Below are 72,089 nucleotides of genomic sequence, written 5' to 3'. Positions count from 1 at the left end.
TCCAAAGGATCATAAGTATGATAACATCAATTGTGTCTTAACATCATGATTGATAACCGGCTTGTCTATTTATGATTCTTTTCGGGTTTTTATATGACCCGCCCTGCGGCAAACCGCCAAGGGTTCTTGTGATCTACTTGTGTGCAGGGTAAGACTACATTTGGGTGGTTACCCGCCCTGGCTTTTGACATTAAGTCGCCAGAGCATATGTTGTTTAAACTCTGTGCAGGATTTGCAGAACTATGACTTATATAAATGCTTCAGTCCAAGCTCATCACTGAAATTGGTGTCTCAAAAGGGTTATCAATTATTGGTTTTCTCAAGGGCTATAGGCCACCGGGTTACAAAAATTCCGGCTTACAATGAAGGCGCATTAAGTCGTCATTGGCCAAGAGCCGCCAGGTATTTAAACTCCGGGTTTACTTGTCAACCGATGAGGTATTCAAATCTTTAATAGCCAAAACTGGCTGAATTTTCATGATGATATTGAATGATTGAGGTTTTCATACCGGATTATATTATTCAAATCTTGAATAGCCAACATGGCTGGATTTCTATTGTGATTATCAATAACCAGTGTTATGATTGAGGTTTTCACAGTCGCTTTAGCGCAACGGCTATTATTTTTATCAATGGGCATGATTTATTTTACAATGGAGGAAATAGTCCCGAGTCGCTGCAGGTTTACGACCCGGCACTTGGGGGCTACATTGTTCAAATCAAGATTACATCGAATATACAAGTCCCATGTCACTGCCAGCATGCACCATGGCACTTGGGGGCTAATGCAAAGTTATTTTTACTGGCCTTATTGAAGACCCGACTCATCACATTGTAATGAGCCGGCCCTTGGGGGCTACCAATTGCTCCTGTCAACAATTCAGGGTACACAAGTTTAAATCCATTATATTGAAAGGTCCACTACTCAGTTGGAAGAGTACAAAACTCTTAACCTTATGGACGTGGGTTCGGGCCCCATGGAGAGGATTACAACATATGGTATTCTTTTCAAGGAAATATATATAAAGTCCCAGCTCAATATTATCTTACTGAGCCGGCCCTTGGGGGCTACATGTTGCTGCTCAAGTCTACATCTACAAAGTCCCTGCTCATTATTGCATAATGACCCGGCGCTTGGAGGCTACACCGGTTGAAGTTTTGTGAGCATAAGACAATTACAAGTCCCAGGTTGATACAAGCATGACAACCCGTCACTTGGGGGCTACAGGTAACACGGATATAAGGAGAAATACTTTCGAATTCTTAGTTTTTGAGCAAATCAGATTGACCCGGCGTCACCAATCATTATGACCTGGTGTCTGCAACAATCATAGCCCGGCGTCATCAACAATTATGACCCGGCGTCGGCAACAATTATGACTCGGTGCCATCAATATTTACAAACCGGCAATTTTGGTAATATTAAACCGGCAAGTTCTACATCTTTAAACCGGCTGAATATCAGATGAGTATTTCAAGACCAATATTTCTTAAGCCGGTGCTTTGGAAACCGATTCAAGTGGATTATTTCTTACAATATTTCTCTACAAGAGACCAATACCAGCAAATTGACTCTGAAGCTGGCCTATTGACCCGGATATTCCAGGAGAAAATGTCAAGGACTCAAGGATGATCAGGTGCCGGTTTACAAGAATATTTAACCCGGAGCACAACCTGTCAAATTTGTTCTTGTGTTTATGTTGCAGATCAGTTTAACATGGATAAATCCAAAATTAAACTGGGGGCTAATGTCGGGGATATACCCCGCGGTATGACCCGGCCGGGCTTGGCGCTTCACCGTGACCCGCCGGAGGACTGGCGACTCACGGGTCTGGCGGCTCACTGTCAGACGATTCACGAGCCTGACGACTCACGGATGACCTCGACGGCGGGTCAGATAGAAGACTAGGCCCAAGGCCCAGAAGGCCGGCTTACGTTATGGTAGGCCGGCTTAAGAAAAAAGGGATGACGAATATTTCCTTTACGAGGAAGCAAGACCCGGACTTGTAATTAACTTGTAAGAGAAGATAGATTAGTCCTAGTCCTACTAGGACTCCACATGTAACCCGCCCCTCTAACTTATATAAGGAGGGGCAGGGCACCCCAAAGAGGGACAAGCAACAAGAAACAATCTCTAGGGCTAGACACCGAGAGCCGGCCAAGCCGGCGACTCTCTCATGATCATAATGAGACCTAGCCTCAACAACATGTAGGGTTATTACCGGATGATGTTTCCCGGGGCCCGAAGCTGTCTAAATCCCTGTCTTGCGTTGTCTCTCTCGATTCCGCCCAACCCCTCTCAAGCTACCACATAGATGCGCTGGCCTCGCGACTAAGTCCTGACACTAAGGTCATCTGCCGTGACAATTCCACGACAGGTTTGTTCAGCTTCTTTGGCTTCGGTGGTGCAAGCGCTTCGTCAGAATCAGCGTCATCTGCGGAGTGATCCACGGCAGTCCCTTGAACCATAATGTGAGTGATGAGACCTTCTAGGTTGTAGAAGGGCCCAACAAGATTGGGTTCAGCTTCGCGTGTGCCATCGGCACGAGGAGCGGAGGGACCTGGATTGAAGTCTAATCCCCGTGACTTCTTGTTCTCTTTGGCCGAGTTCTTGGCAAACTGAAAGTTGCGCTTGAACAGATTGTCGTCATGACACCATAGCACCGAAGATGGGTCGGCATCAGCAAGCTGTGGTCCACGGACCATGCAAGGCTAGAAGCCTTGATCAATGGCTTCAGCTCTGGACCTGGGTGGAAGATTTTTGTACAAGATGTCTCCCTAGGGTCGCTTGATGGCATTCTTTTCAGCATATTCCTGGGTCACGAACCTGTACTTGAACCATTGTTCTGCCCAATATCTTCGAATCCATTGGATTCACGTTTTGCACTGATTGTAGTCCTCCTCTGGATCTGTCTTGTATAGTTCATAGAGGTCATGTGGCAAATCTCTTGATGTTCCCCCATGGCGTTGTCTGCCTCCCTTCCTTGCTGACTTATCTGTTGCCATGAAGTTCAGACTGAATGGCTTCAACACTATCAAAGGCTTCCATCTGCTGGTCAGACATGAACTGGATTCGGGAGAGTTGATATGATGCTGTAAGAATTCTGCAAATGAATGCAGACTATGAGAACCAAGGGATTCTCCCACGGACATGTACCTATGACAGCATTAGAGATGCGAGGGAAGGGGAAGAGGACATATGCATTCTCAGAAGATTTTGAAGATAAATCAGTTTAGAAGACATTGACCTCATAGCGCGAAGACATTCACTTATATGTTGAGAGTTGGTTCCAGATTTGTACGAATCCAAGAATAGGTACAAGTGAGGAATCTAACTACGTGTGAAGCATAAGTGAATATACTAGGCATCATATGAGATGCAGAACAGGATAGATCCAAACTTGTGGAGGCAGAAACCACTTTTGGTAGTATGGATGAATCTATAGGATAAAAAAGACAATAAAAAGAGGGTTTTAATTTACCACACGATGAACTGCTAGACGGAGTAGAAGATGAGGCCAAGCAGTTCGATCTTCCGTGCCCTAACTTGGCGACGGAAGACACCTACGACGGCGGCGGAGAAGACGATGTCCGCGGCTGGCGTGAAGACGGCGTCGGTGAGGTCGCCGCAGCTAAACGCTTCGTCACCGGCGTCGTGGAGAGCTAGCAGTGGCGCTAGGGTTTGTTGAGGTGGAGAGGTGGAAGAAGGATTTTTGACCGCGATGGGATGTGCATTTATAGGGAAAGGGACGGCATAGCGCAATTACGCAGGTGCCCCTGGCGGTTCACATTTGAGGGACACGTGGTGAACATGCAACACATTGGGAGTTGTTCCATGTTCCCACGCACTCCTGGACTGTCGGGTGGTCGTTCCAGCTTCTCCGGGTTTCAGGCAATAAGAATTGAGCATTTAAAACAGATTTAATGTTTGTCTCTGTATCTTCTGCTGACAAGGACGCAGAGAAGACATTCGATGGTTTCAATAGAATGCATATGATTTGGATAGATAGAGTTTGAGGTAGGAAGCATAGAGAGGTTAGGGTCCGATCACATTCACTTAGTCCAAAAGATTCAAACGAGAAGACATAGCTATAAGTGAATGTTGTAGAGGACAGAACACTAATATATGTATATATCAGAATAAAACCAAATCAACATTGTGAAGATAAACATGAAGTCATGTTAATATTGAAGATAAACTAAATGCGGAGACTTAGAAAATGTAACGCCATGAGAAAAACACTTCAAAAGAAGAATTTGGTGGTGGCGTTACCCACCGTATAGGAAGTATTAGACCCAGACACGGCGCACAATTATCGTGGCGCTCCGAAGTCAAATTCTGCATTAATGTATTCACAATCAGAGTGTAAGTATTCATTGATTGAAGACATACATTACTTTGTGTGTTGCGCATCTAAGTCATCAACATACATAAGTGTTAGGATGCGTGCCTGATCACAGGACATTCGAGGATTCCAAGATATTTAGCTCACACCGCAACTTGCAAAACCTTTTCTCATCCAAGGGCTTTGTGAAGATATCTGCCAATTGCTCTTCAGTGTTGACGTGTATGATATCAATATCTTCCTTCATGATATGATCTCTGAGAAAGTGATGACGAATTTCAATGTGCTTTGTCTTCGAGTGCTGAACTGGGTTGTTGGCAATCTTGATGGCGCTTTCGTTGTCGCAGTAGAGTGGTACTTGTTTCAGATGGATGCCATAGTCCTTGAGAGTTTGCTTCATCCATAGAAGCTGAGCGCAGCAAGATCCAGCAGCAATGTATTCAGATTCAGCAGTGGAGAGTGATACACAGTTCTGCTTCTTTGAAGACCAACAGACAAGTGATCGTCCCAAAAAGTGACATGTGCCTGATGTAGACTTGCGATCCACCTTGTCACCAGCATAATCAGCATCCGAGAATCCAACTAGATCAAACTCTGAGCCCTTTGGATACCATAATCCTAGTGTTGGGGTGTAAGCCAAATATCGAAGAATTCGCTTCACAGCTAAGTGATGCGACTCCTTTGCTGCCGCTTGGAATCGAGCACACATGCAAACACTAAGCATGATATCTGGCCTAGATGCACATAAATAAAGTAAAGAACTAATCATGAAGCGGTATACCTTTTGATCGAACTCTTTACCACTGGCGTCAGGACCCAGATGACTCTTGGTTGGCATTGGCGTCGTATAACCTTTGCAGTCTTGCATTCCAAACTTCTTCAGGCAATCTTTGAGAAATTTCTCTTGAGATATGAAGATGCCATTGCTTTGCTGACGAATTTGAAGACCAAGGAAGCACTTCTGCTCACCCATCATGGACATCTGATATTGCTCTTGCATCATGTGCCCAAACTCATCACTGTATTTCTGGTTGGTGCAGCCGAAGATAATGTCATCCACATATATTTGGCACACAAACAATTCACCATCATATGTCTTCGTGAAGAGTGTGGGATCCAGGGAGCCAGATTTGAAGCCTTTGCTCTTCAGGAAGTCTTTGAGTGTGTCATACCAAGCGCGAGGGGCTTGTTTGAGGCCATACAGTGCCTTGTTTAGCTTGTACACCATATCAGGATGTTTTGGATCTTGAAAGCCAGGAGGTTGTGCAACATACACTTCTTCTTCAATCTTTCCATTGAGAAATGCACTTTTCACATCCATCTGATACAGCAGGATGTTGTGATGATTTGCATAGCTAGTAATATGTGAATAGCTTCTAGCCTAGCCACAGGAGCAAATCTTTCATCGAAGTCAATCCCTTCAACTTGAGTGTATCCTTGAGCAACGAGACGAGCCTTGTTTTTGACAACTTGACCATGCTCATCTTGCTTGTTGCGATATATCCATTTTGTGTATGTTGTGCTTGCGAGGGTCAGGACGCTTGACAAGTTCCCAGACATTGTTCAGCTTGAACTGTTGAAGCTCTTCTTGCATAGCTTGAATCCATTTGGGTTCCATGAAGGCTTTAGCAACTTTCTTGGTTTCAGATATTGAGACAAATGCAAAGTGCCCACAGAAATTTGCTAGATGTGTTGCTCTTGAACGAGTGAGTGGACCAGTCGCATTGATGCTATCAATTATCTTCTCAATCTGTACTTCATTTGCAACACGAGGATGAACTGGACGAAGATTTTGCTCTTGCTGATCATTGTCATCGTTAGGAGGATTGTCTTTGGGCTGAGCATTGTCTTCAGGTTGATTAGGTGCAGAAATGATAAGTTCCTCTTCAGGCTGTGCTTCATTTGGTATGATTTCTCCTGTTCCCATGAGCTTGATGGATTCACTAGGTGGAACTTCATCTAGCACATTTGGCAGGTGCGCTCTTTGCGAGCCGTTAGTCTCATCGAACCGCACATCCATAGTTTCAACCACTTTATAGTGAAAGAGGTTGAGGACTCTGTAGGAGTGCGAATCCTTTCCGTAACCAAGCATAAAACCTTCATGTGCTTTCGGTGCTAATTTTGAAGTGTGATGTGGATCCTTGATCCAGCACCTAGCACCAAAAACTCTGAAGTAACTGACATTTGGCTTCTTACCAGTGAGGAGTTCATATGACATCTTCTTCACAAGCTTGTGAAGATAAACACGGTTGATGATGTGACATGCAGTATCAATGGCTTCAGGCCAGAACTTTCTTGGAGTCTTGTATTCATCAAGCATCGTCCGAGCCATCTCAATGAGTGTTCTATTCTTGCGCTCCACGATCCTATTCTGCTGAGGTGTGTACGGAGCTGAGAACTCATGAGTGATGCCCAATGTATCCAGGTAAAGGTCGAGGCCGGTGTTCTTGAAATCTGTGCCATTGTCACTTCTGATGTGCTTGATCTTGACACCATAGTTGTTCATGGCACGGTTGGCGAAGCGTCTGAAGACATCCTGCACTTCAGTCTTGTAGAGGATTATGTGCACCCAAGAATATCTTGAATAATCATCAACAATGACGAAGCCATAGAGACAAGCAGTAGTAGTGAGAGTAGAGTAGTGAGTAGGACCAAATAAGTCCATGTGTAGCAGCTCGAAGGGTTGAGATGTCGTCATGATTGTCTTCGAGGGATGCTTGGCCCTTGTCATCTTTCCAGCTTCGCAGGCACCGCACAGATGATCTTTCTTGAACTTGACGCCCTCAATGCCTATGACGTGCTTCTTGTATGCGAGAGTGTGCAAGTTTATCATGTCGGCATGCCCTAGCCTTCGATGCCAGAGCCAGCACTCTAAAGCTTTTGCTAGAAGACATACGGCAAGCTGTGGTCCTGCTGAGAAATCTACTATGTACAGATCATATTTCCGATACCCTTCAAAGACTAGAGACTTGTCAGATTTCATTAGTACAAGGCAACGATATTTTCCAAATATCACAATCATGTTCAAGTCACAAAGCATTGAGACAGACATTAAGTTGAAACCAAGGGATTCAAGAAGCATCACTTTATCCATGTGCTGATCCTTTGAGATTGCAACTCTACCTAGACCCAATACCTTGCTTTTACCAGTGTCAGCAAATGTGATGTGACTCTTGTCAGATGGACGTAAGGTTGAGTCCATGAGAAGACTTCGATCACCAATCATATGATTAGTGCATCCGCTGTCCATAATCCATTCTGAAGCATGAGGTGTCATACCCTACAGTACAGTTAGGGGGATAGGCTTCACCAAGAGTATTGTGAAGCATAAACATTTGATGCACCAGAGGATTATCAAAGCTCAGATCAAGATTAGGACTGATAGGATGATTGGCAAGTGATTCAGGAACAAAATACATAGTGAGACCATTTGGGCATTTGATCTTGTGCCCTACAAGATGTTTTAGGTCCCCAGCAATGGCATCAGACGCCTTTGATTTCCGGCTGGAGACCTTTCCCTGCAAAAGAAAGTTAATTATTCTTAACCACCCACATCTTCAGGGGTGGCTTAGAAGCAATGAGTCTAAGTGTAGCATCTGAGAACTTCGGCTTTGAAGCCCTAGCAAATAGCCTTGCAGGAGGTGAATAGTACTCATATGAATAAGCAGAAAAGTTCTTTGTTTTATGAACATAGCGGTTTGAAGAAACACGCTCATATTCATAAGACTGAGTATGATTTCCCTGCAAAACATTGGCGTTAGGGTGACTCAGGTGAGTCCTCTGTCTGTATGAAGCCTTTGGACCATATGAAGCCTTTGGTCTGGGATTTGTCTTCTTCCCAGGCGGTGTCAAGATGACATTCACATGAAGATTCTCAAGACAACTTTTGGGAACCCAGATCCTCTTCATAGGTGGCCCATTCCTGCAGTTAGTACACATATACCTGGCGAACACTTCACCATTCTGATTCTTAAACACTTTATAGTTTGCATCAAAGGATTCATCAATGACAATAGGGTTAGCACAAGTGAAGCCAGATAAGGTGGATGGATCCACTGAAGGTCCCTTTGCAGCAACCCATGTGGTTTTGGGGTACTGCTCAGGCTTCCAGTAGGAGCCATCAACATTCATTTTCCTCTCGAACCCAACACCCTCTTTCCTAGGCTTTCGGTTCAGAATCTGCTTTTTGAGGACATCACATAGTGTCTGATGCCCTTTGAGACTTTTGTACATCCCTGTTTCAAGCAATGTCTTCAACCTAGCATATTCATCAGCAATAGTAGCGGTATCCTCAGCAGAGGGGTTAGTTACCACATCAACAGTTGAAGATATTGCAATAGTAGCAGCAGTAGAACATTCAGCAACAGAAGTAGAGTTATCACGCTCAAGGCATTTTAGACATGGTGGTTCAAATCCTTCCTGAGCGGGACTGATCTGTTGAGCGCGAAGTGACTCATTCTCTTTTTTAAGATCTTCATGAGCCGCTCTCAATTTCTCAAGCTCTTGCTTCCTTTGAAGATAATCATAGGAAAGCTTTTCATGAGTGGTTGAGAGCGTTTCATGACGACTTTCAAGTTCCTGGTACTTAACATGAAGATTTTTTATGTCTTCAATTAAGGACTGAGAACGGGTCATTTCCGCGTCCAACAGGTCATCACTTTTGTCTAACAGTTTTTGAATATGTTCCATAGCTTTCTGTTGTTCAGTTGCAATTTTAGCAAGTGTCTTGTAGCTGGGTTTGGATTCACAATCAGAGTCATCTTCACTTCATGTTTGAAAGTAAGCATCGCGTGATTTTACCTTGGCACCTCGTGCCATGAAGCAGTAGGTGGGAGCAGAGTCGTCCTTGTCATTAGCATCGGCGTTGGTGACGGGGCCATTGTCTTCAGTGTTGAAGATGGACTTGGCAACGTAGGCTGTAGCTAGAGCCAGACTTGCAACGCCAGGGTCGGACTCCTCCTCAGACTCTACCTCCGCCTCCTCAGAAGCAGACTCCTCCTCTGAATCCATCTCCTTGCCAACAAAAGCATGAGCCTTGCCAGATGAGCTCTTCTTATGAGATGAAGACTTGGACGAGGACTTGGAAGAAGACTTTGAGGATTTCTTCTTCTTCTTGTCATCAGAATCATATTCCTTGCTCTTCTTCTTCTTGTTGTTCTCATTGTCCCACTGTGGACACTCAGAGATGTAGTGTCCAGGCTTCTTGCACTTGTGACATGTTCTCTTCTTGTAATCATGAGTGGAAGCTTCATCATTTCTTGAGCTGGATCGTGAAGACTTTCTGAAGCCCTTCTTCTTGGTGAACTTCTAGAACTTCTTCACAAGCATAGCAAGCTCCTTTCCAATGTCTTCAGGATCACCAGAACTGTAGTCAGATTCTTCTTCAGATGAGGAAACAGCTTTTGCCTTCAAAGCACGAGTTCGGCCATAGTTGGGACCATAGATATCTCTTTTCTCAGATAGCTGGAACTCATGTGTGTTGAGCCTCTCTAGTATGTCAGACGGATCGAGTGTCTTGAAGTCAGGGCGTTCTTGTATCATCAGGGCAAGGGTGTCGAACGAGCTGTCAAGTGATCTCAGAGTGTCTTGACGATTTCATGCTTGGTGATCTCAGTGGCGCTAGAGCACGAAGCTCATTTGTGATGTCAGTGAGGCGATCAAACGTGAGCTGGACATTCTCATTGTCGTTTGTCTTAAAGCGGTTGAAGAGGTTGCGAAGAATACTGATCCTTTGATCTCTCTGGGTTGAGACGCCTTCGTTGACCTTTGAGAGCCAGTCCCAGACTAGCTTTGACGTTTCCAGAGCACTCACACGGCCATATTGTCCTTTGGTCAGATGACCACAGATGATGTTCTTGGCGGTAGAATCCAGTTGAATGAACTTCTTGACATCAGCAGGGGTGACACCTTCACCAGTCTTGGGAACACCATTCTTGACGACATACCAGAGGTCGACATCAATGGCTTCAAGATGCATGCGCATATTATTCTTCCAGTAGGGATATTCAGTTCCATCGAAGACGGGGCAAGCAAAGGAGACTTTGATTATCCCTCCAGTCGACATAGCTAAAACTCCAGGTGGTTAAACCGAATCACACAGAACAAGGGAGTACCTCGCTCTGATACCAATTGAAAGTGCTAGTTATCGACTAGAGGGGGGTGAATAGGCGATTTTCATCAAAGTCTTCAAAACATGGAAGTTTCAAAGACAAACAATAGAAATGAACCTATTGATATGCAGCGGAAGGTAGACTACACTAAGCAAGCCATAGTCAAGTATACAATGAAGTGAAAGCACGAAGACTAATAGTAGCTAGGTAGTAAAGATCAGGATGGAAGATAGTATGAAGCCAAACAACGATAGTAGTCACACAGTGAAGTCAAACAGGTAGTGCAAGCAGGCAATGACTTCACAAAGACAAACTGTAAGTAAAGAGAGGGGGAGGATAGAACCACTCACTTGGTGAGGACAACTGATTTGTTGGACCAGTTCTAGTTGTTGTGACAACTGTACGTCTGGTTAGGGAGGATGAGATTTAACTCAGAACACCGTGTCTTCACCTTATTCCCCTTGAGCTAAGGACACCCAATCCTCGCCCAATCACTCTGGTAAGTCTTCAAGGTAGACTTCCAAACCTTCATAGACTTCGTTCACCGGCGATCCACAGTGACTCTTGGATGCTCAGAACGCGACGCCTAACCGGCTAGAGGATTCACGGTCCTCAAGTGTAACAAGTCTTCAGGTCACGTGGACAGAAAGACATCAGTGATGCCTAACACTCTTTGGCTCTGGGTGTTTGGGCTTTGTCCTCGCAAGGATTTCTCTCTCTCAAAAGCTTCGGAGGTGGGTTGCTCTCAAATGACAACAGCCATGCACTAACTCTGAGCAGCCACCAATTTATGGTGTAGGGGCTGGGCTATTTATAGCCACTAGGCAACCCGACCTGATTTTTCCGAACTGACCCTGGGTCACTAAGGAACTGACACGTGTTCCAACGGTCAGATTTCAAACACACGCGGCAGCTTGACTTGGGCTACAAGTAAAGCTGACTCATCCAGCTCTGGATAAGATTTGCTCTCATTGTCTTCGCTCGAGGACATAGGATTTTGGTTGAGCATCACTTCAGTCACTCTGACTTTGTTCACTGGGACCCCACTTAACAGTACGGTGGTTCCTATGACTCAACAAAGAAGAAAAGGAAACAACGAAACAACTAACTCTTCGCGCTCCATAGTCTTCACGCGATGTCTTCTCATGTCATAGTCTTCAATGTGAATATCTTCACATACCACCATTGTCTTCAATGTCTTCATACATTTTTAGGGGTCATCTCCGGTAGGTAAACCGAATCAATGAGGGACTACTACCTGTGTTATCCTGCAATTCTCACAAACACATTAGTCCCTCAACCAGGTTTGTCATCAATGTTCCAAAACCAACTAGGGGTGGCACTAGATGCACTTACAGTAAGCCAGATATCGAAGAATTCGCTTCACTGCTAAGTGATGCGATTCCTTTGCTGCCGCTTGGAATCGGGCACACATGCAAACGCTAAGCATTATATCTGGCCTAGATGCACATAAATAGAGTAAAGAACCAATCATGGAGCGGTATACCTTTTGATCTAACTCTTTACCATTGTCGTCGGGACCCAATTGACCTTTGGTTTGCATTCGCGTCATGTACCCTTTCAGTCTTGCATTCCAAACTTCTTCAGGCAATCTTTGAGGTATTTCTCTTGAGATATGAAAATGCCATTGCTCTGTTGACGGATTTGAAGACCTAGGAAGAATTTCAGCTCACCCATCATGGACATCTGATATTGCTCTTGCATCATGTGCCCAAACTCATCACTGTATCTCTTGTCACTGCAGCCGAAGATAATGTCATCCACATAGATTTGGCACACAAACAGTTCACCATCATATGTCTTCGTGAAGAGTGTAGGGTCTAGAGAACCAGGTTTGAAGCCTTTGCTCTTCAGGAAGTCTTTAAGTGTGTCATACCAAGCGCGAGGGGCTTGTTTGAGGCCATACAGTGCCTTGTTGAGCTTGTATACCATGTCAGGATAGTTTGGGTCTTCAAAGCCAGGTGCTTGTGTAACATACACTTCTTCTTCAATCTTGCCATTGAGAAAAGCACTCTTCACATCCATTTGGTACAGGAGGATGTTGTGATGGTTGGCATAGGCTAGCAATATGCGAATGGCTTCAAGCCTAGCCATCGGAGAAAATGTTTCCTTGAAGTCAATCCCTTCAACTTGAGTGTATCCTTGGGCAACGAGACGAGCCTTGTTTCTGACAACTTGACCGTGCTCATCTTGTTTGTTGCGATAGATCCATTTGGTGCCTATGATATTGTTCTTGCGAGGATCAGGGCGCTTAACCAATTCCCACACATTGTTCAGCTCGAACTGTTGAAGCTCTTCTTTTATAGCTTGAATCCATTCAGGTTCCATGAAGGCTTCAGCAACTTTCTTGGGTTCAGATATAGAGACAAATGGAAAGTGACCATAAAAATTTGCTAGTTGTGTTGCTCTTGAACGAGTGAGTGCACCAGGTGCATTCATGCTATCAATTATCTTCTCAATCTGTACTTCGTTTGCAACACGAGGATGAACTGGATGAAGATTTTTCCCTTGCCTATCATTGTCTTCGTCTTCAGCATTGGCTTCAGGCTGAGCAGTGTCTTCAGGTTGATTAGGTGTTGATTTCTTCTACAGCCTGTGCCTCCGAAGGTATGATTTCTCCAGTACCCATAAGCTTGATCGGTTCACTAGGTGGGACTTCATCTAGCACATTTGGCAGGTGCTCTCTTTGTGAGCTGTTAGTCTCATCGAACCGCACATCCACAGTTTCAGCCACTTTATAGTGAAAGAGGTTGAAGACTCTGTAGGAGTGCGAATCCTTTCCGTAGCCAAGCATAAAACCTTCATGTGCTTACGGTGCAAATTTTGAAGTGTGATGTGGATCCTTGATCCAGCACCTAGCACCAAATACTCAGAATTAACTGGCATTTGTCTTCTTACCAGTTAGGAGCTCATAGGATATCTTCTTTAGAAGCTTGTGAAGATAAACACGGTTGATGACGTGGCATGCAGTATCAATGGCTTCAGGCCAGAACTTCCTTGGAGTCTTGTACTCATCAAGCATCGTCCGAGCCATCTCAATGAGGGTTCTATTCTTGCGCTCCACGATGCCATTCTGTTGAGGTGTGTATGGAGCAGAGAACTCATGAGTGATGCCTAATGCATCAAGATAAGTGTCGAGGCCGGTGTTCTTGAACTTAGTGTCGTTGTCACTTCTGATGTGCTTCATCTTGATGCCAAAATTCGTCATGGCATGATTGGCGATTCGTCTGAAGACATCCTGCACTTCATTCTTGTAGAGGATTATATGCACCCATGTATATCTTGAGTAATCATCAACAATGACGAAGCCATAGAGGCAAGCAGTGGTAGTAAGAGTAGAGTAGTGAGTAGGGCCAAATAAGTCCATGTGAAGCAGCTCGAAGGGACGAGATGTCGTCATGATTGTCTTCGAGGGATGCTTGGCCCTTGTCATCTTTCCAGCTTCGCAGGCACCACATAGATGATCCTTCTTGAACTTGATGCCCTCGATGCCTACGACGTGTTTCTTCTTCGCGAGTGTGTACAAGTTCCTCATGCCAGCATGCCCTAGCCTCCGAAGCCAGAGCCAGCACTCTAAAGCTTTTGCTAGAAGACATACGGCCAACTATGGTCCTGCTTAAAAATCTACCATGTACAAATCGTCTTTTCGGTACCCTTCAAAGACCAGAGATTTGTCAGATTCCATAAGAACAAGGCAATGATATTTTCCAAATATCACAATCATGTTTAAGTCACAAAGCATTGAGACAGACATTAAGTTGAAACCAAGGGATTCAACAAGCATCACTCTATCCATGTGCTGATCCTTTGAGATTGCAACTCTACCTAGACCCAATACCTTGCTTTTACCAGTGTCAGCAAATGTGATGTGACTTTTGTCAGATGGACGTAAGGTTGAGTCCATGAGAAGACTTTGATCACCAGTCATGTGGTTAGTGCATCCACTGTCCATAATCCACTCAGAAGCATTTGGTATCGTACCCTACAGTGCAGTTAGGGGGATAGGCTTCACCAAGGGAAATGTGAAGCATAAACATTTGACTAACAAGCATATTATCAAAGTTCAGATCCTGGTTAGGGCAGATAGGATGATTGTCAAGGAATCCAGGAACAAAATACATAGTTAGACCATTTGGGAATTTTATCTTGCGCCCCACAAGATGTTTTAGGTCCCCAGCATAAGCATCAGACGCCTTTGATTTCCGACTAGAGACCTTTCCCTGCAAAAGACAGTTAATTTTTCTTAACCACCCACATCTCCAGGGGTGGCTTAGAAGCAATGACTCTAAGTGCAGCATGTGAGAACTTTGGCTTTGGAGCCCTAGAAAATAGCCTTGCAGGTGGTGATTAATACTCATAAGAATAAGCTGAAAAGTTCTTGGTCTTATGAACATAGCGGTTTGAGGAAGCACGCTCATATTCATAAGTCTGAGTATGGTTTCCCTGCAAAACATTGGCGTTAGGGTGACTCCGGTGAGTCCTTTGTCTGTATGAAGCCTTTGGTCTGGGGTTTGTCTTCTTCCCAGCTGGTGTCATGATGACATTCACAAGAAGATTCTCAAGACAACTTTTGGGTACCCAGATCTTCTTCATAGGTGGCCCATCCCTGCAGTTAGTACCAATATACCTGGCAAACACTTCACCATTCTGATTCTTAAACATTTTATAATTTGCATCAAAGGATTCATCAATGATAATTGGGTTACCACAAGTGAAGCCAGATAAGGTAGACGGATCCACTGAAGGTCCCTTTGCAGCAACCCATGTGGTTTTGGATACTACTTAGGCTTCCAGTAATAACCATCAACGTTCATTTTTCCTCTCGAACCCAACACCCTCTTTCCTAGGGTTTCGGTTCAGAATCTGCTTTGTGAGGACATCACATAGAGTCTGATGCCCTTTGAGAGTTTTGTACATTCCCGTCTCAAGCGATGTCTTGAACCTAGCATTCTCATCAGCAATAGTAGTGGTATCCTCAGCAGAGGGGTTAGTTAGCAGTTGAAGATATTAAAGCAGTAGAAGCAGTAGAACATTCAGCAATAGAGACAACATTATCACGCTCAAGACATTTTAGACATGGTGGTTCAAATCCTTCCTGAGCGGGACTGATCTGTTGAGCGCGGAGAGACTCGTTCTCCTTTTGATGATCTTCATGAGACGATCTCAAGTTCTCAAGCTCTTGCTTCCTTTGAAGATAATCATAGGAGAGCTTTTCATGAGTAGTTGAGAGTGTTTCATGATGACTTTCAAGTTCCTCGTACTTAACATGAAGATTTTTAATGTCTTTCAATTAAGGACCGAGTTCGGGTCATTTCCGCGTCCAACAGGTCATCGCTTTTGTCTAGCAATTTTTGAATATGTTCCATAGCTTTCTGTTGTTCAGTTGCAATTTTAGCAAGTGTTTTGTAGCTAGGTTTAGATTCACATTCAGAGTCATCTTCACTTGATGTTTGAAAGTAAGCATCGCGTGATTTTACCTTGGCACCGCGTGCCATGAAGCAATAGGTGGGAGCAGAGTCATCCTCATCATTAGCATCAGCGATGGTGACGGGGCCATTGTCTTCAGTGTTGAAGATGCACTTGACGACATAGGCTAAAGCTAGAGCCAGGCTTGCCACGCCTGAATCGGACTCCTCCTCAGACTCCACTTCCGCCTCCTCAGAAGCAGACTCCTCCTCTGAATCCATCTCCAGGCCAACAAATGCACGAGCCTGGCTTGATGAGCTCTTCTTGTGTGATGAAGACTCCTATGAAGACTTGGAACAAGACTTTGAGGATTTCTTCTTCTTCTTGTCTTCAGAATCATATTCCTTGCTCTTCTTCTTCTTGTTCTCATTGTCCCACTGCGGACACTCAGAGATGTAGTGACCAGGTTTCTTGCACTTGTGGCATGTTCTCTTCTTGTGGTCATGAGTATAAGCTTCATCATTTCTTGAGCTGGATCTTGAAGACTTTCTGAAGCCTTTCTTCTTAGTGAACTTCTAGAACTTCTTCACAAGCATAGTAAGCTCCTTTCCAATGTCTTCAGGATCCCTAGAACTGCAGTCAGATTGTTCTTCAGATGAGGAAACAACCTTTGCCTTCAAAGCGCGAGTTCGGCCATAATTGGGACCATAGATATCTCTTTTCTCAGATAACTGGAACTCATGTGTGTTAAGCCTCTCAAGTATGTCTGACGGATTGAGACTCTTGAAGTCAGGGCGTTCTTGAATCATCAGGGCCAGGGTGTCGAATGAGCTGTCAAGCGATCTCAAGGTTGTCTTGATGATTTCGTGCTTGGTGATCTCAGTGGCGCCGAGTGCGTGAAGCTCATTTGTGATATCAGTGAGGCAATCAAATGTAAGCTAAACATTTTCATTGTCATTTCTCTTGAAGCGGTTGAAGAGGTTGCGAAGAACACTGATCCTTGAGTCTCTCTGGGTTGAGACGCTTTCATTGACCTTGGAGAGCTAGTCCCAGACTAGCTTCGCATTTTCCAAAGCACTCACACGGACATACTGTCCTTTGGTCAGATGACCACAGATGATGTTCTTGGCAGTCGAGTCCAGTTGAATGAACCTCTTGACATCAGCAGCGGTGACACCTTCACCGACCTTGGGAATGCCGTTCTTGACGACATACCAGAGGTCGACATCAATGGCTTCAAGATGCATACGCATCTTATTCTTCCAGTAGGGGTAATCAGTGCCATCGAAGACAGGGCACGCAGCGGAGACTTTGATTATCCCTGCAGTCGACATAGCTAAAACTTGAGATGGTTAAACCGAATCACACAGAACAAGGGAGCACCTTGCTCTGATAGCAATTGAAAGTGCTAGTTATTGACTAGAGGGGGGTGAATTGGTGATTTTTATGAAAGTCTTCAAAACTCGGGGGCTTTGAAGACAAACAGAAGAAATGAACCTATTGATATGCAGCGGAAGGTAGACTACACTAGACAAGCCATAGTCAAGTAAGCAATGAAGTGAAAGCACAAAGACTATTAGCAGCTAGGTAGAATGGATCAGGATGGAAGATAGTATGAAGCCAAAAACCAAACAGTCTTCACACAGTGAAGCCAATCAGATCATGCAAGCAGGCAATGACTTCACGAAGACAGACTGTAAGTAAAGAGAGGTAAGGGATAGAACCAGTTTCTTGGTGAGGACAAGGATTTGTTGGACCAGTTCCAGTTGCTGTGACAACTGTACATCTGGTTAGGGAGGCTGAGATTTAACTCAGAAGACCGCGTCTTCACCTTATTCCCCTTGAGCTAAGGACACTTAGTCCTCGCCCAATCACTCTGGTAAGTCTTCAAGGTAGACTTCCAAACCTTCACAGACTTCGTTCACTGGCAATCCACAATGACTCTTGGATGCGCAGAACGCGACGCCTAACTGGCTAGAGGATTCACAGTCCTCAAGTGTAACAAGTCTTCAGATCACGCGGGCAGAAAGACTTCAGTGATGCCTAACACTCTTTGGCTCTGGGTGTTTTGGGCTTTGTCCTCGCAAGGATCTCTCTCTCAAATGCTTCGGAGGTGGGTTGCTCTCAAACGACAAAAGCCGTGCACTACCTCTGAGCAGCCACCAATTTATGGTGTAGGGGTGGGCTATTTATAGCCAGGAGGCAATCCGACCTGATTTGTCCGAAATGACCTTGGGTCACCAAGGAACTGACACGTGTCCAACGGTCATATTTCAAACACACGCGGCAGCTTGACTTGGGCTACAAGTAAAGCTGACTCATCCAGCTCTGGATAAGATTTGCTCTCATTGTCTTCACTCGAAGACATAGGATTTGGTTGAGCATCACTTCAGTCACTCTGACTTTGTTCACTTGGACCCCACTTAACAGTACGGTGGTTCCTATGACTCAACAAAGAAGAAAAGGAAACTACGAAACAACTATGTCTTCCCACCCCATAGTCTTCACGTGAATGTCTTCTCAAGTCATAATCTTCGTTGTGAGTGTCTTCACAAACCATCATTATCTTCAATGTCTTCACACATTTTTAGGGGTCATCTATGGTAGGTAAACCAAATCAATGTGGGACTACTACCTGTGTTATCCTGCAATTCTCACAAACACATTAGTCCCTCAACCAAGTTTGTCGTCAATACTCCAAAACCAACTAGGGGTGGCACTAGATGCACTTACACTTATCGAAACCATCAGGCTTGTTGGGAGAAGCTCTGGTTTGTGAGTAGCTTATACCCAAACCTGCCCCAAATGGGACAAAAATTTTACCACGGCATGTTTGATGCCACTCCATGATACGTCTCGAACGTATCTATAATTTATGAAGTATTCATGGCATGTTTACAATAATTTTATATGGTTTTGGTATGATTTGCATGGAAGTAACCCGGACTGATGCTATTTTCAGCAAAATTACCGTGGTGTTGTTTTTTGTGCAGAAATGAAAGTTCTCCAAATGAGCTGAAACTTTTTGACGATTTTTTTGGAACAAAAGAGACCCCCGAAGCTTCATGGAAGGACCAGAAGGTGAAGGAGTAGGGCACAAGACACCGGGGGGCGCTGGGGGGCCAAGGCGCGCCCCGGTGGGTTGTGCTCACCTCGAGGCCCATCTTGGCGTGAAACCGACGCCAAAAAAATATAAATAGAGAAACCATCAGAAGTAACCCTAGATGAGAAGTTCCGCTGCCACAAGGCTCTGTAGCCACCGAGAACCAATCTAGAGCCCGTTCCGGCACCCTGCCGGAGGGGGGACTCATCTCCGGTGGCCATCTTCATCATCGCGGCGGCCACCACGATGAGGAGAGAGTAGTCCACCCTCGGGGCTGAGGGTTTGTACCAGTAGCTATGTGTTTAATCTCTCTCTCTCATGTTCTTGAGAGGTCACGATCTTGATGTATCGCGGGCTTTGTTAATATAGTCGGATCATATGGTGTTTTCCCCTCTCTATCTTGTTGTGATGAATTGAGTTTTTCCCTTTGAGATTTCGTTGTTATCGGATTGAATACTTTTATGGATTTGAGAGCACTTGATATATGTCTTGCATATGAATACTCGTGGTGACAATGGGGTATCATATTGATTCACTTGATATGTGTTTTGGCATTCAACTCGCGGATTATCGCGATGACATTGGGGTAATCTATGCATAGGGGTTGATGCACGTTCTCGTCTTTTGTTTCTCCGGTAGAAATCTTGGGGCACTCTTTGAGGTTCTTTGTGTTGGATTGAGTATTATGAATCTGAAATTATTTGGTGTTATTTTAGTACAAACTCTTGGATAGAACGATCGGAAAGAATAGCTTCGAGGTGGTTTCGTACCCTACAAACGATTTCTTCTTATGTTCTCCACTAGATAGGAACTTTGGAGTGATTCTTCATCGCACGTTGAGGGATGATTATATGATCCAATTACATTAGCATTGTTGAGAGATTGCAATACCGTTTGTGCTCCATTTTATCAATTGCTACCTTGCTGTTTTTTATTGTTCTTATTACAAAAACAAATATCTACTATCCATATTACACTTGTATCACGATCTCTTCGCCGAACTAATAAACCTATAATAATTACCATTGTATTTGGTGTGTTGGGGACACAAGAGACTCTTTGTTATTTGGTTGCAAGGTTGTTTGAGAGAGACCATCTTCATCCTACGCCTCCCATGGATTGATAAACCTTAGGTCATCCAGTTGAGGGAAAATTTCTACTGTCCTACAAAACTCTGTATTTGGAGGCCCAACACGAGTCTACAAGAATAAAGTTGCGTAGTAGACATCAAGCTCTTTTCTGGCGCCGTTGCCGGGGAGGTGAGTGCTTGAAGGTATATCTTTTGATCTTGCAATCGGATCTTTTAGTTTCTTGTTATATCACTAGTTTGGTTTATAAAACAAAACTACAAAGTAAATGGATTTGAGGCTGTCTCATGTTGTTCATCTTTATAATGTCTTTCGTGAAAATGATGGAAAGGAAAACTATGCTCAATTGATAGAGGAAGAATTCTATAAAATGTTTGACAAAAAATCTTTGAATCGTGAGCATGATTGCAATGTTGCTAGTATGAATTCTTTGAATATCCATGATGCTAGTGATATCCAGGCCATAATCTTGGGGATGCTATATTTGATGAAGATGATATTTTTATTCCCCCAAGTTTTGATGTGCAAATTTGTTATAATGGTAGCGCGCCTCCTATTTATGATGATTACAATGATGAATGTGGGTTTGTAAGAGTGTCAACTCTAGGTAATGATCCCACTATTTTGGAGGGTGTTGAATCTTATCACAATGATGAAAGTGGATTTGGAGAGGTCATGACTTTATTTAGCGATGAATCCACCATTTTGGATGAGGCTTGAGTTGACTATGATAACAAAGTTCCTATCTATGATGATTATGGTGATGACATGTATGGTACAAATAATAATTATAACCATGAAACTTGTCATCATGATTTTAATTTTCAATGTCATGATAGTTATTTTGTTGAGTTTGCTCCCACCACTATTGATGAGAAGAAATTTGTTTATTGGAGAGTAATAAAATTTCTATGCTTGCAGATCATGAAATGAATGATTTATGCGATAGCTGTATTGTTGAATTCATTCATGATGCCACTGAAAATTATTATGAGAGAGGAACATATGCTTTTAGGAATTGCAATAATATCAAGTTTCCTCTCTTTGTGTTGAAATTTTTTAAGTCATGCTTATTTTGCCTTCCTATGCTAGTTGATTCTTGCTCCCATAAATTATTTTCTCACAAAATCCCTATGCATAGGAAGTGGGTTAGGCTTAAATGTTCTTGTCATGTGTTTCATGATGCTCCCGTTATGTTTCAATTCCTTACTTTTGTGCGAGCATCATTGAAATCATCATGCCTAGCTAAAAAGGCATTAAAGAAAAGCGCTTGTTGGGAGACAACCTAACATTTTAACCTACTGTTTTTGTGTGTTCGCATCATTAGGCTACTGAAGTAATCATGTTTTATTGCTTTTTGTTTCAATAAAGTGCCAAGTAAAGCCTTTGGGATAGTGTGGATGATAGTTGACTTGAATCTGTGCAAAAACAGAAACTTTTGCGCTCAGTCCAGGAATTTTAAAAATTCACTGGAACTTGATTTTGATCTGATTTTTTACATCTGGTAGATATACAAATTACCTACGTTGTCCTAATTTTTAAGAATTTATGGACTAGCAGAAGTATGGTTGTTTTCCATATCATTACAGACTGTTCTGTTTTTTGACAGATTCTGTTTCCAATGCGTAATTTGCTAGTTTTATTGTTTCTATGGCTTATATTGGTGAATATAAATTGTGGAAATGATATATTACAGTAGGCATTGAGTGGAAACAATTATTAATCTTGTATTTGATAGTACCAAAGTGAATGGTTTGCTCTTTATCATACTAACCCATCTCACGGAGTTTGTTAAGTTTTGTGTGATTGATGTTTTCAAGTTTTGGGTGAGATATCGATATGAGGAGAATAAGGAGTGACAAGAACCTAAGCTTGGGTATGCCCAAGGCACCCCAAGGTAATATTCAAGGAAGATCCAAACAACTAAATTTGGGGAGGCCCCGGAAGGCATCCCCTCTTCCGTCTTCAACATTATCGGTAACCTCACTTGGAGCTATGTTTTCATTCATCACATGATATGTGTTTTGCTTGGAGCATCATTTTATTTTGTTTGTATTTGCTTTCTATTATTTCCAATAATATTTTGCATCTTTTACTTCAATAAAAATGTCAATTATAGCCTTTGCCATGCTTATTTTGCAAGTATATGAGTTGTTGTTTCAAAACAAAAAGTTTGGCGCTGTTGCAAAAATTCTCCAGAAAAGTCAGAATGAGATAAAATGTTGAAACTTTTTGCACAGTAAGCTATAATAAATTTTCTATAGTGTGGTAATTTTTCAGAATTTTTAGAGTTAGGGAAGTATGATGAATATTGCACTCTTTACAGACTGTTCTGTTTAGACAGATTGTTGTTATATTTGCATTGTTTGCATATGTTTGCTTGCTTAATAATTATATTTGAGGATAGGAGTATTAAATATGCAGAGTCATTTATTATGCAATGTTAAATTATAATTTTAGTGATTTGCTACAGTAGAGAATGATAAGGTGTTGCATTGATTTATACTAACTTATCTTATGACTTCTTGTTGAGTTTGTGTGGATGAAGTTTTTAACAATTAGGGAAACCGTGATATGAGAGGAATAAAGAAGACACAAGAGCTCAATCTTGGGGATGCCCAAGGCATCCCAAGTTAATATTCCAAGAAGTCTCAAGCATCTAAGCTTGGGGATGCCCCGGTAGGCATCCCACCTTTCTTCATCAACAATTATCGGTTAGCCACGGTTGAACCTAAGTTTTTGCTTCTTCACATGATGTGTGCTACTCTTAGAATTTAATTTTATTTTTTTGCTTGCTGTTTTAATAAGATACTTAGATCTGAAAGTTTTAAATAAAAGAGAGTCCTCAAATAGCTACCCGTCTACATAACTACTCGCTTGATCTTCACTTATATCTTTTTGGAGTAGTTTGTCAATTCACTCATGCTTCACTTATATTATTTTGAGAGATGAAACATTTTATGCTCATGTTCTTCACTTAAATTTGTTTGAGCTTGTCAAAAAGCAATTGCAACATATGAAACTAGTCCCAAAGAGGGTTATAATAAAAACTTTCATGAAGATCATTGGACAAAATAAACTTGATTCTTTGTAATAGTTTTGAGATATGATGATAGTGATATGTGAGTCATGTTGATGACTAATTATGCTTTAGTAAGAATATTGGTGTTAAGGTTTGTGATTCCCTATGCAACCACGAAAGTCAATAGTATGCAATGAAATTACATCCTACTCGTGGTGCATTATTCGGTGTTAGTTATGCTTAATGCTCACTTATGTGATTTTTCGTTTCTTGGTTGGTTGCTTCTCAATCTTTTTGCTAGCCTCCACTTATACTAAGTAGAAATACTACTTGTGCATCCAAAATCTTTAAACCCAGTTTTGCCACATGAGTCCACCATACCAACCTATATGCGGTATTCCCGTGCCGTTCTAAGAAAATTTGTATGTGCCATCTCTAATTTTCAAAATATATTTCCTTTTTGTGTGCTTGTACCGCTCATGAAGCGGCAGGGGGTGGCCAATATTTTCAATGCTAGATGTGTTATTCTCAAGATGAGTGTTTATTCACTTGTCATTGCACGAGAGTACATCAAAGGTATTAGGTATGCCCAGTCCCGAAATGAAAAAGAAATTTACTTTATGTTGTCAAATAATAAATTCCTTGGAAAGTGTTGGTATGGAGGGCACCCGTGGATACGGCTAGCCATGGATTGTGAAAGAATGGTGGAAAAAGGAATAAACTTTATTTTCTATTTGGGAACCGCCTATGATATATCTACCATGGAAAGTGTTGGGAATTACTCGGTCGTTTTCATTGATGGGAAAAGTATGCCTCCCAAAATCTTTTATCTCTCAATTTGAGCTCTGGCACCTCTACAAATCCCTACTTCCCTCTGTGAAGGGCATATCTATTTACTTTATGCAGATTTTATTTTTATTTGAGTCTCCATCTTCTCTTATAAAGCACCAAATAAGGGGAACTATGATCGTACTTGAGCATTGGATGTAGCTAATATGCGAGTGTTTTTCATGAATGGATCAATGATTGAGCATGATGGGCTAGGGATAGCTTTCTTTAGTGTTGATATTTTGAAAGACATGGTTGCTTGTAGTATGCTTGAGTATTGATGTCTTCATGCCAAATTATAGACTGTTGCTTTGAATCATTCAAGTCCAAATGTCCATGCTACAAAAAAGGATTATATGATGAATATGATAGGTAGCATTCCACAACAAAAAATTCTGTTTTCAATTACTACTTTATCATGATGAGTTTTATGAGAAAGAGTTGTTGTTATGATGCTAGGAGAAGTGATTGAAATTATCATGGATCAAACTTATGCACTTTGCTAGCATTCACACTTCATAAATTATTTCTTTTATCATGTACCTACTCGAGGACGACTAGGAATTAAGCTTGGGGATGCTGATACGTTTCCAACGTATCTATAATTTATGAAGTATTCATGCTATGTTTACAATAATATTATATGGTTTTGGTATGATTTTCATGGAACTAACCCGAACTGACGTTGCTTTCGGCAGAATTACCGTGGTGTTGTTTTTTGTGCAGAAATGAAAGTTCTTCAAATGAGCTGAAACTTTTTGACGATATTTTTGGAAAAAGAGACCCCCGAAGCTTCGTGGAAGGACCAGAAGGTGAAGGAGTAGGGCACAAGACACCGTCGCGCGTTAGGGGGCCCAGGCACGCCCTGGTGGGTTGTGCTCACCTCGAGGCCCATCTTCGCGTGAAACCGATGCAAAAAATCCTATAAATAGAGAAATCATCAGAAGTAACCCATGATGAGAAGTTCCGCCGCCGCAAGGCTCAATAGCCACCGAAAACCAATCTAGACCCCGCTCCGGCACCCTGTCGAGGGGGGAATCATATCCGGTGGCCATCTTCATCATCCTGACGGCCACCACGATGAGGAGGGAGTAGTCCACCCTCGGGGCTGAGGGTTTGTACCAGTAGCTATGTGTTTAATCTCTCTCTCTCTCTCATGTTCTTGAGATGTCACGATCTTGATGTATCGCGGCTTTTTTAATATAGTTGGATCGTATGGTGTTTTCCCCTCTCTATCTTGTTGTGATGAATTGAGTTTTTCCCTTTGAGATTTCGTTGTTATCGGATTAAATCCTTTTATGGATTTGAGAGCACTTGATATATGTCTTGCATATGAATACTCGTGGTGACAATGGGGTATGATATTGATTCACTTGATATGTGTTTTGGCATTTAACTCGCGGATTCCCGCGCTGACATTGGGGTAATCTATGCATAGGGGTTGATGCACGTTCTCGTCTTTTGTTTCACCGGTAGAAATCTTGGGGCACTCTTTGAGGTTCTTTGTGTTGGATTGAGTATTATGAATCTGAAATTATTTGGTGTTATTTTAGTATGAACTCTTGGATAGATCGATCAGAAAGAATAGCTTCGAGTTGGTTCCGTACCCTACAAACGATTTCTTCTTATGTTCTCCACTAGATAGGAACTTTGGAGTGATTCTTCATCGCACGTTGAGGGATGGTTATATGATCCAATTATATTAGCATTGTTGAGAGATTGCACTAGTTAAAGTACGGACCCTAGGCCTCATTTTCAAGCATTGCAATACCGTTTGTGCTCATTTTATCAATTGCTACCTTGCTGTTTTTTATTGTTCTTATTACAAAAACAAATATCTACTATCCATATTACACTTGTATCACCATCTCTTCATCGAACTAGTGCACCTATACAAATTACCATTGTATTTGGTGTGTTGGGGACACAAGAGACTCTTTTTTATTTGGTTGCAAGGTTGTTTGTGAGAGACCATCTTCACCCTACGCCTCCCACGGATTGATAAATGTTAGGTCATCCACTTGAGGGAATATTGCTATTGTCCTACAAAACTCTACGCTTGGAGGCACAACACGAGTCTACAAGAATAAAGTTGCGTAGTAGACATCCATGATAGCATGCTCAGTTTCATGAATTTCAGACGAGTTTTGGATTTACTAGAATTTAAAAACCAGGTATCTCAATGTTTGCGGCCGAGTGACGGTGGCAGGGTGTTGGACATTCATTCCCATTTCTTGCATGGGACCTAATCATGCAACCAAGGACACATATTTGAATTTTCAACCAATTTATATGCATTAGAGCATGTGCCTGTAGTTAAAATTTGAATTATGCACATAAATGCATAGAAAACTCAGTTAATGTATAAAAATGTCCAAACGAGCCCCGAAAAATTCAAAAAATTGACACAACACTCATGTTGTTCTATGTTGACACTAGAAAATAAAATTGAAATCAAGAAGAAGCAACGGATATCGTTTCTTCCAGAAAGGTGAAACGTTCCCTACCGTAACCATGAGGCTTGTTGTGAGATGCTCTAGTTTGTGAGAAGCTTATATACCCCAACCTGCCCGAAATGGGTCAATATTTTTACTAGTGCATGTTGATGCCGTTCCATGCTAGCATGTCAAGTTTCATAAATTTCAGACGCGTTTTCGATTTACCAGAATTTTAAAACCATGTATATCAATGTTAGCGGCCGAGCGACGGTGGCAAGGTGTTTGACATTCATTCTCATTTCTTGCATGGGACTTAAGCATGTAACCAAGGACACACATTCCAATTTTTAACCAATTTATATGCACTGGAGCATGTGCATGTAGTTCAAATTTGAATTATGCACATGAATGCATAGAAAACTCAGTTAATGTATAAAACTGTCCAAGCGAACCCCAAAAAATCCCAAAAATTCACACACCACTCATGTTGTTCTGTGTTGACACAAGGAAAATAATTGAAAGGATGAAGAGGCGACGAATATCGTTTTGTCCACAAAGGTGACACATTTCCTTAACGGAACCATGAGGCTTCTTCAAAGAAGCTCTGGTTTGTGAGAAGATTATACCATAACCTGCCCCAAATTGGACAATATTTTTTACCACAACATGTTGATGCCATTCCATGATAGCATGCCAAGGTTCATGAATTTCAGACGGGTTTTGGATTTACTAGAATTACAAAAGCAAGTACCTCAACATTTGCTGGAGAGCCACGGTGCCGTGGTGTTCGAAATTCATCCCCATTTCTTGCATGGGACATAAGCATAGACCCATGGACACATATATGATTTTACGACCCATGTTGTTGCATCGGAGCATGTGCATGTAGTTTAATTTTGAATTGTGCACCTGAAATGGCTAGAAACCAATTTAATGTATAAAATGTCCAAACAAACCCTGAATAATTCCAATTCTTTTACGACACAAATATAGTTGCATGTTCACTACATATAAAAGTTCTAGCAATTCAAACACCGTCCATTTGCCGCTGTGACCCCATTATGTAATTCAAATCAAGATAAAAAATAAAGTAGATCCCACACAGTTTATTATCACCAACCGTATGAGATGCAGTACAAAATATCCTAGAGCACCGTCTGATTATATTTTGCGCGCCAGTTTTTTGCTGAAGCGATTCAAAATTTTCGGTTTAGGCGGAAATATCTACCTCCCCGCCCCCCCTACCAAAAGCCACATTTCTCCTATTTCCGCCTTCCTTTCCAAGTTGAAACCTTCACTCCTTGCTTGCAGTGCCACCTCCTTGTCGGCGACCCTCCTTCACGCTGCTCGGTCACGCCTATCCAGGCAGGTAATCCACACCCGACCCCCATCCTCCTCTTCCTTCCACATCCCACATGCCCTGACCGCCGGTGCGACACCTTCCACCCGAATCACCGACCCCTCCACAAAATAAGCGCCGCCCTAAGCCATGGTGCACGCAGTATAGCCAGGATCTCAAGGAGCATTTGGTAGCGGAGAAGCGAATCGCGGCCGCACGCGCAGATGAGGTCGCAATGGCTACCATTCGTGCCGACCCCCAGATCTTGGAGGAGCACCTCGCCATCGAGGCCACCGTCGATGCCTCGCGCGCCGATGCCATGACGCAGTTGGCTGCTTTAAATGACAGTTCGTGGCATTTTCTCGAGGCCACCCTCGGTGCCTTCGACGAAGACTATGAGGTATTTTTTCAGTGTGCACGTGCTTACCTCATCTCGAGAGCCAGCAGGTTGGTGCCCGGAGCGGCTCGGGCAACTCACCACTACGACGAGGGCACCCACGATGCGGAGGCCTCGCCCTCTTCCATGTTCAAGGAGCCAATCGTCATCGATATCTCCGGCGATGTGGAGTCGCTTGTCTTATTAGCTCACTATAATGACCCATGTTCAGTTTGCTAGCTACTGCCTTTCCTTAACAAATTCTAGTGAATTGTGCTATCTACTTTTACCATGCAATCTATTGCTCTAGTGTATATGTTCTATATGTCGTGCAATGTGGTGCTCACTTATTAACTGTTTGGTTAATTAGTTGTTGTGTTCAGTTAACTGTTTGGTTCAAGTCTGCAAATGTGATGTTCAATTCGTCAGGGTGCAATTTTCCAAGTTGTCAAGCATGCTTGGTTTGGTTAACTGTCTGATCTTCTAGTATGTTATACATTGTGCAATGTGGTGCCCAGTTAATGTTTGGCTCATTTGTTGTGGTGTTTAGTTTTCAAAAAGGGGCGCTTTATTACTTAAAAGGCTTATGCATGTGGTGTTTAGTTAACTGTTTGGTTCAATTCTGCAATGCGATGTTCAATTGTTGTGGGTGCATTGTGTTATTGTATACCATGTGAGAAATAAATCGAATTTGGCTGTACTAAATACATGAGAAACAAATACAATTGCTATATTTCCAAGTTGTTAAGCATGCTTGGTTTGGTTAACTGTCTGATCTTCTATTAGGAGTATGTTATATTGTGCAATGTGGTGCTCAGTTAACATTTGGTTCATTTGTTGTGGTGTTTAGTTAACTGCTTGGTTCAATTCTGCAATGTGATGTTCAATTCTTGTGGCTGCATTCTGTTATTGTATACCATGTGAGAAATAAATTGAATTTGGCTGTACTAAATACATGATAAACAAATACAATTGCTATATTTCCAAGTTGTTAAGCATGCTTGGTTTGGTTAACTGTCTGATCTTCTATTAGGAGTATATTATATTGTGCAATGTGGTGCTCAGTTAACTTTTGGTTCATTTGTTGTGGTGTTTTGTTAACTGCTTGGTTCAAGTCTGTAATGCGATGTCCAATTGTCGTGGGTAGAATTTTGTATTGTTGTGCATGTGAGGAATAAATCGAATTTGGTTGCACTTAATACATGAGAAACATATAAAAGTGCTATATTTCCTAGTTCTTAATCATGCTTGGTTTGGATAAATGGGTTTTCCATGTGGCTTGAATTAATCTGATGAATCTGCAATTGCAGGAACCATTCTAATATTTCGTTTTTTAACAATTTGGTCTTGCACATGTAGGTCCTACTGCCAGAGGTTTTGACCCACTGTTCGACCCTTTTTGCATATGGGGAAATGAGTTGTCCATGAATATCAATCAAGTCAAGAAACTCAGAAAGATTGTTAGGATAAAGAAATAGCAACATGAAAACAACAAAATCTTTGTCTGCACAATGAAGAAGACATCAGTTCACTACAAGATGCTACTAACTATTATACCATGCCTTTTTTTATTCCTTTGCCCCATTTCCAATATAGAGAAGATATTTATGCACATCCTTGTTTCGAGGCCTTTCCAAAGCAGTTCACTGATGATTACCTCTCAAACCACCTCTATGGTTAGGAGGCGAGGAAGGTTTTCATACAACACCCATGGTTCAATATTGAAGTGTTCCTGAAGAGGATGAAGAATGCACAATCAATCATCCACAGGCACTGGCCTAAAGTTGCAAAGACCTTCAACATGAATGAAGGCTCAATATTTGCCTTCCGCTTCAGCAGTTTTCCAGATGAGATGCATCTATCTATGTACCATCTATGATGCTAATTTCGAAAGGTTCTAGATGTTGCATGTGAAACTTGGTGGTGGTGCAGTTGTGTAATGGGGTAGCTGAGTGCTGAAGCTATATCATGTTGTACTCGAATGTATTTCAATTATGAAATCCTGCTTCCTTAATATGGAAATGAAATATATTATGTGCTTAATATGAATGTCAATTAGATTAATAAATGGATTATTAATAATAGGCCAATTAGCCTGCTAATTGGCCAATTAGCTTGCTAATTGCATTTTCCTATTGCAAATGGTTATTGAGAAAACACCATGGGCGATGACCTCAGGGAACACACACAGTTCCTAGGAATAAACCATGTTGGATCAATGAACAATCACACACGACATTCTCTTGAAAACTGTTTGCGTTAGGCCACCTTGTGCAAACGTTTTCCTTGGAGCGACTGTGTGGGATGTATATACGAACGGAAACGTTTAGGGGGGACTGACTATGTGGGATGTACTTACGACCGGAAAAGATTTTGCCAGTATAATTGTATTTTTTAGCACTACTGTACGTATAACCGTATTTGGTCGCTCGCCGGTCCCACACGACCTCATTTTGCAGAGCGTGTGTGCCAGGAGGGCATACCCCCAACGATTTCTGGGTCGTGTGGGAAGGACCCCCCCTATCGCAGTCACTCACTAGGTGACGGTTCCGAACACCGTCGCGGAAAGGGGTTAAAAATCGTTTGTATAGCACCTCACTGTACCAGTGTAGGTATAGTGGACTCATATGGCAAAACTAGTTTAAGGATTGTTGGATGCACAAGTAGTAATCCTACTTAGTACAAGTGAAGGCTAGCAAAAGATTGAGAACCATCCAACCAAGAAACGAAAAATCTCATAAGCGAGCAGTAAGCATAACTAACACGTAATAATGCAGCATAAGTAGGATGTAATTTCATTGCATAACTATTGACTTTCGTGCTTGCATAGGGAATCACAAACCTTAACATCAATATTCTTACTAAAGCATAATTACTCATCAACATGAGTCACATATTATATCATCATACCGCAAAACTATTACAAAGAATCAAGTTTATTTTGTCCAATGATCTTCATGAAAGTTTTTAATATATCTCTCTTGAATATTTATCACTTTGGGACTAGTTTTGTATGTTGTTTTTGATAGCTCGAACAAATCTAAGTGAAGAACATGAGTATACAAATTTTCTTCTCTCAAAATAGTATAAGTGAAGCATGAGAGAATTTCTTGTTTTTTTTACTAACTCTCAAATAAATCTATGTGAAGCATGAGAGCATTTATTCAAAAAATAATAAAGCACACCGTGCTCAAAAAGATATAAGTGAAGCACTAGAGCAATTCCATAGCTCAAAAAGATTTAAGTGAAGCACATAGAGTGATTCTAGCAAATCATAGCATAATTTTGGCTCTCTCAAATAGGTTTATCCAGCAAGGATACTTGACTTAAACTACAAAGCAAAACAAGCAAAGACTCATATAATACAAGGCGCTCCAAGAAAAACTCATGATATGTGACGAATAAAAATATAGCTCCAAGTAAAATACCGATGGTCGTTAGAAGAAAGAGGGGATGCCACTCGGGCATCCCCAAGCTTAGTTGCTTGTTTCTATTTTAGATAATAGCTTGGGATTACATGGGCATCCCCAAGCTTAGGCTCTTCTTACTCCTTATTCCTTCATCCATCGTGATCTCACCCAAAACTTGAAAACTTCAATCACACAAAACTCAACAAAACCTTCGTGACACCCGTTAGTATAACAAAGCAAATCACTACTCTAAATACTATTGCAAACCCATTCATATTTTATTTTTGCTTTATCTACTGTATTCCAACTTTGCTATGGCTCATACCCCCTGATAGAGTCCACAGATTCATCAAAATAAGCACACAACGCAAAGAAAATAGAATCTGTCAAAACAGAACGGTCTGTAGCAATCTGAAAACTTCGAATACTTCTGTAACTCCAAAAATTCTAAAAAATTAGGAAAACGTGGGAAATTTGTATATAAATCTTGTGCATAAACATCAGGATTTTATCGCGCTTCTATGAATTTTCAAAATGGTTTCACTGGACGCAAAACTTTCTGTTTTTCAACAAGATCAAATCAACTATCACCCAACATGATCCCAAAGGCTTTGCTTGGCACAAACACTAATTAAAACATAAAAAACACAATCATAATGGTAGAATAATTTTGCAAACACTCAAGAATAGAAAGAAAAGGATAAAAATAAATTTTATTCATTGGGTTGCCTCCCAACAAGTGCTATCGTTCTATGCACCTAGCTAGGCATAAGGCATAGATTCAAGTGTTGTCATCTCTATTTTCCAACTCATCAATCAAACACTTAGAATTCTCGAAGGATTTAGCATACAAATTTTCAATAAAAATACTCCTAGGAACAAGTTTGAAGAATTCATTCTTGCACGTAGGGTCTCTTATAATTTCAACAAAATCAGGGTGAATACTAATCATCTTAAGATCTTCTTTGTTACTATTAGAAGTTGCACCCTTGATTTTAGTGACTTGAGTAATCTTTCCTATTTTTACTAGAGTTTTTTAATAGTTTTAGCGGAGGAAAAAGTCGTGCTTAGATTACTAAAAAATTTCCTCCAACTTATCAATTCTAGCGGGACTCTCCTCTATTCTTTCATTGAGTGCGGGTTCTTTTTCTTTTAGTACTTTAAGAGCATCTCCCGCTTTGACCTGATTCTATTAGCAAGATTGTGCATCCTTTTATATAATTTTTCAATATTTTCTTCAGTGAGCATTTTCTTTTCAATAGCATCTAGCCTCTCCATAACATGGTCGAGAGTTAAAGTTGTTTCATTTACCATAAGAGGTGGTGAACCCACTAAATTCCCATAGCATTAAAAGCATCTAGAGAAGGAGACATCAAGAAATTCCCACCGGTAGTCGTATCAAGGACGAATCTATACGAAGTGGTGATGCCCACACAAAAACAACAAAGAAGAACAAGGGTGGATTGCTTAAGAATAGATCTATTATGAGCATTGCAAATGCTATACCAAGCATCTTTTAAATTCCCCCTCCCCTTTTTTTAAAGTTAAGAACCTCATTCTCGGGAGTGCACGCAATAGAGGAAGAACTATCCATAACGACAAAAAGTGAAAAACAAAATTGCACACGAAAACATATCTAACAAATGGAAATTTTTTATGAAGTGGGGGAGAGGAAAACGAGAGGCAAATGGAAAATAATGTTAATTGCGAGGAGATGAGATTTGTGATTAGGAACCTGGTAGATGTTGATGATGTCTCCCCGGCAAAGGCGCCAGACATTCATTTTGATGCGGCTTGAACTATGTCGGTATTTCCCCAAAGAGGAAGTGATGATGTAGCACAGCTACGGTAGGTATTTCCCTCAATGATGAGGCCAAGGTTATCGAACCATGCAACACTCCATAAATGGTACCTGCACACAAAGAACAAATACTTGCAACCCGACGTAAAAGAGGGGTTGTCAATCCCTCCCGGGTAAAAAGACAGATAAAATTGTAGTAGATTGGATAAATAAATCTCGCGGGAACGCGAGATAAAATAAATTATAAAAAATTGCAGAAAGGTATTTTTTGGTTTTTGTATTAATAGATCTGAAAATAAAAGTGAATAAAAATAGGTCTCGGAGGCAAATATGATAAAGAAGAGACCCCGGGGCCATAGATTTCACTCGTGGCTTCTCTTGAGAAAAATAGCATACGGCGGGTAAACAAATTATTGTTGGGCAATTGATAGAACTTCAAATAATTATGATGATATCCAGGCAATGATCATTATATAGGCATCATGTCCAAGATTAGTAGACCGACTCCTGCTTGCATCTACTACTATTACTCCACACATCGACCTCTATCCAGCATGCATCTAGTGTATTAAGTTCATGGAGAAACGGAGTAATCCAATAAGAACAATGAGATGATGAAGACAAGATCTATTCATGTAGTATTAGACCCCATCTTGTTATCCTTAATAGTAACAATACATACGTGTCATTTCCCCTTCTGTCACTGGGATTGAGCACCGTAAGATGGAACCCATCACAAAACACCTCTACCCATACAAAGAAAAATCGATCTAGTTGGCCTAACTAAACCAAAGATTCGAAGAAGAAATACGAGGCTATAAGTAATCATGCATATAAGAGATCAAAACTCAAACAACTTTCATGGATAAAATAGATCTGATCATAAACTCAAAGTTCATCGAATCTCAACAAACACACCACAAAAAGAGTTACATCAAATAGATCTCCAAGAGACCATTGTATTGAGAATCAAAAGAGAGAGAGGAAGCCATCTAGCTACTAACTACGGACCTGTAGGCCTACAATGAACTACTCATGCATCATCGGAGAGGAACCAATGAGGATGATGAACCCCTCCGTGATGGTGTCTAGATTGGATCCGTGGTTTCTAGTACTTGCGGCGCCTGGAATTGTGTTTCGTAGACTCCCCTAGGGTTTTTGGAATATTGGGGTATTTATAGAACAATGAGGCGGTGCGGGAGGCGGCCGAGGTGGGCACAACCCACCAGGGGCGCCTGGGCCCCCAGACGCGCCCAGGTGGGTTGTGGTCCCCTCGGAGCCCCCTGTGGTTCTTCCTTGGCCCAATTTGTGTCTTATGGTCCAAAAAAATCTCCAAAAAGTTTTGATGCGTTTGGACTCCGTTTGGTATCGATTTTTTGCGAAGTAAAAAACAAGCAAAAGATAGCAACTGGCGCTGGGCACTATGTCAATAGGTTAATCCCAAAAAATGATATAAAGTTGCTATAAAATGATTGTAAAACATCCAAGAATGATAATATAACAGCATGGAACAATCAAAATTTATAGATACGTTGGAGACGTATCATTATGCTACTGTTATGATTGTATTTTTATGTTTTAATTAGTGTTTGTGCCAAGTAAAGCCTTTAGGATCATGTTGGGTGATAATTGATTTGATCTTGTTAAAAAACAAAAACTTTTGCGTCCAGTAGCATAATTTTTAAAATTCACATAAGCGACGAGAACTTCTAAATATTTTAGACAAGATTTATATACAAATTGCCGACGTTTTCCTTAATTTTCAGAATTGTTGGAGTTACACAAGTATGAGTAAAATCCGCGTCTTTACAGACTGTTCTATTTTTGACAGATTGTGTTTTCGTTGCATTGTGTGCTTATTTTGATGAATCCATGGATTGTATCGGGGGTTATAAGCTATGGTAAAGTTGGAATACAGTAGGTATAATGCAATAAAAACTATGAATGGGTTTGCAATAGTACTTAAAGTAAAGATTGGTTTTCTTATACTAACAGATCTCACAAAGGTTTTTGTTGAGTTTTGTGTGATTGAAGTTTTCAAGTTTAGGGTGATATCATGATGGATGAAGGAATAAGGAGTGTCAAGAGCCTAAGATTGGGGATGCTCCATGGCACCCCAAGGTAATATTCAAGGATTACCAAGCAACTAAGCTTGAGGATGCCCCGGAAGGCATCCCCTCTTTCTTCTAACAACCATCGGTAATTTTACTTGGAGCTATATTTTTATTCGTCGGGTATCGTGAGTTTTCCTTGGAGCGTCTTGTATTATATGAGTCTTTGCTTGTTTTGCTTTTTAGTTTGTCACAATCATCCTTGCTGGACACACCTATTTGAGAGAGCCATAATTATGCTATGGTTTGTTAGAATTGCTCTATGTGCTTCACTTAAATTCTTTGAGCTATGGAATTGCTCTATGTGCTTCACTTATATCTTTTTGAGCACGGTGGCACTTTAATTTTGAAAAATATGCTCTCATGCTTCACTTAGATTATTTTGAGAGTTAGTAAAATTTAAAGAAATATGCTCTCATTGCTTCATTTATATTATTTTGAGAGATGAAAATTATTTCGAAGAAATTTTTGCTCTTGTTATTCACTTAGATTTGTTTGAGAGCTTTGTTAGTAGCAATGGTAATATATGAAACTAGTCCCAAAGTGACAGATATTCAGGAGGGATATACTAAAAACTTTCATGAAGATCATTGGATATTATAAACTTGATTCCTTGTAATAGTTTCGAGATATGATGATAGTAATATGTGAGTCATGTTGGTGAGTAATTATGCTCTACTAAGAATATTGGTGTCAAGGTTTGTTATTCCCTATGCAAGCACGAAAGTTAATAGTTATGCAATGAAGTTATATCCTACTTGTGGTGCTTTATTTGCTGTTAGTTATGTTTAATGCTATTTTATGGTCGTTTTCGTTTCTTGGTTGGTCGCTTCTCAATCTATTTGCTAGCCTCCATTTGTACTAAGTGGGAATACTAATTGTGCATCCATATCCTTAAACCCGAGTTGTGCCAAATGAGTCCACCATACCTACCTATATGCGGTATTTCTGTGCCATTCCAAGTAAATTCGTATGTGCCAACTCTAATTTTCAAATAAAATTCCTTTTGTGTGCCCGTACTGCTCATAAAGCGGCATGGGGTGGCCAATATTTTCAATGCTAGGACATAGGCAAGGGCCCCCGCAGCGAGGATGATGAAGAACCTCAAAGGCCAAACAATGGAGGCTAGAAGCAGTTCCCTCCTAAGGTAAAAAAATCTGAATATTATCTACGTCACACACATACCCAGGAAGGAGCAGAAATGCACTTCAGGACGTCTATGGCGTTGAGCCAGTCACCCCGAAATATAACCGGTCGTCGTCTTGCCCAATCACCTTTGACAAAAGGGATCATCCGACCAGTATCCATCACAGAGGAACAGCAGCCCTGGTGCTCGACCCCATCATGGATGGATACCACCAAACCAAAGTCCTCGTGGACGGAGGTAGCAGCCTCAATCTGGTTTACTCAGATATAGTGAGGAAAATGGGCATCGATCCTTCAAGGATCAAACCCAGCAACACAACCTTTAAAGGGGTAATCCCAAGCATCAAAGCGCACTGCTCGGGAACCATCACGCTGGAAGTATTCTTTGGCTCACAACCCGACAACTTCCGTGGTGAAGACTTGATCTTCGACATCGTCCCTTTTCGCAGTGGCTACCACACACTTCAACACCATCCCACACTATGCATACCTCAAGCTCAAGATGCCTAGATTGAAGGGCGTCATTACCGTTAATGGTAACACCGAACGCTTGCTCTAAACAGAGGAATAGACAGTGGCTCTAGAAGCTAAAGTCCAGGCCAGAAAAGAAGTGCCAGACATTCACAAACGAGCCCGACATACTTCACAAATTCCAGGGCCCTCCGGCACTTACCCTAAATAGGGATACACCCCCCATAGCAAAGCCTCTTCAGTCACAAAGTACGTACCTCGCGTGCATCACTTTGCACTCAAAAATCCTTGGGTAGTTGTGGGGATAAAACAGTCGATAGGTCAAGTGTTCGGCTTAACCGAACCATGTCCTCTAAGGTCCTTGGGACTACATCAGGCACTATTAAAGGCCTGACCAAGCATGAAGCTAATCCACTACGACGACTTCTCAAGCCATCCGTCAAGGGGCCGCCCGCCGTACACTATCTCTCCACTCTACGGATCCCCTCAGAGCCAAGGCGCGGACGTGCAGCAGGGCGCAGTAGGGACATTAAACCATGCATCGAGGCCCTATGTAAACCTTTCCTCTATTATTTACATTTTTGCAAATTATCTACAATAGTTACTTTGGTAGTTCGGACTTTACGTCAGACATAACAAGCTAAAAGGAAATAAAAACTACCTTTTATGGTTCCATTGCAGTTATCTATGTTGCATACTTTCTTTAGATGTAGTTGGCTAATAGAGCAGGGGCTCGATCATAAAACTCCTCCTACACATTAGTCCGGGACTATCTTTTCTTTTAAGTGTTCGGCGTCTCGGATATTGCATTATATGAATCAGTTTCGAATTATGTCTTGCGTCAATAGTTGGGTTGCCTGGATCCTGTGGTTACCCTCTTATGTTCCACATATTCGGCTAGGAGGGTACAGGGAGAACCGCTGCGATTGTACTTCTAGCTAGCCTGGTTAAGTACCTCAGTGGCAAAAGCCGAAAACTGACTGTCATAATAAGCGAGAACTGGTTGGCGATTCGTCGACACATGTTAAACGAAAATCGATGGAGGTGATGTCGTGTTATATGAGGGGTTTTCCCTCACGCAAACCAAGTGATTATGGTTTCCACCGCGGCTCATCCGAACATCACAAACCACCGGGGCCTAGAAACTAGCCCCCGCTGTCAACCTCCTATCAACAAGTGAAAGCTCTCTGCATAGTCTGATTGCCTTGCTTACCTTACGCACTATCTCCTCCGGATGCCGAGACGTCGGCTAAGGGTGACAGTGTGGAGGTAGAAACACCCCTCATAGCATCTACAAGGGGGCTGAAGCCGATGACTAGAAACTTTCAGATTAAAACGGCCGCACGAGAGTCAAAATAAACATAAAAACATAGGCTAGGTTTGCGGCGCCATACAAAGAAATCGCATTGCAAAAGCATAGGGGTTCAACTTTCATCTGATACATGATAGTGCAATTCATTTATAAATTACATCTTTAGAGCAGTGGGCCTCTATTGCCCGAGCACCATCCATCACGACGGGAAAGTAATGTTCGGGGTGCCTACGCTCCTTCCCTGGGGGCGGGGGTCTAGTGGTCATCTCGATCGGCTTGATCTTTGGCCAGTGAACCATGGTCCTTGCGAAGGCCGTCCGAGCTCCCTCGACACATACTGAGTGCTTTACAGCGTCGGCCCGGGGCGCAGCATCGCGCAGCTTCTACACTAAGCCGAAGTAGCTTCTCGGCAACGGCTCCGAAGTCCATAGCCAAACATAGAGGTCCCTCATGGCTGGCTCCGCCATCCGGTGCAACTCCATCAGCTGCTTCATTTGATTGCTTAGGAGAGTAGGGTGCTCAGGTGCCTGGAACTGCGCCCAGAACAGCCTATGTTCGGCGTCGCCATCCCGGGATGCAAAGTGTCTTGCTGTCTCTGCCGCACTCCTCGGGAGATCCGCAAACACGCCTGAGGAACGCCACACTCACGTGAGCAAAGCGGACCTGTGACCATCAAAGACACTCCACAGTAAGTACAGCTTACCATCTGTAATACTCTTCAGTTGGTGGAGTTCTTCTCGGGCGCCCCGCGTCTCCGTTCTCGCCTCCGTGAGCTCCATCTTAATTTAGGACAGCTCGGTGGCTGGATACTTATGTTTCTGCTCAAGGTCCTCACATTTAGTGATGGCATCCTTGAGCTCCTATTGCACCTCGGCCACTCTGGCCTCGTGTTTGTCACTGACGGTCTTCACCGTCCACAATTCAGCGGCCGCCTGTTCGGCCACCGCCTTCTGCTCGGCGGCCTCTTACTTCACCTTCTTCAGCTCTACCTTGAGGCCCTTGACCTCCGCGGTGACAGCAGCATTTACAATAGAGCACTCTTTGCTTAGGTTTCACCTGAAACATATTAATTAATAAAGCAAACCAAATTGTTGAATAAGTAATTCTAGTCCGGACTAACCGTGCGCTTCATGGAACCGCTTGTTGATAAGGTCGAGCTCCGCATCTGAGATCTTGAGCTTCCGATTCACCTCGGCTAGCTCCGGTGCATTGGCAACCGCCGCCACAGCCGAGACCTGCACAATAGCTGCCACACATTAGACCCTCGATTTATTGATTCTCGATCCTCAGCCAGGTTTTTTCATTCCTGGCCGAGTCTCGAGGGGCTACAGTTAAATTCTTTGCTTCACCAAGCATGCTCCATTTTTTGCTTTACTTTTCGATCCCCGCTTGAGTTTTTCAAACTCTAGCGGGGCTCAGGGGGGCTGCTATATACGGGGATGGCACGACTTTGAAAATTAAACTCTTTTCATAAAAAGGCATTACATGGCTTACCTCGAAGCCTGCCAGGAGACCTCCAAAAGCTTCATTTAGCCCGTAGTTGACGGGTCGAATGTTTTGTAAAACCACGCCCATTAGGGCGCGGTGTTCTGCAACAATGGAGGAGCTATTCAAAGCATCTTCCATCACGTCCGGCCACCCAGCCGCGACCCGCTCTCTGGTGTTCCACGCGGGCGGTGGGGCTCTGGCTCCCCCTTTAGTGGAGGGCGGGATGGACGACTCTGGGTGCCTTGGGGGCTCCGAAACCGACTTCCGGGAGAGCTCGGATTGATCGAGCTCCCCCTCTTTGTTCACCAGAAGGGGTCTCCCATCCTGGTCTTCGGCGGCTAAGATGTTAACCTCGTCCATGATGTCATCACCTCCGCCTCCCATGTCTGGGCCAGGAGGGGTCCTTTGGGACAACACCTCTCCGGTTTCCCCGATGGTTGTGGGGGGAGGGGAGCGCGATGCGGTTCCTCTTTCCGCCAGCTCGGCTGGCAGAGAGCCCTCCTCCGAGATGCGTTCAGTGGGGAGGTTGTGCGGTGGGTTGCAATGAGAGAAACATGCATATTATTGAGTAATGAGATTCGAGCCAAAAGCCCGACAGATCTTTGGATTTGTACCTTTGCGCAGCGGGCTTGACCCTGGGGTTCCCTCTTAGGAACCTCCTCGAAAGCCCCTGACTCCTCCCTGGGGTCCGAGCTATCATCGGACAGGACTACCTTGGCCTTGCATTGCTTCTTGGTGGCGGGAGGGATTTGGACCTCCTCGACATCGTCTGACGCCGCCCTCTTCCTTGTTTGGGAGGAGTCGCTCTCCTCCCCTTCCTCTTCCTGCTCCCCCTCGTGAGCGGAGGGCGTTTGGGTTTCCCTGAACTTGGTGTCCGGAGGCCCCCTTGGAGGAAGGCCTTCTTGGGCCTCCCTCTTCTCCACATTCCTCATCTCCTTCTTCTCCGAGGCCTTGTACGGTGCCACGGCCAGCATCTCCTCCAGCTAGGCCATCCTGGGGTCCTCGGGTAGCGGGTCCAGGCTATCGATCAGCATAGCTTTATCTAGCCAGCTCTACGAAATGCAGAGAAGAAGGAGTCAAGTCCCTTGTTAAAGGAGAAATATCTGCACATAAAGAATAAATGCTTCATTGCCTTCCGAGGAGGATTTGCAGCGTCAACGCTGATGTCCTCCTCCTTGGCCCGCCTCTCCCTTTGTGGCTTGAACAACACCTTCCACATCATCTCGTGGGTGGTGCCATAGAAGCGTTGCACGGTGACAAGGTCTTCGGGCTTGTAGGACCACATTGGTGTGGCCCGGAGCTGGCAAGGTAGGAGGTGGCGGTGGGGCCTCACCTGGACCATGTTGGTCAGCTTGGCATTCAGCTTTATCATGCTGGAGATGCGTTTCTGCAGCGACGCCACGTCTGTGGGCGACCCCCAATCGAGGCCCTTCTTGGTTCATGTAGTCAGTCTTGTGGGTGGTCCGGATCTGAATTCGAGGGTCGCTGCCCAGTCTGCGCTGCGTGGCTCGGTAATATAGAACCACTCGTTTTGCCAGACCTTGACGGTCTCTATGAAGACGCCCTCCGGCCACTCGACCCAGCGAGCTTCCTGGTCATCACCCCTCCGAAGTCCACCTGTTAGCCGTCAACTATCTTTGGCTTGACGTTGAAGACCTTTAGCCACAGGCCGAAGTGCGAATGGATCCGCAGAAAGGCCTCGCAGACGACTATGAAAGCCGAGATAAGCAGAAAGGAATTTGGGGCCAGATCATGGAAATCTAGCCCATAGAAGAACATTAGCCCCCTGACAAAGGGGTGGAGTGGGAAGCCCAGACCTCAGATGAAGTGGGGAATAAACACCACCCTCTCACCTGGCATGGGCATGGGGATGACCTGGTCCTCCTCTGGAGCCCGATGAATGACGTTGGCCGGGAGGTAGCTGGCTCACATCAGATCCTCGATGTCGTTCTTGGTGACGCTCGAGGCTTCCCACTTGCCTTTCGAACCAGATCTAGCCATGGCTGAATTGAGGAAGTGGCTAGGCGAGGATTCTTGAGGAAAGATGGAGCGGGCCGCAGGAGCTCGGTAGCTTGGGAAGGCGATGGCGAGAGAGGAAGGGGAAAGCGTGTGGGACCAGCGGTGGTAGCTTTCCTTTTATAGGATGCCGAAACACCAAGAGGCCCTATAGCCGTGCCACAGACCTCGCCACTTTTTGATATAATCATGTCGTTATGCACGCGAGGGGTGACCCAAATCATTGATCTTGAAAAACAAGGCACGATCTCCGTGTCGACGGGACGTGCCAATAGAAACCGCCTCGAACCGCGAATTGAGTTTTTGTGACCAGTCAGTGGCTCTGGCCGGCTGTGACCTTTCGCCAAAATTTGTCAGGCGAGGGAACTATTCATATTCGAGCAGTTGGCCTTCGAGGTTAAGTAATACATACTATCCGCAAATCCGGACATAATCTGGGGCAAACACGTCTGAGCTGGATTGGCGACCTTTTTGAAAATTCCATAAAGAGAAATAGCCCACGAAGCCGGCGATTCACTGTACCTACTTAGACTTCCAAGACTAGTTCGGGGGCTACTGAGGGAGTTCTGGACTAAGGGGTCCTCGGCCTACAGGCCTCTTCCTATGGGCCGGACAGGTGGTCCTCCCTTCAACAACTATTGAAAGGACGAGCTATAAGGCGTCTTCGTATCCGGACAGAAAATACTCGAAGCCTTGGTGTGTACTCCAAGTCAAGATCGAAGACTCGGCATGTTATTTCCTTTGTTGTAACCGACTATAGGTAACCCTAGATACCCCTGGTGCCTATATAAATCAGAGGGTTTAGCCCCTAGAGGCTACAAGAAGAACCATCATCCTACTCACCTAGGGTTTAGTTCATCTGATCTCGTGGTAGATCGACTCTGTAATCAGCATATACACATCAATACAATCAAGCAAGACGTAGGGTTTTACCTCTTCGAGAGGGCCCAAACCTGGGTAAACAGTGTCCCCTTCGTCTCCTGTTCCCCATTGATCCAAGATCCACATCTTGGGACCCCCTACCCGAGATTCGCCAGTTTTGACACCGACATGGCATCTCCAAGAAGCCAATAGGGGTAAATACCAAAAAGCCCTCAAGGTGGCTTCTCCAAGAAGCCACCAAAAGGTGCTTTTCACTATTCATGAAAGCATTTTTCTGCGATCGTTAAATCCAAAAATATTATTGTAGGTCTTAGAACATTTCCAGTACCCACTAAAATAATTTTGGACGCGTTCTGAAACAATTCCGAATTAGTGACTTTCATCAGCGAAAAGCAACCAAAGAGGTTCCGGCAGCTCCAGCACATTTCCGGGTTTTTTCTCTAGAAACATCCCAAAAGTTCCTAGAACAATTCTGGCACCCTCCAAGAATTTCCAGGCATGTGTCAAAACCATTTTGACTTAATGGTATACTCTGAAACAACTTTTCGGTATTATCGAAACTATTCCGGTGTTCTCTCTTCGGAACTCTTCCGTTGTCTCCGAAACTTTTCCGATGACTTTCTCTTAGGCTCCGTGTCTAGTATTCAGCAGATAGATGACCCTTAAGTGTGTGACCCTATAGGTTCCATGAAGTATAGACATGACTGGAACACTTTCCGATCAATGGTTAGCATCGGAGCCGTGGACACCCATATTGACCCCTATACCCATAGGAATAAATATTCGAGTGAACCTCCTGTTGTCGTGTGCTATTCTTGATTCTTCATGATATATTACAAACACCCGTGGTGAGATTTATCTGCATCCCCATGGATCAATTACTTGTCCACTATGCTAGTTACCTCGTTACCGGTTTTGTTCTCTTTTTTCGTTTCTGTGTTCCAGCATCCCTATGATCAAATCACCCTGTGTCTGGCCAGAGGATGATGGATACCGTAACACCGAGAGGGCCCGAGAATATCTATCCATCGTTGGAGGAGCAAATACTACTCTTGAGCTATCTCATTTCTTGCCATACTTTTCCGTGAACCCGTAAGCCGTCGTAATTGCCACCCAGTTACAGATGACGTTTAACAAACCCCAAAGTTCATGAAGCAAGTACGAAGGAACTCGGTACTCTCATGGTCTAAGGAATTATGCAAACATTAACTCTCTCTATGTTATTAACCATTAACTTGTGACGAATGTATCTCATAGCATAACATCAATCCGGGTCGATTCAACACAGTGTTCTCCTAACATTGTGCCCTCAAAATTGCCGGCATAGTCATGCCCATGATCAGGAAAACAGGATCATCATGCTATGCTTGAGCTAGTCTTAGAGGCATGACTAGGAATACATTTTACTACTTATTATACCACACGCGCACATCACTACTAGGAAAACGGCTATAGCTAATATGGACATTAATGGCGGACCATGTATGTGGTGCGCCACTGCTATATAGCAGTGGCGCACCAGATACAGGTGCGCCATTATTGACATATTACTAATGGCGCACCTGGTGTGTGGTGCGCCATTACTAGTTTTGAAACAAAAATGTTAGCAGTGGCGCACCAGGGGATAGTGCGCCATTCCTAGTTGACATAGTAATGGCGCACCTGTACAAAGTGCGCCATTACTATGTGTATGACTGGGTCAAACCTTGGTCAAACTTAGTAATGGCGCACTTTGCATAGGTGCGCAATTACTATGTCAAACTTAGTAATGGCGCACCTACACAAAGTGCGCCATTACTAACTTTGACCAAGGTTTGACCAAGTCATACACATAGTAATGGCGCACTTTGTGAAGGTGCGCCATTACTAACTTTCTTTGCACCCCGCCCCCCCTGGACCGCCTTTTCAGTTTTAGAAAAAATAAAAGAAAATGATGGAAATGTCAAAAAAAAGTTTCCCATGTGATATGTGGTCTAGTAGTTGGGAAAATTTACAAATATGAATTTCGACTTTATTTGCAAAATCTCTCTGGAATTTAATAAAATGGGCATAGCTTTTGCATACAAACTCGGATTAAAAAGTTTTTTATACGAAAAATCATCTACTCGAAAAGTTACATCCGAATTCAACTGGGGGAACCCTGTTGAAGATTTTCAGAATCCCCAAAAACCTAAGAGAACGAAAGATACGGGGCTTTTAAGATCTAGAGGGGGGAAAATGGAAAAAGTTTCAAACTTACTAGTGGCGCACCATTTGCTACGTGCGCCACTAGTAGCAGAAAAAAATTGGTTTCGGTTTTTTTTTCAGAATATGATACGTAATATGACCGGGAAGTTTGAAATATTTTTTCAAAATTTCATCACACTCGTGAACATGAACAAAGTCATAGACATCAACAAGGTTTAATAGGATTGATATGATAGATATATCAACAAGTGCCTGTTAAGTGAGGTGGTGTTGGGGTTGGATAAAACTGCGAAGTTAAGCGTGCTTGGCCTGGAGTAGTGTGAGGATGGGTAACCTTCCGGGAAGTTTGACCACTTAGTGCGATTTGACTTGAGATTAAAATATTTGACCCGAGATTAAGCCATAGTGACCCGAGATTAAGAAAAAAAAAGAAAAGAAAATTGAAAAAAATATTTCGGATTTTTTTTTTGAAAAAAATTGTTAGTAATGGTGCACTTCTATGTGGTGCGCCATTACTATGTCAGATAGTAATGGCGCACTTCTAGCCATAGTAATGGCACACTTTAGGTGCGCCATTACTATCTGTGATAGTAATGGCGCACCTATAGTGCGCCATTACTATTTGTTACTAGTGGCGTGGTAATAGTGGCGCACCTATAGTGAGCCATTAATGGCCAAAACAGGTGCGCCACTAATTAGCCTTTTCCTAGTAGTGCATGGAGAATCCCTCCGAGCATCAGGATATTGTAGACTCGAGAACCATTGCAGTTATAGCATGGAATATAAACATTCATTACAAACTTGGAGATACAAGATAACTTTTATTACTGCCTCTGGGCATATCTCCTACAACAAAGACGTGAATGCCAAACCTCATATTCATTCACATTAGAATGAATTTGGTTCACAACTTTATTACAGAAATCCTCCAGGGAAAGGCGGAACAAACCACCACAATCATGTCCTTTTCCAACAAAAAGTCCATATCGAGATACTACTACTTTATTGGACCCAAATACTAACTTAAACCCTTCTTTACATAGAAGGGAGCCACTAACGAGATTCTTCTTGATGGCGGGGACATGCTGCATGTTCTTTCGTTGCACAATCTTTCCCGAAGTAAACTTCAGATCTACCGTGCCAACACCATGAACAGAAGCATGCGAGTCATTCCCCATTAGGACAAAACAATCTCGTGCGACCTGGTAAGAAGAAAATAAAGACGCATTAGCACACACACATGAATATTGGCCCAGTGTGAACCCACCAATCGGTGGACTAATAAACTGAAAGTACGGTAAACAGATTACCATACCCAAATGCCTCATCATTGTTGCTCAAAGTGACATTGACAGACTTGGAGTCCTGTCCTGGTTTCTGGTACTTGTTTGGGCACTTGTTTTCCCAGTGTCCTCTTAACCACAAGTAAAGCATTCATCTCTATTTTTGTCTTTCTTCTTACCCTTCTTCTTGAAGGTAGTATTATACTGGACAGTGTTCTTTCACTTGAACTTGTGGAAATTCTTCTCCACCACATTGGCGCTGGAAGAACCCTCTGCCCCTTTTAGGTGTGAGTCCTTTTCTCTCGAGTTTTGCTCAACACTTAGATGACCGATGACATCGTCAACAGAGAGTTCACGTCTCAAGTGCTTGAGAGAAGTAGCAAATTTCCTCCATCCAGGAGGGAGTTCTGCAATAACGCAACCCGCGACAAACTTGTCCGGTAACTCACACTTCAGGAGCTCCAGATCCTTAGAGATGCACTATATCTCATGAGCCTATTCCAATACAGAACGATTATCAACCCTCCTATAATCATGGAACTGCTCCATGGCATATAGTTTGTTATCAGTATCGGTTGCGCCGAACTTAGCTTGGAGCGCATCCCACAAGTTTTTGGCAACAACATATGGAGATACGTGTCAACCAACTTGTATCCGATCACAGTAATAACATCTCCCACAAAGATGGTGGTTACCTCCCTAAATGCCTTTTCCTGTTCAGGAACAATCATTTCTGTGGGAGACACATCACCAACCCAGAACACGTTCGTCGTTGTGAGCCACAAGGTGGTCCTCGTCTACCAACGCTTAATATGCGTTCCAGCAAACTTTTCCGATTTTAATGTAGAAAAAAGCCTTGAATCAAAAAGTGCCAAAAAAAGGTTTTTGGATTGTTGAAAATATTAGCACTTTTTCCACTAATCTAATCCACGAGTATACAGTAAACATGAAAAATACAGTATGCATCTCATATCGATACTTGATACGTCTCCAACGTATGCATAATTTTTTATTGTTCCATGCTATTATATTATCTGTTTTGGATGTTTAATGGGATTTATTATACACTTTTATACTATTTTTGGGACTAACCTACTAACACAAGGCCCAGTGCAAATTGCTGTTTTTTTGCCTATTTCAGTGTTTCGCAGAAAAGGAATATCAAACGGAGTCCAAACGGAATGAAACTTTCGGGAGAGTGATTTTTGGAACAAACGTGATCCAGGGGACTTGGAGTGGACGTCAAGAAAGAAGTGAGGAGGCCACGAGGCAGGGAGGCGCGCCCCCACCCTCGTGGGCCCCTTGCAGCTCCACCGACCTACTTCTTCCTCCTATATATACCCATATACCCCGAAAACATCCAGGAGCACCACAAAACCCTATTTCCACCGCCGCAACCTTCTGTACCTGTGAGATCCCATCTTGGGGCCTTTTCCAGCGCTCTGCCGGAGGGGGAATTGATCACGGAGGGCTTCTACATCAACACCATGGCCTCTCCGATGATGTGTGAGTAGTTTACCACAGACCTTCGGGTCCATAGTTATTAGCTAGATGGCTTCTTCTCTCTCTTTGGATCTCAATACAAAGTTCTCCTCGATCTTCTTGGAGATCTATTCGATGTAATTCTTTTTGCAGCGTGTTTGCCGAGATCCGATGAATTGTGGGTTTATGATCAAGATTATCTATGAACAATATTTGAATCTCCTATGAATTCTTTTATGTATGATTTGTTATCTTTGCAAGTCTCTTCGAATTATCAGTTTGGTTTGGCCTACTAGATTGATCTTTCTTGCAATGGGAGAAGTGCTTAGCTTTGGGTTCAATCTTGCGTTGCTCGATCCTAGTGACAGAAAGGGAAACGACACGTATTGTATTGTTGCCATCGAGGATAAAATGATTCGGTTTATATCATACTGCTTGAGTTTATCCCTCTACATCATGTCATCTTGCCTAATGCGTTACTCTGTTCTTATGAACTTAATACTCTAGATGCATGCTGGATAGCGGTCGATGTGTGGAGTAATAGTAGTAGATGCAGAATCGTTTCGGTCTACTAGTCGCGGACGTGATGCCTATATACATGATCATGCCTAGATATTCTCATAATTATGCACTTTTCTATCAATTGCTCGACAGTAATTTGTTCACCCACCGTAATACTTATGCTATCTTGAGAGAAACCAGTAGTGAAACCTATGGCCCCTGGGTCTATTCTCCATCATATAAGTTTCCAATCTATTTTACTTTGCAATCTTTACTTTTCAATTTATATCATAAAAATACCAAAAATATTTATCTTATTATCTCTATTAGATCTCACTTTTGCAAGTTGCCGTGAAGGGATTGACAACCCCTTTATCGCGTTGGTTGCAAGGTTCTTATTTATTTGTGTAGGTACGAGGCAACTTGTGTGTATCCTCCTACTGGATTGATACCTTGGTTCTCAAAAACTAAGTGAAATACTTACGCTACTTTGCTGCATCACCCTTTCCTCTTCAAGGTAAAAACCAACGCAAGCTCAAGAGGTAGAAAGAAGGATTTCTGGCGTCGTTGCCAGGGAGGTTTACACCAAGTCAAGTCAAGATTCGATCTCCCGCCAACGTGCGGATTTCTGGCGCCGTTGTCGGGGAGATCTACGCACAAGTCAAGACATACCAAGTACCCATCACAAACTTTTATCCCTCGCATTACATTATTTGCCGTTTGCCTCTCGTTTTCCTCTCCCCCACTTCACCCTTGCCGTTTTTATTCGCCCTCTTTTCCGTTCGCCTCTTTTTTGCTTGCTTCTTGTGTCGCCATGTGATACATCTCCGTCGTATCTACTTTTCCAAACACTTTTGCCCTTGTTTTGGACTCTAACTTGCATGATTTGAATGGAACTAACCCGGACTGACGCTGTTTTCAGCAGACTTTCCATGGTGTTATTTATGTGCAGAAACAAAAGTTCTTGGAATGACCTGAAACTCCACGGAACGTCTATTTGGAAATAATAAAAAATCCTTGCAAAAGATGAAGACCAGGTGGCCCACACCCTAGCCACAAGGGTGGGGGCGCGCCTGCCCCCCTAGGGCGTGCCCCCCTACCTCGTGGGCCCCCTGGAGCTCCTCCGACCTCAACTCCAACTCTATATATTTTCTTTCAGGGAGAAAAAAATAAGAGAGAAGGATTCATCGCGTTTTACGATACGGAGCCGCCGCCAAGCCCTAAAACCTCTCGGGAGGGCTGATCTGGAGTCCGTTTGGGGCTCCGGAGAGGGGGATTCGTCGCCGTCGTCATCATCAACCATCCTCCATCACCAATTTCATGAAGCTCACCGCCGTGCGTGAGTAATTACATCGTAGGCTTGCTGGACGGTGATGGGTTGGATGAGATCTATCATTTAATCAAGTTAGTTTTGTTAGGGTTTGATCCCTAGTATCCACTATGTTGTGAGATTGATGTTGCTATGACTTTGCTATGCTTAATGCTTGTCACTAGGGCCCGAGTGCCATGATTTCAGATCTGAACCTATTATGTTTTCATGAATATATGTGAGTTCTTGATCCTATCTTGCAAGTCTATAGTCACCTACTATGTGTTATGATCCGGCAACCCCGAAGTGACAATAATCGGGACCACTCCCGGTGATGACCATAGTTTGAGGAGTTCATGTATTCACTATGTGTTAATGCTTTGTTCCGGTACTCTATTAAAAGGAGGCCTTAATATCCCTTAGTTTCCATTAGGACCCCGCTGCCACAGGAGGGTAGGACAAAAGAAGTCATGCAAGTTCTTTTCCATAAGCACGCATGACTATAGTCGGAATACATGCCTACATTACATTGATGAATTGGATCTAGTTCTGTGTCACCCTATGTTATGATTGTTACATGATGAACCACATCCGGCATAATTCTCCATCACCGATCCAATGCCTATGAGCTTTTCACATATTGTTCTTCGCTTATTTACTTTTCCGTTGCTACTGTTACAATCACTACAAAACCCAAAAATACTGTTACAATCACTATTTCCGTTGCTATCGTTACCGTTACTTCCATATTACCTTGCTACAAAATACTTTGCTGCAGATACTAAGTTATCCAGGTGTGGTTGAATTGACAACTCAACTGCTAATACTTGAGAATATTCTTTGGCTCCCCTTGTGTCGATTCAATAAATTTGGGTTGAATACTCTACCCTCGAAAACTGTTGCGATCCCCTATACTTGTGGGTCATCAAGACTATTTTCTGGCGCCATTGCCGGGGAGCATAGCTCTATTCTTTGAGTCACTTGGGATTTATATCTGCTGGTCACTATGAAGAACTTGAAGGACGCTAAGACAACAATTTATCCCTCAACTACGACAGGAGGTAAGGAACTGCCATCTAGCTCTGCACTTGATTCACCTTCTGTTTTGAGTAAGCTTGCAACACCTAAACCTGCTTCTGCTATTCGTTCTAATATGTCGCATGTTATTGATGATGCCACTTCTGCTATGCATGATACTTATGACGAAACTACTTCTATGCTTGATACTACTATTCCACTTGGTGAATTTCTTGATGAAAAAATTGCTAGGGCTAGAGAGAAAGAAAATATTGAAACTGATAATATTGATGAAAGTGATGATGAAGACTTGCCTGTTATTCCTGAGGGTTATGTTTTTGATAAAGAAGCTACCTTAGCTATTTTAGCTTGCAAAGATAGATATGAACTCAAGAGGTTATTAGCTAAATGGAAGCAGCTATCTCTTAATGATAGAATGAAACCTGACCCTGCTTTTGCTACTTCACCTATCTGTGTTACTGAAAAGGATTATGAATTATCTGTTGATCCTGATATAATTACTTTGGTTGAATCTGATCCTTTTCATGGCTACGAATCTGGAACTCTTGTGGCACATCTTACTAAATTAAATGATATAGCCACCCTGTTCACTAATGATGAGAGATCTCGCTACCTATATAATATTTCCGTTCTCATTAAAGGGTGATGCTAAGATATGGTTTAATTCTCTTGATCCTGGTTGTGTGCGTAGTCCCTAGGATATGATTTATTACTTCTCTGCTAAATACTTCCCTGCTCATAAGAAACAAGCTGCTTTGAGGGAAATATACAACTTTGTGCAAATTGAAGAACTCCCACAAGCTTGGGGGAGGCTTCTCAAGTTACTTAATGCTTTGCCTGGTCATCCTCTCAAGAAAAATGAAATACTTGATATCTTTTATAATGGACTAACCGATGCTTCCAGAGATTACCTGGATAGTTGTGCTGGTTCTGTTTTCAGGGAAAGAACACCGGATGAAGCTGAAATTCCATTGAATAATATGTTGACAAATGAAAATAATTGGACACCTCCTGAGCCAATTCCTGAGCCTATTCCTAAACCAACTCCAAAGAAGAGTGGTGTTCTATTTCTTAGTCCTGAAGATATGCAAGAGGCAAATAAATCTATGAAAGAAAAAGGTATAAAAGCTGAAGATGTTAAGAATTTACCTCCTATTGAAGAAATACATGGTCTTAATTTACCGCCTGTGGAAGAAACATATGATCTTAACCCTCCACCTATTGAAGAAACTCATGGTCTTGATAACCCGACACAGGTAGTAAAGGTAAATTCTCTCTATAGATTTGATGAAGGTGATATTCCTCACTATAAGTCTGCTAGACAATGCTTAGAAGAGTTTGATAATTTTATTGTCAAACAAGAAAACTTCAATGCTTATTTTGGTAGACAATTGAAATACAATTCCGATATGCTTGAACACTTGAGTAATTACATGGCTAATGTTAAAGGTGAACTTAAACTCATTAGTAAACATGCTTCTATGGTTACCACTCAAGTAGAACAAGTACTTAAGGCTCAAAATGATTTGCTAAATGAAATGAATAGTAAGAAAAATGATTATGCTGTTAGAGTGGCTACTAGAACTGGTAAAATGACTCAGGAACCATTGTATCCTGAAGGCCACCCTAAGAGAATCAAGCAAGATTCTCAGAGAAATAATATAGATGTTGTTGGGGATCGTAGCAGAAATTTAAAATTTTCTACGCATCACCAAGATCAATCTATGGAGTCATCTAGCAACGAGAGAGATGACTGCATCTACATACCCTTGTAGGTCGCGAGCGGAAGCGTTCAAGTGAACGGGGTTGATGGAGTCGTACTCGTCGTGATCCAAATCACCGATGACCGAGCGCCGAACGGACGGCACCTCCGCGTTCAACACACGTACGGTTGGGAAGACGTATCCTCCTTCTTGATCCAGCAAGGGGGAAGGAGAGGTTGATGGAGATCCAGCAGCACGACGGCGTGGTGGTGGAAGTAGCGGGGATCTCGGCAGGGCTTCGCCAAGCTCAGCGAGAGGGAGAGGTGTCACGGGAGGGAGAGGGAGGCGCCAGGGGCTGTGGTGTGGCTGCCCTCCCTCCCCCCACTATATATAGGGCCCCTGGGGGGCGCCGGCCCTGGGAGATGCAATCTCCAAGGGGGGCGGCGGCCAAGGGGGGGTGGCTTCCTCCCGAAGCCAAGTGGGGCGCCCCCACCCCTAGGGTTTCCAACCCTAGGCGCAGGGGGAGGACCAAGGGGGGCGCACCAGCCCACCAGGGGCTGGTTCCCCTCCCACTTCAGCCCATGGGGCCCTCCGGGATAGGTGGCCCCACTCGGTGGACCCCCGGGAACCTTCCGGTGGTCCCGGTGACCCCCGAAACTTTCCCGGTGGCCGAAACTGGACTTCCTATATATAATTCTTCACCTCCGGACCATTCCGGAACTCCTCGTGACGTCCGGGATCTCATCCGGGACTCCGAACAACTTTCGGGTTACCGCATACTAATATCTCTACAACCCTAGCGTCACCGAACCTTAAGTGTGTAGACCCTACGGGTTCGGGAGACATGCAGACATGACCGAGACGACTCTCCGGTCAATAACCAACAGCGGGATCTGGATACCCATGTTGGCTCACACATGTTCCTCGATGATCTCATCGGATGAACCACGATGTCGAGGATTCAATCAATCCCGTATAGAATTCCCTTTGTTAATTGGTACGTTACTTGCCCGAGATTCGATCGTCGGTATCCCAATACCTTGTTCAATCTCGTTACCGGCAAGTCACTTTACTCGTACCGTAATGCATGATCCCGTGACGAACCACTTGGTCACTTTGAGCTCATTATGATGATGCATTAACGAGTGGGCCCAGAGATACCTCTCCGTCATACGGAGTGACAAATCCCAGTCTCGATCCGTGTCAACCCAACAGACACTTTCACAGATGTCTGTAGTGTACCTTTATAGTCACCCAGTTACGTTGTGACGTTTGGTACACCCAAAGCACTCCTACGGCATCCTGGAGTTACATGATCTCATGGTCTAAGGAAATGATACTTGACATTGGAAAAGCTCTAGCAAACGAACTACACGATCTTTGTGCTATGCTTAGGATTGGGTCTTGTCCATCACATCATTCTCCTAATGATGTGATCCCGTTATCAATGACATCCAATGTCCATAGTCAGGAAACCATGACTATCTGTTGATCAACGAGCTAGTCAACTAGAGGCTCACTAGGGACATGTTGTGGTCTATGTATTCACACATGCATTACGATTTTCGGATAACACAATTATAGCATGAACAATAGACAATTATCATGAACAAGGAAATATAATAATAACCATTTTATTATTGCCTCTAGGACATATTTCCAATAGTCTCCCACTTGCACTAGAGTCAATAATATATTTACATTGTGATGAATCGAACACCCATAGAGTTCTGGTGTTGATCATGTTTTGCTCTAGGGAGAGGCTTAGTCAACGGATCTGCTACATTCAGGTCCGTATGTACTTTACAAATATCTATGTCTCCATTTTGAACATTTTCACGAATGGAGTTGAAGCGACGCTTGATATGCCTAGTCTTCCTGTGAAACCTGGGCTCCTTGGCAAGGGCAATTGCTCCAGTGTTGTCACAGAAGAGATTCATCGGGCCCGACGCATTGGGAATCACCCCTAGGTCGGTAATGAACTCCTTTATCCAGATTGCTTCTTGTGTTGCCTCTGAGGCCGCCATGTACTCCGCTTCACATGTAGATCCCGCCACGACGCTTTGCTTGCAACTGCACCAGCTTACTGCCCCACCATTCAAAATATACACGTATCTGGTTTGTGACTTCGAGTCATCCAGATCTGTGTCGAAGCTAGCGTCGACGTAACCCTTTACGACGAGCTCTTCGTCACCTCCATATACGAGAAACATATCCTTAGTCCTTTTCAGGTACTTCAGGATATTCTTGACCGCTGTCCAGTGTTCCATGCCGGGATTACTTTGGTACCTTCCTACCAAACTTACGGCAAGGTTTACATCCGGTCTGGTACACAGCATGGCATATATAATAGACCCTATGGCCGAGGCATAGGGGATGACACTCATCTTTTCTCTATCTTCTGCCGTGGTCGGGCATTGAGCCGTGCTCAATTGCACACCTTGCAATACAGGTAAGAACCCCTTCTTGGACTGATCCATATTGAACTTCTTCAATATCTTGTCAAGGTACGTACTTTGTGAAAGACCAATGAGGCGTCTTGATCTATCTCTATAGATCTTGATGCCTAATATATAAGCAGCTTCTCCAAGGTCCTTCATTGAAAAACACTTGTTCAAATAGGCCTTTATGCTTTCCAAGAATTCTATATCATTTCCCATCAATAGTATGTCATCCACATATAATAAGAGAAATGCTACAGAGCTCCCACTCACTTTCTTGTAAACACAGGCTTCTCCATAAGTCTGTGTAAACCCAAACGCTTTGATCATCTCATCAAATCGAATGTTTCCGAGATGCTTGCACCAGCCCATAGATGGAGCGCTGGAGCTTGCATACCTTGTTAGCATTCTTAGGATCGACAAAACCTTCCGGCTGCATCATATACAATTCTTCCTTAAGAAAGCTGTTAAGGAATGCCGTTTTGACGTCCATTTGCCATATCTCATAATCATAGAATGCGGTAATTGCTAACATGATTCGGACGGACTTCAGCTTCACTACGGGTGAGAAAGTCTCATCATAGTCAACCCCTTGAACTTGTCGATAACCCTTAGCGACAAGTCGAGCCTTATAGATGGTCACATTACCATCCGCGTCTGTCTTGTTCTTAAAGATCCATTTATTTTCTATGGCTCACCGATCATCGGGCAAGTCAGTCAAAGTCCATACTTCGTTTTCATACATGGATCCTATCTCGGATTGCATGGCTTCAAGCCATTTGTTGGAATCCGGGCCCGCCATCGCTTCTTCATAGTTCGAAGGTTCGCCGTTGTCTAACAACATGATTTCCATGACAGGGTTGTCGTACCACTCTGGTGCGGAACGTGTCCTTGTGGACCTACGAAGTTCGGCAGTAACTTGATCTGAAGCTTCATGATAATCATCATTAACTTCCTCCCCAGTCGGTGCAGGCACCACAGGAACATCTTCCCGCGCTGCGCTACTTTCCGGTTCGGAAGGGGTGACTATCACCTCATCAAGTTCCACTTTCCTCCCACTCATTTCTTTCGAGAGAAACTCTTTCTCCAGAAAGGATCCGTTCTTAGTAACAAAGATCTTGCCTTCAGATCTGAGGTAGAAGGTATACCCAATGGTTTCCTTAGGGTATCCTATGAAGACGCATTTCTCCGACTTGGGTTCGAGCTTTTCAGGTTGAAGTTTCTTGACATAAGCATCGCATCCCCAAACTTTTAGAAACGATAGCTTAGGTTTCTTCCCAAACCACAATTCATACGGTGTCATCTCAACGGATTTCGACGGAGCGCTATTTAAAGTGAATGCGGCAGTCTCTAAAGCATAGCCCCGAAATGAGAGCGGTAGATCGGTAAGAGACATCATAGATCGCACCATATCCAATAGAGTGCGATTACGACGTTCGGACACACCATTTCGCTGAGGTGTTCCAGGCGGCGTGAGTTGTGAAACTATTCCACATGTTCTTAAGTGTGTGCCAAATTCGTGACTCAAATATTCTCCTCCATGATCTGATCGTAAGAACTTTATTTTCCTGTCACGTTGATTCTCAACCTCACTCTGAAATTCCTTGAACTTTTCAAAGGTTTCAAACTTGTGTTTCATTAGGTAGACATACCCATATCTACTAAAGTCATCAGTGAGAGTGAGAACATAACGATAGCCACCGCGAGCCTCAACACTCATTGGACCGCACACATCAGTATGTATGATTTCCAATAAGTTGGTTGCTCGCTCCATTGTTCCGGAGAACGGAGTCTTGGTCATCATACCCATGAGGCATGGTTCGCACGTGTCAAATGATTCGTAATCAAGAGACTCCAAAAGTCCATCTGCATGGAGCTTCTTCATGCGTTTGACACCAATGTTTCCAAGACGGCAGTGCCACAAGTATGTGGGACTATTATTATCAACCTTACATCTTTTGGTATTCACACTATGAATATGTGTAACATTACGTTCGAGATTCATTAAGAATAAACCATTAACCAGCGGGGCATGACCATAAAATATATCTCTCATATAAATAGAACAACCATTATTCTCGGATTTAAATGAGTAGCCATCTCGAATTAAACGAGATCCTGATACAATGTTCATGCTCAAAGCTGGCACTAAATAACAATTATTGAGGTTTAAAACTAATCCCGTAGGTAAATGTAGAGGTAGCGTGCCGACGGCGATCACATCGACCTTGGAACCATTCCCGACGTGCATCGTCACCTCGTCCTTCGCCAGTCTCCGCTTATTCCGCAGCTCCTGATTTGAGTTACAAATATGAGCAACCGCACCGGTATCAAATACCCAGGAGCTACTACGAGTACTGGTAAGGTACACATCAATTACATGTATATCACATATACCTTTGGTGTTGCCGGCCTTATTTTCCGCGAAGTATTTGGGGCAGTTCCGCTTCCAGTGACCACTTCCCTTGCAATAAAAGCACTCCGTCTCAGGCTTCGGTCCATTCTTTGGCTTCTTCCCGACAACTGGCTTACCGGGCGCGGCAACTCCCTTGCCGTCCTTCTTGAAGTTCTTCTTACCCTTGCCTTTCTTGAACTTAGTGGTTTTATTCACCATCAACACTTGATGTTCCTTTTTGATCTCCACCTCCGCTGATTTCAGCATTGAATATACCTCAGGAATGGTCTTTTCCATCCCCTGCATATTGAAGTTCATCACAAAGCTCTTGTAGCTCGGTGGAAGCGACTGAAGGATTCTGTCAATGACCGCGTCATCCGGGAGATTAACTCCCAGCTGAGTCAAGCGGTTGTGCAACCCAGACATTTTGAGTATGTGCTCACTGACAGAACTGTTTTCCTCCATCTTACAACTGAAGAACTTTTCGGAGACTTCATATCTCTCGACCCGGGCATGAGCTTGGAAAACCATTTTCAGCTCTTCGAACATCTCATATGCTCCGTGTTGCTCAAAACGCTTTTGGAGCCCCGGTTCTAAGCAGTAAAGCATGCCGCACTGAACGAGGGAGTAATCATCAGCACGTGACTGCCAAGCATTCATAACGTCTTGGTTCTCTGGGATGGGTGCTTCACCTAGCGGTGCTTCTAGGACATAATCTTTCTTGGCAGCTATGAGGATGATCCTCAGGTTCCGGACCCAGTCCGTATAGTTGCTGCCATCATCTTTCAGCTTGGTTTTCTCTAGGAACGCGTTGAAGTTGAGGGCAACGTGGGCCATTTGATCTACAAGACATATTGTAAAGATTTTAGACTAAGTTCATGATAATTAAGTTCATCTAATCAAATTATTCAATGAACCCCACTCAGATAGACATCCCTCTAGTCATCTAAGTGAAACATGATCCGAGTTAAATAGGTCGTGTCCGATCATCACGTGAGACGGACTAGTCAACATCGGTGAACATCTTCATGTTGATCGTATCTTCTATACGACTCATGCTCGACCTTTCGGTCTTCCGTGTTCCGAGGCCATGTCTGTACATGCTAGGCTCGTCAAGTCAACCTAAGTGTATTGCGTGTGTTCTGAGGCCATGTCTGTACATGCTAGGCTCGTCAACACCCGTTGTATGCGAACGTTAGAATCTATCACACCCGATCATCACGTGGTGCTTCGAAACAACGAACCTTCACAACGGTGCACAGTTAGGGAGAACACTTTTCTTGAAATTTTAGTGAGGGATCATCTTATTTAAGCTACCGTTGTTCTAAGCAAATAAGATGTAAAACATGATAAACATCACATGCAATCAAATAGTGACATGATATGGCCAATATCATTTTGCTCCTTTGATCTCCATCTTCGGGGCGCCATGATCATCTTCGTCACCGGCATGACACCATGATCTCCATCATCATGATCTCCATCATCGTGTCTTCATGAAGTTGTCACGCCAATGATTACTTCTACTTCTATGGCTAACGTGTTTAGCAATAAAGTAAAGTAATTTACATGGCGTTATTCAATGACACGCAGGTCATACAAAAAATAAAGACAACTCCTATGGCTCCTGCCGGTTGTCACACTCATCGACATGCAAGTCATGATTCCTATTACAAGAACATGATCAATCTCATACATCACATATATCTCATTCATCACATCCTTTTGGCCATATCACATCACAAGGCATATGCTGCAAAAACAAGTTAGACGTCCTCTAATTGTTGTTGCATGTTTTTACGTGGCTTCTATAGGTTTCTAGCAAGAACGTTTCTTACCTACGTAAAACCACAACGTGATATGCCAATTTCTATTTACCCTTCATAAGGACCCTTTTCATTGAATCCGTTCCGACTAAAGTGGGAGAGACAGACACCCGCTAGCCACCTTATGCAACTAGTGCATGTCAGTCGGTGGAACCTGTCTCACGTAAGCATACGTGTAAGGTCGGTCCGGGCCGCTTCATCCCACAATGCCGCCGAAACAAGATAAGACTAGTAGTGGCAAGAAAAAATGACAACATCTACGCCCACAACAAGTTTGTGTTCTACTCGTGCATAGAAACTACGCATAGGCCTGGCTCATGATGCCACTGTTGGGGATCGTAGCAGAAATTTAAAATTTTCTACGCATCACCAAGATCAATCTATGGAGTCATCTAGCAACGAGAGAGATGAGTGCACATACATACCCTTGTAGATCGCGAGCGGAAGCGTTCAAGTGAACGGGGTTGATGCAGTCGTACTCGTCGTGATCCAAATCACCGATGACCGAGCGCCGAACGGACGGCACCTCCGCGTTCAACACACATACGGTTGGGAAGACGTCTCCTCCTTCTTGATCCAGCAAGGGGAAGGAGAGGTTGATGGAGATCCAGCAGCACGACGGCGTGGTGGTGGAAGTAGCGGGGATCTCGGCAGGGCTTCGCCAAGCTCAGCGAGAGGGAGAGGTGTCACGGGAGGGAGAGGGTGGCGCCAGGGGCTGTGGTGCGGCTGCCCTCCCTTCCCCCCACTATATATAGGGTCCCTGGGGGGCGCCGGCCCTGGGAGATGCAATCTCCAAGGGGGGCGGCGGCCAAGGGGGGGTGGCTTCCCCCCAAGCCAAGTGGGGCGCCCCCACCCCTAGGGTTTCCAACCCTAGGCGTAGGGGGAGGCCCAAGGGGGGCGCGCCAGCCCACCAGGGGCTGGTTCCCCTCCCACTTCAGCCCATGGGGCCCTCCGGGATAGGTTGCCCCACCCGGTGGACCCCCGGGACCCTTCCGGTGGTCCCGGTACAATACCGGTGACCCCCGAAACTTTCCCGGTGGCCGAAACTGGACTTCCTATATATAATTCTTCACCTCTGAACCATTCCGGAACTCCTTGTGACGTCCGGGATCTCATCCGGGACTCCGAAGAACTTTCAGGTTACCACATACTAATATCTCTACAACCCTAGCGTCACCGAACCTTAAGTGTGTAGGCCCTACGGGTTCGGGAGACATGCAGACATGACCGAGATGACTCTCCGGTCAATAACCAATAGCGGGATCTGGATACCCATGTTGGCTCCCACATGTTCCTCGATGATCTCATCAGATGAACCACAATGTCGAGGATTCAATCAATCCCGTATACAATTCCCTTTGTTAATCGGTACGTTACTTGCCCGAGATTCGATCGTCGGTATCCCAATACCTTGTTCAATCTCGTTACCGGCAAGTCACTTTACTCGTACCGTAATGCATGATCCCGTGACCAATTACTTGGTCACTTTGAGCTCATTATGATGATGCATTACCGAGTGGGCCCAGAGATACCTCTCCGTCATACGGAGTGACAAATCCCAGTCTCGATCCGTGTCAACCCAACAGACACTTTCAGAGATACCGGAAGTTGAATCCTTATGCTAAGTATATGAAAGATATTGTTACAAATAAAAGAAAGATAACGGAAGCTGAGATTTCCACCATGCTTGCTAATTATACTTTTAAGGGTGCAATACCTAAGAAACTTGGAGATCCAGGAGTACCCACTATACCATGCTCCATTAAAAGAAACTATGTTAAAACTGCTTTATGTGATCTTGGAGCCGGTGTTAGTGTTATGCATCTCTCTTTATATCGTAGACTTGATTTGAATAATTTGACACCTACTGTAATATCTTTGCAAATGGCTGATAAATCAACTGCTATACCTGTCGGTATTTGTGAGGATGTGCCTGTTGTGGTTGCAAACGTTACTATTTTAACGGACTTTGTTATTCTTGATATTCTCGAGGACGATAGCATGTCTATTATTCTTGGAAGACCTTTTTTGAATACTGCAGGGGCTGTTATTGATTGCAACAAAGGCAATGTCACTTTTCATGTTAATGGTAATGAGCATACGGTACACTTTCCGAGGAAACAACCTCAAGTTCATAGTATCAACTCTATTGGAAAAATTCCATCGATTATTTTTGGAGGTTTTGAATTTCCTCTTCCTACTGTCAAGAAGAAATATGATATTCTTATTATTGGGGATGTGCATATCCCCGTTGAGGTAACATAGTGTTATTCGAAATTTCTCCGGTTCCATGTTATTCAGAATGAGTTTGTTAACAAGACTTGATCAACCTTGTTAGTGGATTCTTTTTGATGAGCATGAGATGGATGAAACTAGAAGGCACAACCTTCTGTACCCTCTTTCTACTTTCTGTTATTTAGTTGAAATAAAGTAAAAAATAGTATTTTTCTGTCTGTTTTCTGATTTATCCGTGCAATATAAAAATACCCCGAAAATAAAAGTTCTCCAAATGCCCTGAATATGGAGTATGATTTTTTTCTGGAATATTTGAGAAATATCTGGCACTGAGAACACAACAGGAGGGGCAAGCACCTGGCCACGAGGGTGGAGGGCGCGCCCTACCCCCCTGGGCGCGCTCCCTGCCTCGTGGGCCCATGGTGGCCCCCTCCACTTATTCCTGCACCCACACACTTCTTCTTCCTCCCACAAACACCAATATCCAGCTCAAGCATGAGTTCTAGCTCATTTTGCTGCGATTTTCGATCTCCTTGCTCAAAGCACCTCTCACAAAACTGCTTGGGGAGATTGTTCCTTGGTATGTGACTCCTCCATTGGTCCAATTAGTTTTTGTTCTAGTGCCTTATTCATTGCAAATTTGTGCTGCCTAGGTGACCATGTTCTTGAACTTGCATGTCAAATTTATATGGTTCCAAGTAGTTCTAATGCATGATATAGTCTCTAGGCACTTGTAGGAGTAGTTGCTATCAATTTTGTTGAGCTTGGTTCACTTTTGTTTGAAGTTACTAAAAATTCCAGAATTTTTCAGAAAATAATGAAGAGATTATTGAGGGCCTCATCGAGCCGAAGCTCGAAGGAAAAGAAAAATGAAGAAGCACAGAGGCCCAAATATAATTTGCCTCGCACCGCGGAGGTCCGGCCGTGTGAATAGCCTTCCGATGATTTCTTGAGAGAAGCCGGGATTTATGATGATTTCTATTCATTGGCTGAGAATGCTGGCCTCACCGACTTCCTCCGCGACCAACGTCATCAGTATCTCTTACTCACCAATACTTTTGTGCAAAACTTCTACTATTTTCCTAAGGAATCACCTCCTTCAGTAGAGTTTCATTTATATGATGTTGTTAAGAAGATGCCACTAGATGAATTTTGCAAGGTTTGCAAAATACCCTTCGAGGGTACCTTAGATGAACCACATCGTAAAGATGTGGATGGGTTTATTGACACCATTACTGTGGGGGAAACTAGGAAGGTTTCCGATGCAAGAATCACTTGCATACATTTTCTTGTTTTACGCTACTTTGCCATATTTGCTAGTCGTTGCTTGATTGGTCGCGGAAACTGTGGAAACCTTAGTGTTCCTGATATTATCATTTTGTTCCATGGTTTATTTTCCGATAACACTGTTAGTATGGGCGGTATTATTGCTAAACGGTTAAGTTTGAACCGTACAAAGGGCCCCATCTTTGGAGGTATTTACGCTTCACGCCTTGCTGCATATTATAATATACCTATTAGGCTCTATGAGAAAGAAGAAAAATTGCTGCCCAATGCTTATTTAGATTATAAGAGTAGCTCCTTCCTTGTTTAATTTATCTGCAGGCTCGTATCTCGTTCCGTGGGCGGCCATTTACGCCTATAGGGACCCTACACCAGCCCCTGAGCCGAAACCACAATTTGAGCCTCCACGACAGTCTGATTACTTTTGGGATCCGGAGATGACTGCCAGCCAGTGGCAGTCAGGGTCTTCTTCATCTCAGTACGACCCCAACTACAACTACGGATATCCGCCAGGCCATCCATGGCAATAAACCAACTTAGGCCAAAAGCCTAAGCTTGGGGGAGTACGTATTTCCCACCGACATTACATTTATGTTCACACACTCATTGCTAGATGTCGGTGCTCATACTCTTTCACTGTAATATCAATGCTAGTTTATTTTCTTTTTCTCGCTTTCTTCTTGTGTGTTTGATAAACCTTAAGAAAAACCAAAAAAATTAGTGTAGCTTTTAGCTAGTTTACTTTTCTTTCTGTAGTAGTAATAATTAAAAAGAAAACCCAAAAAGATTATCTGTTCTTCTTTTGCCTGTTGGGAGCTTTCCCGTGTAAATAGTTTTTTTTCTTTTTTTCTTTGGGGGTCGATAGGAGAAGACCATAATTAAATTGTTGAAGTGGCTCTTATATGCATTATTGTTGATTTAACCAAGAGCCCATATTGCCTTGTCTTCTCCTGTTTATTGAATGCTCGCAGATTCCAGCTTAGTCCAATGCACGTGCACTCTTATTATTATTCACTTCGTTCAGTCGTGCAAGTGAAAGGCAATTATGACGATATATGATGGACTGCCTGAGATGAGAAAAGCTGGTATGAACTCGACCTCTCTTGTTTTTGTAAATATGATGAGTTCATCGTTCCTGATTCAGCCTATTATGAATAAACATGTTTGCAATGACAATTATAGATCATAGTCGCTTGTGCCATGCTTGATTAGCTATGAGTTATAATGGTTTACCTTGCGTGCCAACATGCTATTAAAATGGTTGTGATGTGGTATAGTGGGGTGGTATCCTCCTTTGAATGATTTAAGTGACTCGACTTGGCACATGTTCACACATGTTGTTGAAACAACATCAACATAGCCTTCACGATATTTATGTTCATGGTGGATTATATCCTACTCATGCTTGCATCCAATGTTTATTAATTTTAATGCATGTTCATGACTGTTGTCGCTCTCTAGTTGGTCGCTTCCCAGTCTTTTGCTAGCCTTCACTTGTACTAAGCGGGAATACTGCTTGTGCATCCAATCACTTAAACCCCAAAGTTATTCCATATGAGTCCACTATACCTTCCTATATGCGGTATCTACCTGCCGTTCCAAGTAAATTTGTATGTGCCAAACTCTAAACCTTCAAATAAACATTCTGTTTTGTATGCTCGAATAGCTCATGTATCAACTAGGGTTGCCCTTATCTTCCATGCTAGGTGGGTTATTCTCAAGAGGAGTGGACTCCGCTCCTCATTCACGAGAAAATGGCTGGTCACCGAGATGCCCAATCCCATGCTTTATGCAAACTAAATCAAAATAATTGCAAACAAAACTCCCCCTGGGACTGTTGCTAGTTGGAGACACTCGTTGTTTCGAGCAAGTCATGGATTGATGCTTGTTGGTGGAGGGGGGGTATAAACTTTACCATTCTGTTTGGGAACCGCCTATAATGTGTGTAGCATGGAAGATATCGCCATCTCTTGGTTGTTATGTTGACAATCAAAGTATGCCGCTCAAAATATTATTTATCTCTATTTCAAAACCGAGCTCTGGCACCTCTACCAATCCCTGCTTCCCTCTGCGAAGGGCCTATCTATTTACTTTTATGTTGAGTCATCACCCTCTTATTAAAAAGCACTAGCTGGAGAGCGTAGCTGTCATTTGCATTCACTACTATTAGTTTATGTTGGGTATGACTATGATTGGATCTCTTTTACCATGAATTACCATGTCTAGTCAGTCCTTGATCTTTAAAGGTGCTCTGCATTTATGTTTTGCGGTCTCAGAAAGAGCTAGCGAGATACCATCTTGTTATATCATATCATGATTGTTTTGAGGAAGTGTTGTCATCCGAGATTTATTATTATGGCTCGCAAGTTGATTATGCCATTGATACGAGTAAACATGAGACCTAAGAGTTATTGTGAATATGGTTAGTTCATAATCTTTGCTGAAAACTTGAATGCTGGCTTTACATATTTGCAACAACAAGAGCAAACAGAGTTTGTAAAAGTTTTTCTTTATCACTTTCAGTTTGTCAACTGAATTGCTTGAGGACAAGCAAAGGTTTAAGCTTGGGGGAGTTGATACGTCTCCGTCGTATCTACTTTTCCAAACACTTTTGCCCTTGTTTTGGAAAACTTGCATGATTTGAATGGAACTAACCCGGACTGACGCTGTTTTCAGCAGACTTTCCATGGTGTTATTTATGTGCAGAAACAAAAGTTCTTGGAATGACCTGAAACTCCACGGAACGTCTATTTGGAAATAATAAAAAATCCTTGCAAAAGATGAAGACCTAGGGGCCCACACCCTAGCCACGAGGGTGGGGGCACGCCTGCCCCCTGGGGCGCGCCCCCCTACCTCGTGGGCCCCCTGGAGCTCCTCTGACCTCAACTCCAACTCTATATATTTGCTTTCGGGGAGAAAAAAAATAAGAGAGAAGGATTCATCGCGTTTTACGATACGGAGCCACCGCCAAGCCCTAAAACCTCTCGGGAGGGCTGATTTGGAGTCCGTTCGGGGCTCCGGAGAGGGGGATTCGTCGCCGTCGTCATCATCAACCATCCTCCATCACCAATTTCATGATGCTCACCGCCGTGCGTGTGTAATTACATCGTAGGCTTGCTGGACGGTGATGGGTTGGATGAGATCTATCATGTAATCGAGTTAGTTTTGTTAGGGTTTGATCCCTAGTATCCACTATGTTGTGAGATTGATGTTGCTATGACTTTGCTATGCTTAATGCTTGTCACTAGGGCCCGAGTGCCATGATTTCAGATCTGAACCTATTATGTTTTCATGAATATATGTGAGTTCTTGATCCTATCTGGCAAGTCTATAGTTACCTACTATGTGTTATGATCCGCCAACCCCGAAGTGACAATAATCGGGACCACTCCCGGTGATGAGCATAGTTTGAGGAGTTCATGTATTCACTATGTGTTAATTCTTTGTTCCGGTACTCTATTAAAAGGAGGCCTTAATATCCGTTAGTTTCCATTAGGACCCCACTGCCACGGGAGGGTAGGACAAAAGTTGTCATGCAAGTTCTTTTCCATAAGCATGTATGACTATATTCGGAATACATGCCTACATTACATTGATGAATTGGAGCTAGTTCTGTGTCACCCTATGTTATGATTGTTACATGATGAACCGCATCCGGCATAATTCTCCATCACCGATCCAATGCCTATGAGCTTTTCACATATTGTTCTTCGCTTATTTACTTTTTCGTTGATACTGTTACAATCACTACAAAACCCAAAAATATTACTTTTGCTATCATTACCATTACTTCCATATTACCTTGCTACTAAATACTTTGCTGTAGATACTAAGTTATCCAGGTGTGGTTGAATTGACAACTCAACTGCTAATACTTGAGAATATTCTTTGGCTCCCCTTGTGTCGAATCAATAAATTTGGGTTGAATACTCTACCCTCGAAAACGGTTGCGATCCCCTATACTTGTGGGTCATCACCGTGTGTCGTCTTTGCCAGTCCTTTATCTACTCCTTTGTCTCCCGAGAATGAAGTTCTTAATTTTAAACAAAGGGAGGGAGAAAATCTAAAACATGCTTGGTACAGAATTTGCAATGCTCAAAATAGATCTACTAGGAAGCAATCTACTTCCGTTCTTCTTCGCAATTTTTATGTAGGCATCACTCCTTGGAATAGATATATTCTTGATACCATTATCGGAGGGAATTTCTTGGGTAGCCATACTTTTGATTCTTGTAATGCCATGATAGATTTGTTTGGCCCACCACCTCTTTTGGTTAATGGAACTATGCTAACTTTGGAACATGTGATTCAAAGGCTTGAAATTATTGAAAATAAAGTTGCTATGATGGAATTGATTGTGAATTTGTATAAAAAGATCCACAACAAAATTACCCAATATGGATCTAAGGTAGGAGTTACTCTGAAAAGTTTTAAAGAAAAAGAACCCTTAGTTAATGAAAGAATAGATCAAGATTCCACTAGAATTGATAAACTTGAGGGTATTATTACCAACTTAGGGTCCGCTTTTTCTGCCGTAAGAAATACTCCAAATCCTCCTACTACCAAAATTGCCAAATTTATGTATGTTCCTAAAAATAAGGGTGAATCTTCTAGTAAGGAAACTGCGGATCTCAAATCAATAAGTGTCCACCCCGACTTTTTCGCTATCATTAAGGAACCGTTTGCTACAAATGAATTTCTTGATTTCTTGCCTAGGAGTTTGATCATTAATAAGAAGAAGGAAACCCCTAAAGGCTATAAGTGTTCTATTGAAGAATTACCAACTAAAGATGATAATACTTAGATCTATTCTTGCCTTTATGCCTAGCTAGGGGCGTTAAACGATAGCGCTTGTTGGGAGACAACCCAATTTTATTTTTGTTTCTTGCTTTTTGGTTCTGTTTAGTAATAAATATTTGAGCTAGCCTCTGGTTAGATGTGGTTTTATTTTTTAATTAGTGTTTGTGCCAAGTAAAACCTATAGGATCTTCTTGGATGATAGTTATTTGATCTTGCTGAAAAAGTCAGAAACTTTCTGCTCACAAAAACAATTGCTAAAAATCACCAGGACGTGATAAAATACTGATTCCAATTGCAGTAGATCAATAAACAAATTATCTAGGTCTTCCTTATTTGGTAGATTTTTCTGAGCTGCAGAAGTTTGTGTTAGATACAGATTACTACAGACTGTTCTGTTTTTGACAGATTCTATTTTTCGTGTGTTTTTTGCTTATTTTGATGAATCTATGGCTAGTATAGGAGGTTATGAACCATAGAGAAGTTGGAATAAAGTAGGTTTAACACCAATATAAATAAAGAATGAGTTCATTACAGTACCTTAAAGTGGTGGTTTGTTTTATTTCGCTAACGGAGCTCATGAGATTTTCTGTTGAGTTTTGTGTTGTGAAGTTTTCAAGTTTTTGGGTAAAGATTTGATGGATTATGGAACAAGGAGTGGCAAGGCCTAAGCTTGAGGATGCCCAAGGCACACCAAGGTAGAATTCAAGTACAACCAAAAGCCTAAGCTTGGGGATGCCCCGGAAGGCATCCCCTCTTTCATCTTCGTCCATCGGTAACTTTACTTGATGCTATATTTTTATTCACCACATGATATGTGTTTTTCTTGGAGCGTCTTGTATGATTTGAGTCTTTGCTTTTTAGTTTACCACAATCATCCTTGCTGTACACACCTTTTGGGAGAGACACACATGAATCGGAATTTATTAGAATACTCTATATGCTTCACTTATATCTTTTGAGCGAGATAATTTTGCTCTTGTGCTTCACTTATATCTTTTAGAGCACGGTGGTGGTTTTATTTTATAGAAATTGTTGATCTCTCATGATTCACTTATATTATTTTGAGATTCCTTTAGAACAACATGGTAATTTGCTTTGGCTATAAATTTGGTCCTAATATAATAGGCATCCAAGTTGGATATAATAAAAACTTTCATAAAAAGTGCATTGAATACTAAGAGAAGTTTGATACTTGGTGATTATTTTGAGATATGGAGATAGTGATATTGAAGTTGTGCTAGTTGAGTAGTTGTGAATTTGAGATATACTTGTGTTGAAGTTTGCAAGTCCCGTAGCATGCACGTATGGTAAACGTTGTGTAACAAATTTGAAACATGAGGTGTTCTTTGATTGTCATCCTTATGAGTGGCGGTCGGGGATGAGCGATGGTCTTTTCCTACCAATCTATCCCCCTAGGAGCATGCGCGTAATGCTTGGTTTTTGATGACTTGTAGATTTTTGCAATAAGTATGTGAGTTCTTTATGACTAATGTTGAGTCCATGTATTATACGCACTCTCACCCTTCCATCATTGCTAGCCTCTTCGGTACCGTGCATTGCCCTTTCTCACCTTGAGAGTTGGTGCAAACTTCGCCGGTGCATCCAAACCCCGTGATATGATACGCTCTATCACACATAAACCTCCTTATATCTTCCTCAAAACAGCCACCATACCTACCTATTATGGCATTTCCATAGTCATTCCGAGATATATTGCCATGCAACTTTCCACCGTTTCATTTATTATGACATGCTTCATCATTGTCATATTGCCTTGCATGATCATGTAGTTGACATCGTATTTGTGGCAAAGCCACCATGCATATTATTTCATACATGTCACTCTTGATTCATTGCCCATCCCGGTACACCGTCTGAGGCATTCATATAGAGTCATATTTTGTTCTAGTATCGAGTTGTAATCATTTAGTTGTAAATAAATAGAAGTGTGATGATCATCATAAATAGAGCATTGTCCCAAAAAAACAAAAGAACAAAAAAGAAAAAAAGAAAGGCCAAATAAAAAAAGAGAAATAAAAAGGGACAATGCTACTATCCTTTTTCCACACTTTTGCTTCAAAGTAGCACCATGATCTTTACGATAGAGAGTCTCATGTTTTGTCACTTTTATATACTAGTGGGAATTTTTCATTATAGAACTTGGCTTGTATATTCCAACAATGGGCTTCCTCAAATGCCCTAGGTCTTCGTGAGCAAGCAAGTTGGATGCACACCTACTTAGTTTCTTTTGTTGAGCTTTCAAACATTTATAGCTCTAGTGCATCCGTTGCATGGCAATCCCTACTCCTTGCATTGACATCAATTGATGGGCATCTCCCAAGCCCGTTGATTAGCCGCGTCAATGTGAGACTTTCTCCTTTTTTGTCTTCTCCACATAACCCCAATCATTATATTCTATTCCACCCATAGTGCTATATCCATGGCTCACACTCATGTATTGCGTGAAAGTTGAATAAAGTTTGAGATTACTGAAGTATGAAACAATTGCTTGGCTTGTCATCGGGGTTGTGCATGATGAGAGCATTCTTGTGTGACGAAAATGGAGCATGATCAAACTATATGATTTTGTAGGGATGAACTCTCTTTGGCCATGTTATTTTGAGAAGACATAATTCCTTAGTCAGTATGTTTGAAGTATTATTATTTTTATGTCAATATTAAACTTTTGTCTTGTATCTTTCGGATCTGAACATTCATGCCACGATAAAGAAAATTACATTGAAAATTATGTTGGGTAGCATTCCACATCAAAAATTATGTTTTTATCATTTACTTACTCGAGGACGAGGAGGAATTAAGCTTGGGGATGCTTGATACGTCTCCAACGTATCTATAATTTTTGATTGTTCCATGCTATTATATTATCTGTTTTGGATGTTTAATGGGATTTATTGTACACTTTTATATTATTTTGGGACTAACCTACCAACCCAAGGCCCAGTGCAAGTTGCTGTTTTTTTTGCCTATTTCGCTGTTTCGCAGAAAAGGAATATCAAACGGAGTCCAAACAGAATGAAACCTTCGGGAGAGTGATTTTCGGAACAAACGTGATCCATGGGACTTGGAGTGGACATCAAGAAAGAAGCAAGGAGGCCACGAGGCAGGGAGGCGCGCCTGCCCCCTGGGTGCACCCCCCACCCTCGTGGGCCCCTCCCAGCTCCACCGACCTACTTCTTCCTCCTATATATACCCATATACCCCGAAAACATCCAGGAGCACCACGAAACCCTATTTCCACCGCCGCAACCTCCTATACCTATGAGATCCCATCTTGGGGCCTTTTCCGGTGCTCCACCGGAGGGGGAATCGATCACGGAGGGCTTCTACATCAACACCATGGCCTCTCCGATGATGTGTGAGTAGTTTACCACAGACCTTCGGGTCCATAGTTATTAGCTAGATGGCTTCTTCTCTCTCTTTGGATCTAAATACAAAGTTCTCCTCGATCTTCTTGGAGATCTATTCGATGTAATTCTTTTTGCGATGTGTTTGTCGAGATCCGATGAATTGCGGGTTTATGATCAAGATTATCTATGAACAATATTTGAATCTCCTCTGAATTCTTTTATGTATGATTGGTTATCTTTGCAAGTCTCTTCGAATTATCAGTTTGGTCGGGCGCGCCTACCCGCCCCAGGGCGCACCCTCCACCCTCGTGGGCCCCCTGTTGCTCCACCGACGTACTCCTTCCTCCTATATATACCTACGTACCCCCAAACGATCAGAACAGGAGCCAAAAACCTAATTCCACCGCCGCAACCTTCTGTACCCACGAGATCCCATCTTGGGGCCAGTTCCGGAGCTCCGCCGGAGGGGGCATCCATCACGGACGGCTTCTACATCAACACCATAGCCTCTCCGATGAAGTGTGAGTAGTTTACCTCAGACCTTCGGGTCCATAGTTAGTAGCTAGATGGCTTCTTCTCTCTTTTTGGATCTCAATACAATGTTCTCCCCCTCTCTCATGGAGATCTATTCGATGTAATCTTCTTTTTGCGGTGTGTTTGTTGAGACCGATGAATTGTGGGTTTATGATCAAGATTATCTATGAACAATATTTGAATCTTCTCTGAATTCTTTTATGTATGATTGGTTATCTTTGCAAGTCTCTTCAAATTATCAGTTTGGTTTGGCCTACTAGATTGATCTTTCTTGCAATGGGAGAAGTGCTTAGCTTTGGGTTCAATCTTCCGTTGCTCGATCCTAGTGACAGAAAGGGAAACGACACGTATTGTATTGTTGCCATCGAGGATAAAAAGATGGGGTTTATATCATACTGCTTGAGTTTATCCCTCTACATCATGTCATCACTACAAAAAAATACACTTCCGTGATGATACGTGTTTGTCACAGTAGGTCACGTTTTCTGTCATGCATGTACATCCATGACAAATTTATGACAGAATGACGATAGTCATACCTGTGCTGTCGTAGAAGTGTTCCATGACATTACCAAAATTATCATCACGGAAGTGTCCACTTCCATGGCATTCACCGTAACGGGACGCCGTTAAGCTATCGGGTCCGGTTTTGGATCCGAACCCGCTAACAGCCACGACCAATGCCGATTTTCCACGTGTAAAATTCTCATTGGCCGACGGAACCACTCGTCAGCTCCGCGTTGGCACAGGTGTCACTCATCCAACGGTCGAGATGGGCCTATGATATGTTGACACGTGGATGGGCCCAAAAGTGGTCCATAAAGTTTAAATGGGCCGGCCCAACTAAAGGCCCACAAGATTTAGCGGACCATAATGGGCCAGCCCAGCTAAAGGCCCGCAAGATTTTGCAGACCATAATGGGCCGGCCCAGCTAAAGGCCCACAAGATTTAGCAGACTACAATGGGCCAGCCCAGCTAAAGGCCCAGAA

Source organism: Triticum aestivum, chromosome 7D, assembly GCF_018294505.1.
Source record: "Triticum aestivum cultivar Chinese Spring chromosome 7D, IWGSC CS RefSeq v2.1, whole genome shotgun sequence".
Classification (NCBI taxonomy): domain Eukaryota; kingdom Viridiplantae; phylum Streptophyta; class Magnoliopsida; order Poales; family Poaceae; genus Triticum; species Triticum aestivum.
The sequence above is the reverse complement of the archived record's forward strand: the minus strand, read 5'-3'. Positions refer to the sequence as shown.